The sequence below is a fragment of the Ambystoma mexicanum genome, chromosome 6p (assembly GCF_040938575.1).
Source record: "Ambystoma mexicanum isolate Mex_15411 chromosome 6p, UKY_AmexF1_1, whole genome shotgun sequence".
NCBI lineage: Eukaryota > Metazoa > Chordata > Amphibia > Caudata > Ambystomatidae > Ambystoma > Ambystoma mexicanum.
In genome coordinates, this window is record NC_090935.1 from 706,776,660 (window position 1) to 706,848,748 (window position 72,089).

The window sequence follows — 72,089 nt, forward strand, 5'->3', positions numbered from 1 at the left end:
TCCAGTCTTCAGCAACATCTATAAAGACAAGAAAGAACAGGTTAGCATTACGGTCTTCAGTGACAGCTCTTCACTTACCTGGTTCATCAGCTGTCACCAACGCCTCGCGCTGCATTCCGGCATCTGAAAGACAAAGGCTTACCTACTCTTCGTGCGCTCCGGAGGTCTTCACACTGCATTCCGGCATCTGAAAGACAAAAGCTTACCAACTATTCGGACGCTCCGGAGGCCTTCGGCACTGCATCCCGCATCTGAAAGACAAAACAAGGTGCGTTTAAAGACATTGGGGAACTTTAATACTCACGTGCCATTACTCCTTTCCACATCTAACCCAGTGGGTATTCCGGCACCCTGCAGCCGCCCCGAACTTGTACCTGCAAAATAAAAAGACAGTTAGAGCGCATCGTGAAGCAGGCAACAAGCGCTTACTTATGTGCTTCCAGGCGCTTCTATTCATCACACGGGCTCCATCTTCAACTCACTTCAGCCCGCCATCCGCCATTGCCGGAACCCTGCAAAACAAGAGACATCATTACTAAAGACTTTAAAGACATTAGAATTACTCGAAACTTACCGTTCGTGCAGTAAACGACGGACAGCAGTCCTCTGAAGTCAAGAGGCCTGCTCCCCTTATCCAGTGAAGAAACTGGTTACAGCACCCTGCCTCGAGGCAGATGGAGAGCATGGCGTTCACTTACCTAAGGTGAGAGCGTTAACCTTTGGGGTTCTACAGGAGAAGAGAAAGGGAAGAAGAGAGAGACATTCAATAACCCAGTTCATTAATCCCACATTTTCTATCTGCAGACATCTTACCCTACGAGCCAGACATACAGTGCACAGAGGTCCAGCCCAAAGAGCCAGCCGTGTGTTACACATCACCTTTGAAGATACGATATACGCCCAGTCAAGACCGGCGCCTCTACGGGAATCAGGTGAGCGTTACAGCCTATGGCACTTCGGCCATGCACCCAAGACTCTAGGCCCTGTCCACAACCACTGCACCATAACACACCCATAGAAACAAACACCTACGAAATGATTACAAGACAAAAACATATTACATCCACCTCAAAACCTATCCACTTCAATCAACATTCTAAAAAATAATCACAACTAACACACTCTAACTCTTCAATACATACCCTCTTCACCCAATGCTCTTCTAAAGACCTAAATCCAACATCATACCAAACTTAAATAGCCAGCAGTGCGCCCAGTGTTTGGTATGTCTGCGGACAACCGAGGTGACCACAAACTCTGCAAACACATCATAGCCTTCTCCCACCTAAACAAATACAGCACTTGACCCATCTCTTACTCCCCCACCCTCTACAAGCACTCATACACACCAACACACTCCCCAACATTGGATTTAAGCTCACTTCCACACTGCGCTGTCCGCGGATGTCCCCGCATCCAATATGGCAGGCACATCAAAACAATATATTGCACCTCACGCCTCATCCCAGCCAATCAGAGAACACGTTGCATGTCCGCAGACATGACGCAAGCCAATTGGTCAATCGGGGTCCTGTCCGTGGAGCAAAAAGGGAAGTGTGTCTGCGGAGCGGACATAGATATCACTATTTTTTTTGCCTCATGTTTTGGTCGTTTAAAAAAACTACTGGATGGATTTACACAAATTAACAAAAGCACGCTTTCGGGACCAAGCCGCTGCTCCTGCCGCAGATTTGGTAAAAATCCGTCCAGCGGTTTAGGCTGTAGGCTCAACATACATTTTCTTCCATTATGTCTATGGGAAAAAAAAAATGTGGGACCCCCCCTATAACTTGGCCCCACTTGACCAAACCTCACCAAAAAATATTCAGAGTGGGCCATATACTTTTTTTGCAAAGTTTGGTGTGGAATAGTCCAGGGGGAGCAAAGTTATAAGCTACCCAAAAAGTGCTCTTCCTATGAGTTTAGCAACTTAACAATAACTACATGGCCGCTACCGCAGGCCATGTAATATATGTTCATTGACAAAAACTTAAATTAATTTCACATGTGATGTCATCAGTGATGTTATCAATGACATTTTTTAAGTCATCTTTGAAATCCTGGGTGGTAATCTTAGCAGTGCATTGTGGTGGCGCAAGTTATGGTTGTTTAGCTTAGCATAACTGGTGAATTTCTGAGGTTTTTCGGTTTGTAACCATAACATCCCTGTAACAACGTTTTTCCATTGAATTTCATAGGTTTTTTATTGGTGCAACTTAATCATAATGTCCCCTTAACTAAGTTTTTTCATTGAATTTCATGGGTTTTTACTAGTGCAACTTAACCATAATGTCCCTTTAACAACGTTTTTTCATTCAATTTCATAGGTTTTTTTATTAGCGCAACTTAACCATAAAGTCCCATTAACAATGTTTTTTCGTTGAATTGTATAGATTTTTATTGGTGCAACTTAACCATAATGTCCCTTTAACAAAGTTTTTTCATTGAATTTCATAGGTTAATATTCGTGCAACTTAATCATAAAGTCCCTTTAACAATGTTTTGTCATTGAATTGTATAGGTTTTTGTTGGTACAACTTAACCAAAACGTCCCTTTAACAAAGTTTTTTCATGGAATTTCATAGGTTTTTATTATTGCAACTGAATCATAAAGTCCCTTTAACAAAGTGTTTTCATTGAATTGTATAGGTTTTTATTGGTGCCACTTAACCATAACGTCTCTTTAACAAAGTTTTTTTTCAGAGAATTCTATGGGTTTTTACCAGTTCACGCTATTTTCCTACAACTTACTAATATCATACTTACCCTAATATTGCAATGTTTGTGTCCAATTTACAATGTTTCACCATAAAACCCAGCCATTTCCCATCTTCTAGCATCATTTTTAACACTTCTATACTTTTCCCACTGTTTTTGCTTCCGTTGACATCCGCAAATGTCTGACGTCACTGTGGACCTTCCGGACAGTGCCACATGACCATAAATAGACTCAATACATTTTGGGAACATTGCTATTTGGATTTTGTGTTATGCATTTGGAAATGTGGCATTCATCCCCCATTCAAGGCACTGTAACGGGGGATAACAGCCCAGCAGCCCAAGTTATCTGCCCAAGCGAAGTATGTCTGTGTGCGCCCTGATGCCTGCAGGCTTTGGCGTCTTAGAAATAAATAAACAATGAGTGCTCCAGACCATTATCTGTAATGGCAGATAAAGGCCATTAGCAACCCTGGTTCTCAAAGAAGGATCCTGGGGTGCTAAAATTGATTTTTCTTCCTACAGCTGTAGGAAGGGAAATCCTTTTCCAAGATGGCCACCATGGAAAGAGAAAATGGGGCTCAGTACAGAGCCCCTCTTCCCTTTCCATGGCAGCCTGCTGAAGGTGAAGTCAGAACCCTGTGACCATATTACCACAAGTTCATTTATTTTCCTTTCAAACCTATCCTACTTTCAAATAACTTTATCATATAGCCGATCCAGGTGGACGTGCCCATTTTACCACTATTTTTCATCCCTTGCGGTCAAGGCCAGTAGCAAGATTGTCTGGGTCATGACCTTATACCATGACCCGGATAATCTAACCACTGCCCTTGGCCACAGGCTATACCTCAGTCATCAAAGGTATATCGCCATTTTTGTACCCACTTTTAGGGAGAATTCTCAGAAATGTGCTTATTCCCTTCACCTTAGAGACCCCAGCAACTTTGCTAGATTTTGAGGACTTGATTTTTTTTCCCTGGAGAGAGTGTGAGCCTTTTTTCCCACTCTCTCATGTATTTTGATGTGTGTTTTACTCTTGTGTTCTTTGGTTATGGAGTTTTAGATAAAACCATAGGTATCATCGTTTTATTGTTGTATCACACAGTATCTTTAGTGCAGTGGCACAGGGGTATCCTTTGGACTTCCCAAGGTTTAAAATACCTTCTCTGGGATGAACTACTCCAGAGAATGTAAAGTTAAATTGACTTTACTAGTCTTTTTAAATTCATAGACCGAGCACAAACTATCTTCCTATAGCGTGCTGGAGGGGTTACTTAGTATCCACTATGTCTAAACACTCTTGTAGGTGTAAAAAGCTACCCTTTCCTATTGGAATGGCTGGTGGCAGTGGTTTTATAATGAACCACCATGATTTTTCCCGACCACAAACACCGGTAGCTAAAAATCGGGGCCGCCATGTTTTTCAATATGGCGCCCAAGAACCCTCTGTAAAAATAGACTCTGGTCATCTTTTTTTCACCGTTTCTTTGTGGAAAGGTCCTTCTGGTCTTTAACTCTGTGCGCCAAACCAGATTTGGTCTCTTTTTTCGTGAGCCTTTGGCGGGACTTCAGGACTGAAGTCCGCCCATGGCGTCTGAGTGTCTGGGGTGGGCAGGAAGTGAGGAGGTGTCCGAAACCCCCTGTGCTTGGTCTCCTAGGAGACCCAAATGCACTCTGGCATGATTGGCTTGTTGACTATATGGCAAGGATAGCCACCCTGCTGGGTGAGTGACAGCTAAGCTGGAATGAATGGGAGAAAACTGTTTTCCAGGACTGGAAGGCAAAGTCGACCACTGGAACGAAAGAACCGAAGACGAGCTGGAAGAGGACGGTTGCTGCAACCACTGAACCATGGGTTTTCCCTGTGAAGCCCTTCTGCAACCGCGAATTGCCAGATCTCCAATCGACAGAGAAGTTCCTTCAATAACGGCTTCTTCCTTTGAGTTGGTGGGACCAATCAACTCAGCAAACACCTGGATACCATTCTCGGAGCTCGTTAAGTTTAACCAGGTAGAAGGACACCAGTTTGTGTTTGGAAGCCACAGCTACTTGAGCTGAAGTGATGCCATTTTGTTTGCTCTGACTGAACTGTGCTGTCCTATCCAAGAGCACTAGCCTATTGACTTTGGCCTGGCCTATTGAATTGAACTGACCCTCCCGGTACACTGAACCTTTGCATTATCTAAAAGAAGTATTTTCTAACCCCTTTGTACAAACCTATGCTTTTTGTTCCTATTTAAAATAAGTGAAGTGTAATTTGGCTCTTTTTTCAGGGGAGCTCAAACTGTATTTTTAGCTTAGAGTTTGGTACTGTAGTATATTGGTGTTTAATATTGAGTTGATTTCTACTAGTGAATATTTTCTAAACAAGTGTGTAAATAAATTTTTAAGTACTTTTTATCAAGAAACCTTGAGTTTTAGGGGCCGATTCATGGAATGTGTGCCGAAAATCCATGCACAAGCAGGCGCAAGGGAGCGCAAGCGTGAGAAATGCAGCACACGTGCACGCGTGCGATTCAAGGAAGATGCTGCGCGTGTTTCCTGCTGTCCGTGCGCCCAATCCAGCCATGGCGCACGCAGGCATACACGGCGTGCGCTACGCGCACAGCAAAAGCGCACATAGCGCAGTGCACACAACAAAAGTGGGCGGAACAGTGGGCGTAACACGCGGAATGGGGAACAACGCATGAAAAAGAAGGCGTAACTGGGGAAGTACTGCAGGGAACTACACGGAACGCCCACACGCACGCGACCAACCCGTATTCATGGATCCGAATACAGGAAACCCGCGCATGACAAAAGACGCGCAAAGGCGTCAACGCGTCCGCCACACGAAGGCAGGCGGAAGCGTCGTCGCGCACAGCATAAAAGTGCGCGCAAACAACAAATGCGTATGTACAGCTACGATGAATGCCCCATTTGTCGCAGTACTGATCGTGGGACACCGCAGGAGGAGGAGAATAGCCAGGGCACGCATTTTCGCACCACGGACAAGCCTTTTTGGGATGCCTGACGAACAGGTCTATGGCAGGTATAGGTTTCCACCCCATATCATCCTAGACCTGGTCAGGGAGTGGGAAGATGACCTTACATCCCCCACCCTTTGCTCCCAAGCATTGAGCCCCTTGGAGAAGCTGCTCAATGTCCTGCATTTTTTGGCCACTTGGTCATTTCAGCGGACCACTGCCACAGGCCAAGCAGTCACGCTGCCTACACCAGGTACTGGCAATCATGACAGCGCGCCCCTCAGTCCGCAGGCACATATACATGCCCAGAACACCCGCAGAAAGGCAGGCCGTTGTCCTGGATTTTTCAGGGTGGCACACTTCCCCAAAGTGCTCCGTGCCATAGATTGCACCCATGTGGCCCTACGTCCACCTAGGACCACTGAGCACATCTACCGAAACCGCAAGCACTGGCATTCCATCAATGTACAGGTGGTATGCGATGCAAAGGGAATCATCACCTCTGTCTATGCAAACTACCCTGGCTCCACCCATGACAGTTTCATATACAGAATGTCCGCCCTGAGTCGGGCCCTGGAAGCTGGGCAGCATGGCGACACATGGCTCCTAGGTCAGTACAAATGCCCTTGCACATGCATGCAAGTCACACACAGACAAATATCCAAACCCTAATAATCTCAACTATTATCACCTCCCCAGGGGACAGTGCCTACCCTCTGAGCAACCACATGATGACGCCAATCCGGAACCCCACCACACCACCCCAGGTAAGATACAACGCCGCCCATATTGCAACCAGGGCCAAAGTGGAGCGCACATTCGGAGTGCTCAAGTCACGTTTCCGCTCCCTTGACCGCTCTGGTGGGCAACTACTCTATGCACCACCAATAGTGTGCAGGATCATTGTGGCAGCATGTGTCCTGCACAATGATGCAACACGGCAGGGCGTCCCGGTGCACATGGTGGTGCCTCCACATCCCCAACCACAGGCGCAGGCGCTGCCCATGGGAGGGGACAGGGCACGTGGCGAGGAAGACCGGACCAAGCTTGTAGCCACATTTTTCACCTAAACTCCCACCCCTGCGGAGTGCACACAGGCCTGGCACATACCAGGTGACAATCCACGATGACAAAGAGACAGTCAACTGTCAACCCTACCACCCTGAGATAGTTGCCATGGAAGTGCCACATCGTCTGCATCCCTAGCTACTTAAACACAAGCTATCCTGTGTGACCAAAAGGCACACATATGACATATGACATGATATGGCCTATACACAAGTATTTCAAGGTGCGATGAGGCAGGGAGGGGGGAGCAAGGGAAGACAGACAACGGTACTACTAGGCCAGGTGTCATTGAGATTGTGCAAGTGCAGTGGTAGGGGGAAGGGAAAAGTGCAAGGGGAAGGGGGGTGCAGTACAGGGGAAGTAGCCAAAAAAAAAAATACATAGGTCGGCTGGTGGCAACTGCAAAGGTAAGTGCCGACAAGTGCTGGGAAGGGTGGGCTGTTGGGATAGGGAGACAGTACCGCAGTGCAGGGGTTGCCAGGGAGGCAGTGCAAGTGGAGAGTGGCTGGGCCAGGGACCGAGGTCGGTGAGAGTGGCCCAGTTGCAGCTCCAGTGCAGTTCCAGTGAAGAATTCTGCAAGGGAGAGGCAGAGAGAAAGCAGAAGCAAAGAGGAAGGTCTTGAGGTTCTTCCAGAACTGGAGATGGTTCCCCTCAAGTTCAAGTGAGGCAGGAAGGCTGTTCCAGAGGGAGGGCCCTGCCACGGAGAGAGAACTACCCCCAGCTAGTTGCTCTGAGAAGCAGATGACCCTGACATGCAAGGTGTGCATCACACACACCTGCAAAACAGGCCATGGCCATCACTGTCATGTCACTCAAACCCTCCCAAACCACAACATGACATGGCAAGCAATACCCATACACCAACACAGTAACGATAAGGTACACATTGCCATGTCCTAAATGTACAGTGGCATCAGACAATGATGCCTGACACGGAATCAGATGAAATGACAGACCAACCAAATCTCCCACCCAAAATAAGTCATTTCCAAAAGCATTACAAGAGTTGTAGACGTAACATAACAATGAATGCCTGTCTACATGCACATTGTGCATTGCAAAATCAACACTGCAGCTCATGTGTGCAGTGTCCTACTCCTGCAACACACTGCTCAGCGCACAGCACAGTGAACAGCCATTGTGTGTGATGCACACCCTGAGCATCACATCTAAGTGACAGACCACATCAAACAGCAAATTAGGCATGTACAGGATCCATAATCGGTCACAGAACATGTGCTGCAGGGACACAGTGGGTACCAGAAGGCAAACAGTGTACACGTGGATATGCAAGGGTGGGAGTACATGTAGTGCATCAGAGTGCGAGTGTGTGGTTCTGCAAGGATATGCACTCCACATATGCATGTGCACTCAAGTGACCATTAGTGTTCTCTACACATCACATGTGAACATTCACCATGTGTACACCCCAGCATGTCAAACCACAACTATCGCCTCGCACCTGAAAGGTAAACACAACACATGAACAGGCATTGATCAGCAGAACACAACATGTACATAGGATACCACCATTACAATGTCAGAGTTCCCATCACACTGCAGGGCAAGGCAACTATCAACAACAACCCCCCCACCTCCCTCACAAATGACCATGACCCACTGAACAAATGTACCTGGGTCATGGAGCCTTCAAACCTCAATTCCACCTGGCCACAGGATCACCTTTACCCTTCGTCACCATCTCCCACCTTGTGTGTAAAAAGGTGCCTGCACCCTCATAATCAATGTCCAAAATCACAAAATCCAAACCAGAAAAACGAACCAAAACACCCTCCAGTAGATGACTTGACGTAGCAGTACCTGAGAGGGGAGGAGGAATGACACATGAAACTAGGGAATGCACAAAAATGTACTACCTGCATGAACACATACACAATCCAAACAAACTTGGACATCATTGTCATGGCCTTCTGTAGTCCAGGCTCAGGAGTGGTACGAACCAACCACCCCCTCTAGGGTTTTGGCGCCTGCAAGTTAGGGGCTTACACAGGCATCTGCAACCCCAGCGGGGAAAGAGGGTCAGGGAACGTTGCTTGGATGGTTACAGGAAGCAGGAACACCGGGTAGAGGGTACAGGGTTCAAAATTGCATAGGATCACGGGTAATTAGGGAGAAAAAACCAAATTGAACCACACATACATCCATGCATTAGTACACTCCCCAGCAAGCCTATGCAGAGCAGTTCGAAAGAAAAACAACAAGACACTTAGCTCTGGTTTTGAGTGCTGGCCTCCTGCCTGCGCACTCTCAGGTCCGGTTACAGGAGCACTGCAATGCTGCAAAGAGTGCCACAGTCAACAACCTGTATGTGCCAATTGCACAAAAACACAACACCAAACATGCCCCATAGCAACAAACTACTCTACAAACAGACAATCTGGTGTAGATGCTTCGTACCCATATATAACATCACCCCTGTGACGGGTCATACACAGTCAATGCAGTAAGTCAGCCGCTGGTGGGTGCATGGCAAATGGAACACCAATGTGTCACAATTCACACAACATGCAATGTTCCCTGGGTAAGCAGACAGACCCATATAGCAAGCCATGACTTCAGAGCAAGTTGCGTACCACCATGACCGAAACAAAGTTGGCAGTGCAGTCATCATAAAGTACATGGAAAAGACATGCACTGCACCCGAGTATGTCCCTTGCTGTATGTCCCTGTGAGCTGCCCCTTTCCATGTCTCGGAAGGCTACATGGTTGATACACGTGCCTCAATTGACCTTGGTGTACTGGAGGGTATGTGCCACTGCCCCTGCATGTGTCCCAGACAACCCTACTCTCAACAGCCATCAGTCCACCAACACATCTGAGCTGCATTGTGTGCTTCAACACCAATATTCGTCTAAGCTCACCCTCAGTGCTGTGACTAAGCCTGCATGTGCAACTCGCCTGGTGCAAGCTTTGCTGTGTCGTGGCCCCCCTGTGCTGCTCACCTTGCCTGGAGTTCCTTGGAACATGTCAGCAGTTCTAGGATGTGGGTCTGCAATCCCTGTGCCTCTGCTTGTGCACACATGTGCATGTGGGCACCAACAAACGGGTCCAGAATTCCGTCGTCCAATGGGCCATGTCTGCTGGCAAAGGTACTCTGGAGGCTCATCCCCCTGCAGAAAGGGCATGAAACACATGATTAATGCTTCAAAGTCATCTGTGTGTGTCTCATCAGGCATCTCATTACTTGACCATGTCAGAGAGTCACATCACAAATCACACCATCAGTCTGTCTTTCACATCCAAAGTGTGGAACACTATCTACAGCATGAATTGCAACAAGCACGTGTACAGGAAAGATATGAAACATACTACACAATGCATAGCAATCAATGTACACATTAATCATGACACACCCCATCTAGCAAAAGCTGAACAGTGGACAATAACACCAAAATCATCCCCACTAGGGGTGTCAACACAAGTCACACAGCACCAGACATGCCACAGATATGACAGTCAAAAGCCATTGTGCAATATTCTGTAACACCGAACCATCCTTGCGAGCCCATGGATAAGGGAGGCAGGAGTGGCATATGTGAGTCAAGGACCCCAAGCAGCAAACACATACACAAGACAAGCCTGAAGGGCCCAGCTGGAACAGACAGTGGATGCCTTCAAAAGCCACAAAGCACAGCACTGTCACATGAAAGCACAATAGACTAGCAATTTTAAACTAAATCAACTATTAACTAATTACACTAACAATGGAAAACCTACATTACTTAATTAAGCTAACTATCAAACAGACACTTAACTAACTAAACTAAAAGAAAAATCAAAAATGGCCACATACGACCTGAGCGGGAGGGGAGGCACCCAGGAGGGGGGAGGTACAGGGTGCTGCTCAACATCGACATGCGATAATGCTGAGCCAAAAATAAAATCTCCAAGGGCTCAACGCCTGCACAGCCCGACCTATGTGGGAGATAGATGGTCGTCCGATTCTGGCTCATCCTGTAAAGGAGTACGTGGCACAGTAGCCTGGCCACGCCTAGCCGCAGCTTGCCCCTCGTCGGCAGCAAGTCTGCCGGATGGGTGAGCCTGGTTCTGTGTGGCGATGTGACGTAGGTCTGCATGCAGAACCTCACGTGATACACGTGCTTCCTCTTGCAAGGTACCACGTGTAACACGGAGTTCCTCCTGCAAGGCCTGGCTGGACAACCGCTGCACCTCCCGGCAAGCCTGTAGCTCAGCCGAGATGGTACGCTCAAGCTGTGCACACCTCTCCTCTGCCTGCTGCCTCTGGGACATCATAAGGACACCCAGAGTGGATCTGAGGGAAGCATACTCCTCCCTCAGGGCATCCATGTGCGCCTCTGCGTGAGCAGCAATTGCTTGATGCAGAGATGACATTTCAGCCTGGTGTGCCCTGTCTGAGGCCGCCATGCCCAGCCTGAGCGAGCGAGCCGTGGACCGTGCCGCCTGCTGCAGTAGAAGCACCTGCCTAGCAGGGGGGAGCACAGATCGGGTCACACGCTCCATGCTCTCAGCGATGTTCTCCATTGCTGCCCCTACCGTTCGGAATTGGCAGTCATGTCTTGCTCCCACTCAGTATACAGCGGTTGCGCGCGGCGACCGCGTTGCCGGGCTTGACCCCAGCGGGACCCAAGGACTGGGGGTCGTCGCTGTGTTGGCACCGCCCGCTGCTGCACGACTACATGCCCACGTCGACGTGATGTCCCAGGCACATCAGTGACTGGTGTGGAGGGTGACTCTGCGTCCCGATCCACCACGGGTGGAGGAACCAAGACTGTCTGATCCCTCAGTGCAGGGGTCGCAGACAGAGGAGTGTCCACATCAGAATCACTCACCCCTGACACATGGACTTGATGCTCATCCAACTCAACATGGGCGTCAGAGTCGTCATCAAGGCTGGACTCATAGGCAGCCAGAGATAAGATGGACTGCAGCACTTGGGGGTTTTCGTGGCCTACCACCCCACAACCCCCACTAGTGCCGGGTTGATGTGGTGTTACCAACCCTGTGTCTGGCATGACAACACCATCCTCCGCCTCCATTGAGTCATCACCTGAAAAATAGAGAGAAAAAAGGTCACTACACATGTCAGAAGCACACGACACACACACACACCGAGAGCAAACGCATCCGGCAGACATGTGACACACAACATATAACCTGGCATGCATGCTGGGTCAACTTTGAATAACTTCTGTGATCAGACCTGTTGAAAGGTGGCAGTTTCCATGGAAGTGGGTCTATGCAGTGCAAAAAATGTGTACGCCACTCACTACCTACATGTACAAGCACTTCATGGTGTGTGCCAGGAAATGTGAAGGCAGCGCAATGTCAAATTCAGACATCACGTGCATTGTGCATTCAATGTGTACCATATCTAGAAGCTAAGCACCCCTCCACCCCAGTACCAAAGCAGGGATGCCTAGCATGGTATCAAAAGGCTGACCATACACCTGTGTATTGACAGGCAGTGTTGACTGGCATCAACAGCTTAATGTGATTCAAATGACAACACTGCAAATGATGCTGGGACAGTAGACAGGACACATGATGAAAACTCCAGAGGCCACCCACGTGTGAAGAAGACACAACAAGAGTTGGACAGAGTCATTGGCCATTGAACAGGCTGAGGCCTGTGAGCCACACAGATTGTCAGACCCTAAACATGTGTGCAACGCAGGACTGAGCCACAGTTGACATGGGAAGGCTGATGAGATGGCAGGCAATGTATGTAACCAAGGACTTATATTACAGTGATCATCCAGTCAAGGACACATAGGGGCATGCGTGCAATGCACATGGAGCATGAATGGGCACTCATGTCCCTGCGGGACATCAGACCCATGCACAGTACAAGTGAGATACCCTGCATCGAGTACTAAGGCTGTACCACACGGCATATGTCTGGCAGATTCTACGCTGGAAGTTAGCATCTACACAGGACACATGAACAAGAAACTACACATTGGCAAGATTGAAGCAGACCAGTGCAAAGGTGGAACTGGGGTGCAGAGTGGCGGAGGAGGGGCAAGGGAGCATGCCTACATGGAGTCCCGCATGCAGGCAGAGGAGACATGCATGACGGAAGCATTGCATTACTTACACATCAGAACCATGTACACGTCACATGTAGCAGCAATCATGCACAACACATCCCACAAGTGAAACACACACGTCCTCAACAAACATGCATCAATACTCATTGGACTACGCATCAAAGTCCAGCATCTCTCCCACTCCTTCGACCAAATCAGGTGGTATGAACTCCGCAACGAGAGGCTCATGCAGAGTGAGCTCTTCCTCCTCTGGTGCAGGCCCACCGCCAGTCACCAGAGTCAAGTTGTAATTAGAGGCACGCTTAGCCTTAGTGCTGTGCTTGATGTCATTCCAATGCTTTTTGCACTCTTGCGCCGTGCGCACCTCATGGCCGAATGAACTGACATGTTCCGCAACATGATTCCAGTGGGTGTCACATTGGGTAGCCGTAGTCTGACTATTGGCACCCACTAGCATGTCACGGCTGTGGCCCCGCACGTAGTCCACGAGGAAGTCCAGTTCCTGCTTACAGAAAGGTTTCTTCCTCGACGTGCAGGATGTCGTGGCTGTGTGTGGGGTCCCAGCCTGTGCTGCAGGTGCAACCTTCCTCCTCTTGGACTCTGGCGCAGACCCAGGCTGGCTAATGCCGCCCTGACAAGTATGGCCAGTGGGTTTGGTGGATTGAGCCAAGGCAGTGGCAGGTGGAGGGATGACCAAAGGCCTGACTTGTGTCAGTGGCAGCTGGGTGCCCACTAATGGACCCTGCGCAGCAACATCAGCTGTGGCAGGGTCATTGACCGCAACGGTCCTGGTTGGCAGACTCACAACCGGGTTGCTGTTGGGTGCATCTGCCACTGCACTTGCCAACACCCGGCTGTTCAGGGCAGCAGATGACATGACTGCCCCAGGGACACGTGTCTTGGTCTGAGCAGCCCGGCCTGCCCATATGGTTTCCCCCCTGGCCTGTTGGAGATCTACCAAAGGCTCTTCAAGTGCCAACGCAGCCTGCGCTGGCAGACCCTGAGCCTGGGTGGCGGTGTCCACAGCTGCACCTGCAGCTATCACTACCCTCGGGCCCATGGCAGTCGTTGGAACGGACTGCCGGGTCGAACGGGTGCCAGTGCCAGATGCAGGAGCTGCATCCCCAGGAACCACAGGGGGTGGTGGCATGACTGCACCGACACATGGCACAACATTGTGCTCAAGTGGCGCACCCCTGCCTCTTCCCCCTCTGTGGCTGCCCTGGACACCCTGCAGTCCCCCTACTCCCTGGTCACCACGGCCACGTCCCCGACCATGCCCGCCACGAGGAGGACGCCCAGCTGAGGCGCCCCTCACCTTTGGTGGCCTCCCAACCATGGCACTGATGTAGAAGTGCTGGCACAGATGGAGTGGTGCCAATGGGAGGTGTACAATACAATTGACCTGGGCAATTGGGGTGAAGGGGGTGGGAAGCAAGATGTTAACAGCCCCCCTGCACCTGCAAGGCTGTATGTGACCCCGGTGATGTGGTGACGGGTCACGCAACGCTCAGGCACCCCAAAACTGCAGTAAAACCGTGCACGCAACCCTGCAGCCTACGTGCGTGGATTCAACTCCCGCAGTACGCGGTGGCACCCAGTAACACGAATAACGTGTACGCGTGGGACACGCAGGCTACTATGACATCGAAAATGGGTGCGATACACAGGGGCACCCGCAGTGGGAGAAAGAGCGTGTGCGACTCACCGTCTGACTAGCGCGATGCAGAAACACACGCGTAGCCAATACCCCCGCCAAAAGAAGAGATATGTCCTTGATCGTTGTGAAGTTGTGATGGCGCGTGAAACAACGGAAGCAGCAACACACGTCGGTCTCCACGCAAGGCACGTACAGCGAACTGCTGGGCCCGCTCACCTTTAACCCGTGCTGAGGGAAACACACGCGCGCGTCACGTCACTTACACGCATGGGCCCTTTCCTCGTATTACACACGGATGTGCAGTTTTTCACGTGCGCGTCACGTCACAGGGGCGCTTGCGATTGAGGGGCCTTCTGTCCAATGAAAATGCATATGCGTGCAGACGCGCTTACGCGCTAAGGGCCTTTCCTCGAATTACACGCTAACGTGCCGAATTTTCACATGCCAAATCACTCCGTATCAAGCTGGCCACGCGTAAGCACACGGAAGACCACGTTCCTGCCCAGAAGGCCGAACTACTGCCCCCCAGAGCCCCGAGCACGCTCCCACCTGCCATCTGCTGCTGCCTGACTGCCTGCTGCCGACGTGCCCTGCCATTTGCTGCCTGCACATCAGCCAGGGGTGCTGTTGCTGTGACCACCCCTGCTGGAACCGAAGACTCCTGACTGGGATTCCATCGCTCCACAGCCCAGCCCCAGGACCCAGTTGCCCACCCACTCCTGCCTCTCAGGTTGTCATGATGGGGCAAACACCATCTGAGACCACTGACAACCCCCGGCCAGAGAGGCGGAGGGGCACCAGCTTCAGTGCCAGGGAAGTTGGTGTCCTGGTGGAGCAAGTCCTGGGGCAGTATGATGCCCTCTTCGGAAGTTCCCACGCCGACAAGAAAGGACGGACTCGGATCTGGACTGACATCGTGACTGCCATCAACGTGAAGGGGGTGGCACTCCGCGACTTACAACATGTCAAGAAGCGGTGGGAGGACTTCAGGTCCAGGACCCTGAACAAGGCCCGGCGCCTCTTGAAGGCAGCGGATGCCAAGGGGCGCCAGGGCCACTTGTTGGAAGAACAGATGAGGGTCCTGGAATGCATATCCCCAGCGCTCCACGTCCAGGTCCTTGAGAGGCAGACCCGTCTGGAGTCGAACGGTAAGTGTACATGCATCCTGATTGTGAGATGCGCGTGTGGTGATTTTTCAGTAGTGTGCAGGTTGCACATCTGTTTGTATGGGGTTGAGTATGGGTGGGGGTGTACAGGGCTGTGGGGCTAACACATGCGAGGGCTGGAATGTGTGAGACATGGATGGTGCTTGTGTGTGTAGGCTTGCATGCCAAATGCAGTTGTGTGGGCACACATGTTTGGATGAATGTGTATGTAAGTAGACATGTCCGTGATGTCACGCATGTATGTTGTTTTCAGCTGCATGTATCAGCACTGTGTACATGTGCATGTGTGTATTTGACAAGGGTGCAACAGTGATGCAACATGGATTCATGTGTCAGCGGTATGTGGAAGCCTGATCGGCAGATGTGACATGGATGCCCATCTGAACACTGCGACACTTGGCAAAGGTGTGCACATGCAAGCAAGTGTGGTGGTGTGTGTACATGTGTGGTGCACTTCCTGTGTTGCATGTGATGTCTGGCTCACCTTTGCCTGCTCATGCTGTTGTTTGTGTATGCATGCTGCTGGCAGTTGCGATATGGCTGTGGTATGGCTCATGTGTGCGAGTTGAAATGACATGTGTGTTGGGGATTGTGATGACATGTCTGAGGTTTGCCAATGCCACTCATGTACAACTGTCATGTGTGTATGTGTCCATTGTACAGTGCCCTGATTCCTGTGTTTTATTTCTCCCTGTCTGCAGCGTCAACTGATGAAGAGGGTGGAGAAGGTCCTGTGGAGCACTGCGGCGGAGATCCCACCGCCTGCCGGAGACGCAAGGCCCGGCTCCCCTCCCATGTTGTCATCTCGTCGGGGAGTGAGGAGTCCGGTGCCGCGTCCCAGGCCGCAGCTGCCGGGGGGAGGTCCAAGAGGCGGAGGTTAGAGTTGGACTCCTCGGCAGCAGAAGGGGCAGCTGGGACCCCACAGGGCCCGACAGGGGAAGATGGCACGGAGTCATCCAGGTTGGTGGGGGGTTTGGTGGAGGAGGAGGCCGTGCAAGCAACAGAGACGGGGCCTGGAGGTGGGGATCCCACTGGTGCTAGTGGTGCAGTGCAGGACCAGGGACAGGAGGCAGCACAGGCCGCCGCGGAGGTGCCTGTGTGCAATCCTGTCCCTGATCCTGTCCCTGCATCATCTTGCACCAGCAGGGATGCCTACGTCCAGACCTGTTTTCAGGCAGAGGATGAGCTCACGACAACTGGCCTTCCTCTGCCTGCGGACGTGGCTATCCGGGTCCGGGTTGAGCCTGTTCTGACTGGTGTGGCGTTGCGTCAACAGGCCATGCGAGCTGACCTGCAGTCTTTTCATGAGGAGACTGCACGTCATCTCGAATGGCTCGTTGACCACGTCAGCCTGCTGGGACAGGTCACCCAAGCCGGATTCCTCCGTATGATGGGGCTTGCTACGACCCCCTCCTCAACTGAACCCCCTACACGCCAGTCGTCCTCCGTGCCATCTTCCCACCCATCAGTCACCTGGGTGCCCTTTGGAGCTGCCTCTGACGGTGCAGCCAGGCTGGTGGAGGAGGCATCCCTGCCACAGTCGGGAGTCGGACGTCCAGCAGGGGTGGCCACATCAACGACTGCACCCCAGCCGGCGGAGGATGTGCAGGCACCAGGAGGCAGTGCATGGGCAGAGGCACAGCAGCAGCAGCAACGTGGTGGGAGCCATGAAGGCTCGGGGCCTTCAACATCGGAGGGGCAAGCATCGGCCGGAGGGCAGGAGGACCCAGGACAGAGAGTGTCTTCCGTGTGGCAGCGGTTGGGCCATGACATAGATGCGGAGCGGCAGCGAAGGGAGAGGCACGGCTCACAATGGTCAGGGCAGAGAACTCCATGCGGAGGGCCCTGAGGCGGGCCGAGTGCCTCGAGGCAATCCGCAGGGGTTTGGAGGTGGACACGTCGACGGCCCTGCGGACCCTCGGGCCATGGAGGAGGACCACCTCCGGGACATTGAGCAGGAGTTCGATGATGCCCTGGCCCGGGACATCCAAAAGTGAGCCGTCAAACTAGCCCGCTGCCCTTGTACATAGTTATGTAGGTAGTGTTAGGCTTAATTATTTTGGGGATTTATTTTGGACCTTTTGGACTTTGGTCACATTTTTGTATATAGTTTATTTTATTAGTTAGTGTAGTTAGATAGGTTTCCTTTCTTTTGTTGGGGTAATGGACCCTGGCTTGTTCGTATGTACATAGTTCACTGTTGGATTGTATTTTTCTTTAACATTTTAACCATGGAGCAATGGCTTTCTTTTTTATTTCCCATTGGATTTTGTTTTGTGGACAGTGACTTTGGATACCATTACTTTGGATTTTGATTTTTGGTTTTGCTTTTTTTCACGGACATGCTTCTTTTCATTTTTGTACATTCCCATTTATGTTTCTTTATTTTTGATTCTATTTATGTTTCCTTCAATACATATTTTTTTATCAAACTTCAATGTGTAGTATCATTTCATTGGTTTCATGCATATCATGATATGGGTTTTGAGATTCACTGACACCCATTGGGTGTATGTGAGGGAAATGTGTTTGTTTCGAACTTGCAATTGGTGTTCTGTCATGTAATTGCCAATTATGAGTGGGTGGGTGCAATACTTGGGTGGGTGTTTTGCATTTGGAGGCTGACCATAGGGACCAGGGATCTATATTGTGATGACATGTTGGCTGGGGAACATGAGTTGGACATGGGTGGGGGCCTGGTGGTGGGTGCCCCTGCACTGCTGGGGGGTGGGAGACATGGGTGGGGGCCTGGTGGAGGGTGCCCCTGCACTGCTGGAGGGTGGGGGGTGGGAGACATGTGTGGGGGCCTGGTGGAGGGTGCCCCTGCACTGCTGGGGGGTGGGGGGGTGGGAGACATGGGTGGGGGCCTGGTGGAGGGTGCCCCTGCAATGCTGGGGGGTGGGGGGTGGGAGACATGGGTGGGGGCCTGGTGGAGGGTGCCCCTGCACTGCTGGGGGGTGGGGGTGGTGGGAGACATGGGTGGGGGCCTGGTGGAGGGTGCCTCTGCACTGCTGGGGGGTGGGGTTGGTGGGGAACATGAGTTGGACATGGGTGGGGTCCTGCTGGCAGGTGCCCCACAGTGCTGGGGGGTGGGGGGGAACATGAGTTGGACATGGGTGGGGGCCTGGTGGCAGGTGCCCCACAGTGCTGGGGGGTGGAGGGGGTGGGGAACATGAGTTGGACATGGGTGGGGGCCTGGTGGAGGGTGCCCCTGCACTGCTGGGGGGTGGGGGGGTAGGAGACATGGGTGGGGGCCTGGTGGAGGGTGCCCCTGCACTGCTGGGGGGTGGGGGTGGCAGACATGAATTGGACATGGGTGGGGACCTGCTGGCAGGTGCCCCACTGTGCTGGGGGGTGGGGGGGTGGGGAACATGAGTTGGACATGGGTGGGGGCCTGGTGGCAGGTGCCCCACAGTGCTGGGCGGTGGGTCGGTGGGGGACATGAGTTGGACATGGGTGGTGGCCTGGTGGTGGGTTCCCCACACTGCTGGGGGGTGGGGGGGGGTGGGATAGGCATGGGTGGGGGCCTGGTGGAGGGTGCCCCTGCACTGCTCGGGGGTGGGGGGGTGGGAGACATGGGTGGGGGCCTGGTGGAGGGTGCCCCTGCACTGCTGGGGGGTGGGGGGTGGGAGACATGGGTGGGGGCCTGGTGGAGGGTGCCCCTGCACTGCTGGGGGGTGGGGGGGTTGGTCGACATGGGTGGGGGCCTGGTGGTGGGTGCCCCTGCACTGCCGGGGGGTGGGGGTGGTGGGAGACATGGGTGGGGGCCTGGTGGAGGGTGCCCCTGGTGGCTGGGGGTGCAGGGGGACATGCGTTGGTGGGCAGTAGTGCAAGTTGACATGTGGGTTGGCTGGGGGGCATGGCCATGGTGGATGGGGTGCCTGCAGGACATGTGCAGGGTAGGCCCCTGTGGTGTGAGCCACCTGCAGGGGCCGTGGAGGGTGTAGAGGGAACGCCTGGGAGGACCCACACGTGCAATTCACGTGTTGTGCTCCCCGCGCACCCCTGTAATACACGTACCATGATGGAATCGCGTGTGGAACTTCCCGCGCACCCTTGGAATACACATACCCTGCTGATGTTGCGTGTGATACTTCCCCCGCACCCCGAAGTCCACGTACCCTGATGAGATCGCGTGTGGAACTTCCCGCACACCCCTGAAATACGCGTACCCTGCTCGCACGGGGCCAATCCCGTGTGGAACTTCCCGCGCACCCCTGAAATACACGTACCCTGCTGATGTTGCATATGAAACTTCCCCCGCACCCCAAAATACACGTACCCTGCTGAAATCGCGTGTGGAACTTCCAGCGCACCCCTGAAATACACGTACCCTGCTGGAATCGTGTGTGGAACTTCCCGCGCACCCCTGAACTACGCGTACCCTGCTCACACGGGGCCAATCGCATGTGGAACTTCCCGCGCACCCCTGAAATACACGTATCCTGCTGATGTCCCGTGTGGAACTTCCCGTGCACCCCTGAAATACGCATACCCTGCTGGAATCGCGTGTGGAACTTCCTGCGCACCCCTGAAATACGCGTACCTTGCTCGCACGGGGCCAAATGCGTGTGGAACTTCCCGCACACCCCTGAAATACACGTACCCTGCTGATGTCGCGTGTGAAACTTCCCCCGCACCCCGAAATACATGTACCCTGCGGAAGTCGCGTGTGGAACTTCCCGCGCACCCCTGAAATACACGTACCCTGCTGGAATCGCGTGTGGAACTTCCCGCGCACCCCTGAAATAGGCGTACCCTGCTCGCACGGGGCCAATCGCGTGTGGAACTTCCCGCGCATCCCTGAAATACACGTACCCTGCTGATGTCGTGTGTGGAACTTCCCGCGCACCCCTGAAATACACGTACCCTGCTGGAATCGCACGTGGAACTTCCCGCGCACCCCTGAAATATGCGTACCCTGCTCGCACGGGGCCAATCGCGTGTGGAACTTCCCGCACACCCCTGAAATACACGTACCCTGCTGATGTCGCGTGTGAAACTTCCCCCGCACCACTGAAATACACGTACCCTGCTGGAATCGCGTGTGGAACTTCCTGCGCACCCCTGAAATATGCGTACTCTGCTGAAATCGCGTGTGGAACTTCCCGCACACCACTGAAATACACGTACCCTGCTGGAATCGCGTGTGGAACTTCCCGCGCACCTCTGAAATACACGTACCCTGCTTGCACGGGGCCAATCGCGTGTGGAACTTCCCGCGCACCCCTGAAATACACGTACCCTGCTGAAATCGCGTGTGGAACTTCCCGCGCACCCCTGAAATACGTGTACCCTGCGCGCACGGGGCCTGTCGCGTGAGGTACTTCCCGTGCACCCCAGTGATACACGTAGCCCGCTTGCCGTGCTGGTACAGGGTTAGCGCAGCCCTTTGCGCTGGATTGGGGATTTTGATGGCTTTTCCCTGCACGAGAGGCGTTCTGAGGGGCGTAACTGGCGCTGCTGCAGGGTCGCTGCGCAACTGTGCGCCACGGCTGGTTTTGGTTGCTGGAATCCATGAATACGCTGTGCGCGGAAATGGATTTTAGCGCACGCAGCTGGCGCAGGGATTCGCACGCGCACACTGTGCGCCAGCCGCGTGCGCCACTTGTGCGCTGAATTCTATGAATTACCCCCTAAGTGTCTACTTGAACCACTGTGATTGTGATACATATGTGTAACTTCTTCTACTGCTCACATTCCCTCTTGAGATAAGCCTGGCTGCTCAGCTCGCTACCAAAAGTTTGTGGTAGAGACATATACCAAAGGTTGCTTTTTGCTTACACCTGTAGTCCTAATTGGGTGTGGTGTTCCCAGAGGGTACTGCATGCTATTCTGCCTAACACCTATATAATGACACTTGTCAGAAAATAAAGTGAAGTGTGTCTGTGTACGCCCTGATGCCTGTGGACTTCGGCACGTTATGAATAAATCAATAAATAACGAGGGCTCCAGACAAATATCCTCCATTGCAGCCCCTGAAATGGGGGATAAAGGCCATTAAAACCCCTGGTTCCCAAAGCGGGAACCCGGGGTGCTAAAAAATAGATTTTTCTTCCTACAGCGGGACGCTGCAAGGAAACTCCTTTTCCAAGATGACCACCATGGAAAAAGAAGGCAGGGCTCAGTACATAGCCCCTCTTCCCTTTCCAAGGTAGCCTGCAGAAGGCGAAGTCAGAACCCTATGACCATATTACCACAAGCACTTTTCTTTTCCCTTTCAAACCTATCCTACTTTTGAATTACTTTATCACATAGCTGGTCCCAGGTGGACATGGCCACTTTAACACCATTTTTCATTCCTCGCGGTCAAGGCCAGTAGCCAGATTGTCCTTCACGACCTTATACTACGACCCAGACAATTTGGCCACTACCCATGGCCACAGGCTATACCTCGGTCACCAAAGTTATATCACTATTTTTTGTACCTACATTATGGTACTTGTCAAAAAATAAAATACAGGCACATTTTCAAAACCATGCTTTCACGTCCTTGCCAATGCTCCTTAAAAAAAAGTGTCAAAATGTGTGTACATACAATAGCCATGTGACGTAGCCCCAAACTTGACAACATCCATGCAGACTTTACACAGACATTCAAGGTTGGGTCTATAATCTTTCTGAAAACTTTTGTCCACATTCATCAAACAGTAACAACGTTATAAGCCATCTAAAAATGTTAAGCCATTTAATTTAGCACCCTCTGGAGAAAATCCCACCAAACTTTACAAAAACATTTATATCTAGATTTAAAATCGTCTTGCAAAGTTTTGTACAGATTCGTCAAATGGCACCACATTTATAAGGCTTTACATTATTTTGGGACCCCTCTCTAATTTTGCCCCCACTGTACAGAATCCAACCAAACTTTGCAAAACCTTTCAGTACCAGGGCTAGAATGGAATTTTCATGCAGTTTCATTGAGGGGTGACAAAGTTATAAGCCATCCAAGAACTTCTCCCGAACATCTGAAGTGTCCCCGAACTTCACAGGACTGTTCTCTGACGTTTACGGTGAAAAACACCATTTTTTTGGCTTCTTATACCCATATCCCATCCTATCCACATCTCCCCCCACCTCCCCATAGATTGTTTTATAAGTTTGACAAGTGTAATGTTGTGTTTTTTATATCTTTTTACCACGATGTCCATGGACATCGGCCAAAGACTGCAAATCCAACATGGCTGGCATTTCCAAAAATCTGACACACTTCACGCATTTCACCATCCAATCAGGGGGCACGACCAATGTCCGCGGACATCACGCCACCCTCCAGACCAATCAGAGCCCTGTCCGTGGAGCGAACAGGCAAATGGATCAGTGGAGTGGAGTCAGATATCACACATTATTTTTTTACGTACATTTTAACAAATTTACAAAAACATGCTTTCGGGACCAAGCTGCTACTCCTTCTGCAAATTTGGTGAAAATTCGTCCATAGGTTTGGGCTATAGGCGTGAGCAAAGATTTTTTTCCATTCAGTCTATGGAAATAAAATGTTTATGGGACCGCCTCTATAACATTGCCCACCCCCTTGATGAAACCTCACCAAACTTCCCAAAAATACTTCTTTTGCAAAGTTTGGTGAGGATCGATCCAGGGAGATCGAAGTTATAAGCCTCCCAAAAAGTGCTCTTCCTATGGGTTTAGTAACTTAATCGTAACTACACGGCTGCTAACGCAGGCTGTGTAATATATTAAAATATATATATATATATATATACATATATATATATATATATTTTTTTTTTTTTTCAGTGAAAAAAACTTTGTTAAAGGGACATTATGGTTAAGTTGCGCTACTAAAAACCTATGAAATTCAGTGAAAAAACTTTGTTAAAGGGACGTTATGGTTCCAAGTAAAACCAAAAAAAAATTAAATTCGTCAGTTATGGTAAGCTACGCAACCATAACTCGCGCCACCACCATGCACTGCTAAGACTAACACCCACGACATCAAAGATGACATCACAAATGTCATTGATGACATCACTGATGACATCACATGTGTATTTACTTTTCATGAAATATGTGTGCAAAGGATTCTTAATATAATGTTGAGAAAAAAGTGTCAAGGATCACTGCAATAAATATCATAACCTAATTAGTGCATTGAATGATGCATTGATATAAATAGCATTCTATTATGGGGTTCTATCTGGTATACTAAGCTACTCATGAAGAAACATAGCATTGTGTGCAGCGTATAAGATGAAGGTATAATATTCGTAATGTTAATATGTTGAATAATGAAATGATAATTTTTTTCTTAATAGATTTTTGTGTTCTGTGAAATATGTAATAAGTAGGTAATGAAACCTATGTATTAAATAATTGCATTACGATAGACAAAACACAAAGAGATAACAACACATACCAATATGGGTATATACAGGGAACATGTTCGCGAAGCGATCATGTGACCGCGCCCATGCTGATCGCGTGTTCTGAATGCGGACACTGTTCGTGTCCCCGAACAATTTAAAAGTACATTTTCAAGTAATCCACAATATTTCTCAATAAAACCTCACCATAGCACAAGTCCCACATAATAATCCTGAGTTTCTACATACTTTTTGAACATTTTTTAACCTTTTTTTGTGTTCGGTCCGTCAGCGGACAGCGCGCATGTCCGTGAACCGCGTACAAGCACCCCTATAAAAGACCACGCCCTAGAGCATATTCTCATTGTGTTTCTGGCTATTCTTCAGAGCAAAGCTATTTTTCCTGCAACTTGCAGATTACACCATCATCGAGATGGCATCCATGGCTGCACTACTGCCACCTGGTGCTGCACCCCAACCCCCTCCACCACCACCACCACCACCTCCCGAAGGGCCTGAAGAGGGGAACAGGAGTGAGGATGCAGAGGAGAAAGAAGAGGATGACGAGAATGAGGTAGTGGAAATCCCTACTACCCGCACTCGGCGTGAGTCTTGGGTGTTGCGGTTATTTACCATTCATGGGAATGGTACTAAGGCTAGTGCGAACCGAGTCACCTGCAATGAGTGCAAAATGGTAGTTGCGGGAGGCATGGTTCGTACAGCTTTGGGATCACTACCATGAAGCGACATCTAAGGTCATTTCACTTTGGGGCCATTCGCAAGGTTTGTACCTTGCGAGGAGCATAGTAGGTTGATTTTCTCTGCTTCATCCTCCGTTTCTGATCCTGTCTCCACAAGGAACACCTCTGTGGGATAGCGTATTCCTCAAACTGCCTCACCGGCCATACATAATGCTGATGACCCTTAACCTTCGAGGGTCACAGTTGTGTGTATGTACTGCGACACAGTACTCTGCAGGGGGGAGCGACTTGGTCATGCTTTTGAGACTATCATCTCAGAGCACGAGAAGACCTGCTCACTACCCAAATAAAATCCACTCTACATCTTCCTCTGTCAGCTCGCCCTTTCTTATCCCTGTGGTTGGTGTCCCCCCTTTACCCTCCTTTCCCCTCCTCACCAAGTGTGTCGTGTATAAAAAAACAAAAAAATATAAAATAACAAAAATCAAAAAAAATAAGGCTCTTTTAAGAGCTGCCTTTCACAGTTAAAAAATAGGAGTGAAAATAAATGAAGCAGGGCCCTTTGTATTTTTTAGAAGTCTGCGGACATCTAAAATTTTGGGGTGCTACCCTATCATAACCATTGCAATTTTCTCTGGGAGGAAGTGGTGGCTCTGAAAAGAGCCTTTGAGAGGTGTTTGTGTTTCAAAAATTATAAATACTCAACACCTACTTCAAAATGGATGCTGTAATTCTAAAAAAGGTTTCAATGCATTTTGTATGTTTCTTAGAAAATTCTGATTGCCAGCATAAGTTAGATGTACTCCATCTCTGCGAAAAAAGTATGTACTACGAAACATAATATTTTCATTGTGAAAAGAGGACATGCCAAAATCTCTTAGAAAGGCACAAACATCCTTATTGACATTGCGCCTTGCTTTCTCCATTTGTGGACCAAATGAAGAAGAACAAAGCCACATTTGTCCTTCTTTCATTGCAAATTGCAAAGAAATTCCAGACACATGTCCTAAACGGTTCCCTCCACAATGAATTATAATTATATCTGGATGTTGCTCTGTCTCCAAAGTCGCACAGAGAGGTAACAAGTCCAACCACTTCATTCCACGTTCTCCATGCACTGGCATGTACCTCCACATGTGGGAATCCAAGATCTACAGCTACTCCACAGGTTTCTGCATGCACCTTCAACCAATGTATCCACGAGTCTCCCAAAATCCAAACAATCTGTTTTCTGAAACACACAGCCATAGCTATCTGCTCTTCTCTCAGCAAAAAGAGTATCTGAGAAACTCTCTCCTGGCAAAACACACCCACTTTCCTGACCAATCCCTTTCAGTGCTCATTCACATTTGAATGACTTCTGAAGCCACAAATCCCCAGATGTAACACCTGATGTCCGTGAACTACCGCCATGTCCGCGGACATATCGTAACATGAACAGCCCTTCTAGCATTTCCACTTCACTCTCTGTGCCATTCCCTCATTGGATGTAGCTAAGAGGTCACATGACCATCCACCAATCACATTCAATACCTCTACATCTAACTGCATCATCATAGATCAGCACTGCAAATGTACTGTGAATCTCTCTGAGTACAAGTGTCATATCATTGGAAAGCACCATCTACAAGAAATACTGTACAAGTCTCCAAGATTTCTACTTGGAGCTCCATGCATATCCATATGCATGAACACAAACTACAGGTATGCATATTTTCTGTACAGTACATGAACACATTTTCTAACTGACTTTTACCTTGTATAATCTGTAAAATGAATCTACTGTCTTTTTTTCAATCTCCTAAAATCAACTCCACTTACAAATCTTTAAACTATTTAATTTCTTTATATACACACACACTCAAATCATGTTAAACTATCATTTATTTTTTAAATGAAATATATAGACTACATATAGTCAAACAAAATTGCATGCACACTCTATGTTCAAATCTCAAACAATAATACTTTTTATATAGGAGAAGCAGCCCATGACATTGAGGCACTATTACTTGGAAGAGCTTAGTTACAGGAATAATGGTATTCAGTGGTACATTATGAATTTCACAAGACATAGTAAAGATATTTTGTTTGCTACAGTTAGCCATTGAAATACAATTTGTCCATTAAGAACATATCATATGTATTCAACTGGTGCGACGTATCTTATGTAAATAAGATTGTTTTAATGGTTTGGAGGAAGGCGCTGAAGATTTCAATTAAAAAAATCAATGTCTAAATTAAAAACAGTGCTATATACAAACAAAATTATTAATTTGTTTCTTTTACAATTGCAGTGAAGACCAGTCTCCTGAAAAGAAGCAGCCAAATTTGAAGTACAAAGACAACTAAGAAGTAACCTTCTCATTTTTAAAAGAAAAGTAAGTAGGTAATAGAATATCACCATAATATTTGTATTATTACTCAAACACACTGTAAGGTTAATTAATGCTATTTCTGTGCCTAAAAATAGAGATTCTGCACCATTCTGTCCAAAAATCACCATGTCTTAAACAGCGATTTACAGCCAGAATGGCACACAAATTCCTATTTTTCGACACAAAAATTACCCAACTCAACCACTAGAATTTAGATGTTATATAACAAACAACTGTTTTAATTGTATAGCATTAGATATACTATTTATACTTCTCCACACCACTAGCTTACTTTTTTCTGTCATCTGAAACCCAGTTTAGTAACACATTAATTCAAGAATACCCATCCCTACTAGTTGTAGTTCCCAATGCACAATCACAAACCATTACATACATCTTTATCATCTTACTCAAACACTCATGCACACAGCACACATACATTGCAGAACACCCCAACCCATACCTTCTTTATTTTTTTCAACAGACCCTAAAGAATGCCTACCAGAAATCAAGTCCGTAGAAAGCAACGCAGAAGTAGAGCAAATGAAAATAAAAGTGTCCAACATAAGCATCGATCTCTAGCACAATTTGTAAAAAAAGTTGAAACAAAACAGCTAATACAGTCATTTAGTGAAACAAAAGAAGTTTCAAGTACAAACATTTGCCTCCTCTATCAAAATGTAAACCAAATCAAAAAACAATTAGCAGAAAATCAGCTATCACTACAGATAAAACTGCTTCTTTAAATCTTGATATAGTTCAGAGTAAGCATACCAAGAAAAGTATTTTAGCCAAAATGTTCCGTTACAAAGTCCTTCAAAATCTTATAAAAACAGGAGAGAAACCAGGTTTAACACTTAAAACCTATTGTAGAAAAATAATCTTAGAAGCGTTGATAGACAGTGCAATTCTTCTCAAAAGAAAGTTATTTATTTTAGTGTTAAACAAAATGAAACCACTAACAAAACTAATAACTAAATTACAAAACAGACTTCTCAATAAACGAAATGTCAACAGAAAGAACTTCTTAACTATCTGCGGAGGTGAATGGAGTCACACTACGAGCACAGAACCATACTTTAATGAAGAAGCGTACAAACAAAAGCAAACAAATACAATTGCCAAACATAGCAGTGGTCGAGGTTATGAAACAGTTAACAATACCATAATAGAACAAGAAGTACTCCCTACAAAAACATGTCCTTAAAACTTAGAATTCCCCATCCATTCAACTGAATCAGAACGTCTAGTGTACACATGGCCATGCACGTCAATGTGTAACATTCCCAAACAATTTTTCAAGTCTATACGCCAATTCCTCAATCAATATGTGAAAAGCAAAGACAAAATCAAAATTAAACTACTGCTAAATATGGATACCTGTCCAGTACGCAAGTACACAGGACTACAAGGACATTCATTGGCCTGCATTACAGGACCTACTTGCAAAACCACCTTGAATGATATCAAAAGGATATCAACGCATCATTCAACTGTAAGAAATCTAGTTTATAAACTGTACTATGCTAAAAGTCCTGCTTTAGCACAAGCCAATTTAAATAACATTCTTCTACATGGTACAGCAAAAGATCTACTTGAAGAAATCGACTATATCCAGAAAAAACATTTTGTAAGTGAAACCCACTTACAGAATGAAATAGCTGTAAACCAAATTAGTAACAATTCTACAAATGGCAACCTTTTACTACACACATACAAAAAAGAAATACTAAAATTTAAAAGTACATCAGCTGAAGTACCAAACCATGTGTGTGTATGTTGCCGCAGAACTTTTTATAAAAGTAACACAGAAACTGTAGAGCTATCATAATAGAAGACAATGAAGATTCTAAATGGTTTGAATTAGCTCTCTACCTTATAGCAGAAAACAAATACGAAATAACTGACCCGTAATACTTTGTAGTTACTGCCCTACAAAACTTGAAAACAACCAAACTCCTTCACGTGCTATCACAAATAATTTGGAATTATATCCACTACCAAAACCCCTTAAACAACTTAATTTATATGAGAGCATCATAATTCAAACAGTGCACCCATTTCAGGGATTAATACGCCTTCAACCAAAAACTGCAAAATTACCTCCCTCTGAATTACTGAAAGGTATTTGTGGAAAAGTAATGTATTTACCATTAGATCTAAACGAAAATGTGCACACTCTAGGAGTGCAACGTCCAATGCAACAATCTTTAATTATCTTGGTAAATGGAGTCCCTACAAAAGACAAAAAAAATTGGCAACAGCTGGTAGATTTACATAAAGTTAGAGAAGTCTTGCAATATCTTAAAGAGAATAATGTATATTACAAAGACATTAATATTGAAGAAAACTTGAAGGATACAACTGAAATAATTCAAGTGACACACTAAGCTGGTCAATTTGAGCTCTTAGATCCTGCTGCAATATAAAACACTTTAGACCATTATACAATTCATCCTTTGCACTCTAATGACACCATAGAAGATGCACTGGAAATGTACCAAATGCGTCAAACAAAAGGATCACCAATCAGCATATGCGAAAAAAGTATAGAAGCACATGATTTTCCTCTACTCGTTCCTACTGGCAAAGGAGGAAGGTACAATGATAGACCTATTCAAATATCAACATCAGAATACCGCTCATTACAGATGTATTTTGAAGATCCCAGATTTAGACAAAATGTGGAATACATATTCCACCTACTCTTTGAAAGTGAACTAGCAACTTTATGTTACGGAGTTGCACACATATTAAAATCAGGATCCCACTTTCAAAATATGACAGCTACATAATTATTACAAAAAGTGCAACAAAAATATGAGGTTTACAATCAAATATTACAAATCTATTAGCAAATATGCGTGGTACTAAAGAGTACTGGTTTCGACGTCACGGAGATGTACGTTGTATGATCAGAAACTTTGGCCCACCCACTTGGTTTGTTACATTAAGTTGTGCAGAATATGCATGGGAAGATTTACATGATTTCCTACGCATATCAAACAAAAAGAAAACAAACTAGATATACTAACACCTGGAGAACTTTGTTCTCTGGATCCTGTTAATGATTCAAGAAATTTTAACCATCGTTTCATTGCTATGCTACATTTTATTTGCAATAAAACTGTTCCTCCCCTTGGAGAAGTGCAACACTTCTTTTGGAGAAAAGAATACCAAGCCAGAGGAGCACCACATATCCACATGCTTTTATGGATTAAAAATGCTCCTAAATTTGGTCAAGACAGTGATGCCAATGTTTTACAGTTTATTGAAAAATATGTCACTTGTGAAATTCCATCGGAATCCAAAAACAGTGATCTTCATGCACAAATTTTACAATTTCAAAGACATAAATGTGGAAAATATTGTCATTGCAAATACAAAAACAAAGGGAAATACTACACCAAATGCCTATTTGGTTTCCCTAGACCAGTTACAAATACAGTTATAGTGAACAACCTCATGTCTTCGGTTAGACATAGCGTTAAAGGTAAGCCACCTAAAAATACATATTACATAAAAAGAAAAGAAGAAAAAAAATATATCAATGATTACAATGCAATCATTGCCCACTTGTGGAATGCAAACATAGATGTGCAGTACATTGCAGACAATTCGACTGCAGTTGCACGATATGTCACAGCATACTTAACCAAAGCAGAAAAGACAGAGTTGCAAGACCTCTGGAATGACCTGTCATCAGATAAAACAGTGTCTCAAAAATGATACAGCTTGGGCATAAAAATGCTGTCCCATAGATAATGTGGATCCTATGAAGCGGCTGGTCGTTTAACTGGTACTGCACTGTATGGTAAATCTGAAAATATAGTATGGCTAAGACTTGATCCAGCTAAATCTAGAAAAAGAGTTCTAAAATCATACGAAGATATAGAAACAATAGCCAAACATGATCCAAACAGCCAAGACATTTTAAAAAACAATTTATTAGAAACATACTACCCAAACAGGAGTACCACTTTGGAAACCATGTGTCTATACCACATAGCCCAAAACTACACATTCAAAAATAATATAAAACCTGATGAAAAAACCCGTAAATACAGAGTGACAAACTGTGAAGGCAGCTTAGTAAAACTCACCAAACCAAATTTAATTAATCATATCAAATTGTCATTAAAGACTCCTCAACATAAAGAAGTATATTACATGTCCCTGCTACAACTCTTTAAACCATGGAGAAAAGAAGAAGAAATACTAGATAACTATGACTCATATGAAGACGCTTTCAAAGCAAATGAAAGCACTATTACTGATGTAAACTTTACACAGTACAAAATAATGTTGCACAATGAACGGCAACACGAAGAAGAACTCCAGGCCCAACTAGATAAGGACACTCCTGACAGTAGCCAACCTTCTGTAACATGAAGCCAAGAACCACTGGGAGAGCCACTAATAACAAATGAGGCAGAATTAGCTATGATAGAAGTAGAAAACACCATGTGTCAGTATGAATATAAAGAAGAATTAACTATACTACAATTAAAACTAAACAATGAGCAACAATGAGCAACGTAGCATTTTTCAAGAAGTAACAAAAGAAATTGCACATGGTGTACAACATGAAAACAAAGAATGCACCATCCAAAATTACAAACCTATACTATTGTATGTCAGTGGTGAAGCTGGTTCTGGCAAAACATTCCTAATCAAAATCATCAGTAAGTTCCTTCAACAATTGACAAACAACAAACTGTCAGCTGTTGTCACTGCCCCCACAGGTTTAGCTGCCTACAACATAGGTGGTGTCACTTTACACCGATTACTACTCCTGCCAGTAGCACACCAAAACAAATTAGACTATTACAAACGTTCTACAGAAGCTGCAATGGAACTACGCATAGTATTGAAACAAAGGAAAATGCTTCTAATAGATGAAGTGAGCATGGTGTCCAACCTAATGTTGGCTTTGATTTACCTCAGATTACAAGAAGTACTCAAAACAAACTATGAAGAGCTCTTTGCAGGAAAACATATTATTGTTTTCGGAGATCTTCTTCAATTGACACCAGTAAAAGGTGAGCCTATTTTTAAAACATTAGGACACAAACTCTGCCGTAAAACTGTTGGCAGCATTGGAAATGTCAACCTTTGGAAACATTTCCAATACAGAGAATTAACAGAAAACATGCGGCAATCTGCAGATCTCACTTGTGCCAACATCTTAAAAAGTATCAGAGTTGGTGTACTTTCTAAAGAAGCAGAAGCAATATTGAAAACCTGGCACATTCATGCACTTTATGGTGATAATGCATGTGCTACAGATGTTATGGAACAATTAGCATACATAAATGTGAATTGTATGGCCTTAATGCCAACTCTTGCAAGCTGTTTCAAATTCAATGAAATAATGTTAAGTAAAGAAATGCAACCAATAATGGAAATTAGCGCCACAGACAAACTAGATGTACATGGTATGACACTACCCATGTGTGACCAAGACACAACAAGACTAAATAGTTTAGAAAAATCTATCTCAAACACAGCAGGCTTGGAAAATATATTAAAATTACCCTTAAATTGCAGAGTAATGCTTAAACATAACCTTGACGTGGACCAAGGACTAGTTACTGGAGCACTGGGTACAGTTGTTGGCTTTCAAACATACCCATGTGACAACAAAATTCAGTTTGCCCATATTCTCTTTGACAAATTTTCAAAGACATTTATGTACGCAGAGAACAATTTTCTCTAACTCTTGCATACACAGTCACCATTCATAAATCACAAGGTCTTACCCTAGACAAAGCAATGATAGACATTGGTAACACAGTCTTTAAAGAAGGCATGAGCTACGTAGCACTATCAGGCTTACGTACACTTGACAGTCTATTTCTAATCAACTTTGATACAAGTAAAGTAAACGCTGATATTCCTTGCATTTTAGAATACAATAGACTTCGCTCACTATACACCCCCATCTAAACACATATTCTGTACCACAAAAAGTAAAACGTTGTAAAAGAAAACTAAATCAAACAGAAATGCAACAGGATGTCACTGCAAATCCTCCAAAGAGAGTAAAAGAAACTAAAACTTCATCAAGTACCACAAACATAAAAGAACCCATTAGGGAAAGTAAACCAGGTACTTCATCAAAGAAGGAAGACAAACTAAAAAAAAATCAATCAGATACATAACTACCTGGTCCATTTAAGCTCTCAAATATAGTTGGAGTAAGTTGCTATGTAAATGTAGCAATGAATATTCTATTTCAATTGCCACCAATTGTTGACTACATTTACTTACACAGTACAGACCAATTGTGTTTGCAATGTTAGTACTTCACAGAAATGCAACAAACAATCCTGATAACATGTATAGTGTTTATGGAATAAAACAACATTTGGACTACTGTGCTGGAATGGTTAAATTCACTATAAACTCACAGGAAGATCCACAAGAATTTCTAATGTACTTACTACAAGTACTGGAAAATAAAAACATACCTATAAATGAAATCTTCCAGATTTCATACATGTGGAAACATACATGCACTCTCTGCAACAATGTGACACAAGAAGAAATCCCCAATGAACGCTTCATATATATATCAATACCTAATTGTGAATCCATTCCATTTCAGCAACTTGTACAAAATGCAAACCATGGTACATTATGTACTACCGCCAATTCGGATAATCGCTCCACGTTAGTAATACAAACACATAGTAAATACGTAATACTAATGCTTCAACGTTACAATGCTGATGGTACCAAAAACAACTGCAAGCTGACTGGATTCACACATGGTCAAATATCACTTTGTAAGAAAACCTTCACAACAATAGGTATAATCTACCACGCAGGAGCCACAACCAATTCAGGGCACTACACTGCATATATAAAAAAGAAATGTGGATGGTTTGAATGTAATGATAGTACCATTACTCTAAAGCAGAGATTACCAGCAAATCTTACAAACGCTTATTTAATGTACTTAAAACCAAAATTTGATAACTAAACGGTACTTAAACCTTAAGTAAACTTTATAGATTCTACATCAACTAATCAGATAAATGAATACCACTAAATTAGAGCAAAAAATAGACAGTTAGAATATGCCAATTGGTATCTAACTTTCTCAAAATTTTACAATAGCCAAACAGATAAATCAATACCACTAAAATATATAAACAAATAGACAGAATACGCCTACTGGTATCTAACTGCTCCAAAATTTTACAATATCCAAACAAATAAATAATATGTTACTGCTCCAAAAAACTGCAACAAGCCAATGTATAAAGCATTAGCCAGAAACAACAAGTGAACACTGAAAACAAACAAACAAATAAACTGTAGCATAATGGAAAAAGGTTTTTTTTTTTAGTACAACATTGATTTTTTTTCCTCCCACAGACCCAATGATTTTAGCAACAAAGACAGAAACTGAGCAAATTGCACAGTACTCTGGTTTGTAATCTACTAAATATGAGGGTCCAAAAATAAATAAATGTTGATTACAAAATACGAATACTAATATGCTATTTTCTTTTATCATATAAATGAACAAGAAATACATGTACTCCAGTTACTAAACCAAACAGTAAGTATATTATAATAAGTACAACCATCGCAGCATATCACACCCATAGTGGCTTATAACTTTGCTCTTTATAAATTTGTTTTTGACTCAAAGTTATAAGCAACTATGAGTGTGATATGCTGCGGTGGTTGTGGCCAGGGAATAGAGTCTTGGGTGCATGGCCAAATGGCCATTTACCCAACCCTCTATGCCCTGGCCACAACCACTGCAGCATATCACACCCATAGAGTCAAACATTTCAACTATGGTCTATGGAAATTTTAATGTCCGCGGACATTATGAGTGTTCTTAGAACACTTTCAACTTGCCAGCGACCAATACACACAGCGTCCTCAGAACAGCCCCATTTTTTTATTTGCGAACATTTCAGGACACCGCAAGTGTTCTTAGAACACATTCAACTTGCCAGCGAACATTTCGGACAGCGTCTTCCAGACACCCCGTACGAACATTTCAGGACACCACGACAGGTCTTAGAACACATTCAACTTGCCAGAGAAAAATACGGACAGCGTCTTCAGGACACCCTCTACAAACATTTCAGGACACTGTGAGTGTTCTTAGAACACATTAAACTTGACAACGAACAATACGGACAGCGTCCTCAGGACATCCCCATTTTGTTTATTTACGAACATTTCAGGACACCCCGAGTGTTCTTAGAACACATTCAACTTGCCAGAGAACAATACAGACAGCGTCCTCAGGACACCCCCATTTTGTTTATTTACAAACATTTCAGAACACTGCGAGTGTTCTTAGAGCACATTCAACTTCCCACCGAACAATTCGGACAGCGTCCACAGGACACCCCGATTTTGTTTATTTACGAACATTTCAGGACACCACGAGTGTTCTTAGAACACATTCTACTTACAAGAGAACAATACAGACAGCGTCTTCAGGACACCCCCTACGAACATTTCTGGACACCGCGAGTGTTGTTAGAACACTTTAAACTTGACAACGAACAATACGGACAGCGTCCTCAGAACACCCCCATTTTGTTTATTTACGAACATTTCAGGACAACACAAGTGTTCTTAGAACACATTCAACTTGCAAGAGAACAGTACGTAGAGCGTCCTCCGAACACCCCCATTTTTTTATTTGCAAACATTTCAGGACACCGCGAGTGTTCTTAGAACACATTGAACTTGCCAGTGAACAATACGGACAGTGTCTTCAGGACACCCCCTACGAACATTTCAGGATACCGCAAGTGTTCTTAGAACACTTTCAACTTGACAACGAACAATACTGACAGCGTCCTCAGGACACCCCCATTTTGTTTATTTGCAAACATTTCAGGACACCGCAAGTGTTCTTAAAACACATTCAACTTCCCATCGAACGATATGGACAGCGTCCTCAGGACACCCACATTTTGTTTATTTAAGAACATTTCAGAACACCCCGAGTATTCTTAGAACACATTCAACTTCCCATCGAACAATACGGACAGCGTCCTCAGGACACCCCCATTTTGTTTATTTATGAACATTTCAGGACACCACAAGTGTTCTTAGAACACATTCAACTTGCAAGAGAACAGTACGTAGAGCGTCCTCCGAACACCACCATTTTTTTATTTGCAAACATTTCAGGACACCGCGAGTGTTCTTAGAACACATTGAACTTGCCAGTGAACAATACGGACAGCGTCTTCAGGACACCCCCAACGAACAGTTCAGGATACCGCAAGTGTTCTCAGAACACTTTCAACTTGATAAAGAACAATATGGACAGCGTCCTCAGGACACCCCCATTTTGTTTATTTGCAAACATTTCAGAACCCTGCGAGTGTTCTTAGAACACATTCAACTTCCCACCGAACAATACGGACATCGTCCTCAGGACACCCCGATTTTGTTTATTTACGAACATTTCAGAACCCTGCGAGTGTTCTTAGAACACATTCAACTTCCCACCGAAAAATACGGACAGCGTCCACAGGACACCCCCATTTTGTTTATTTACGAACATTTCTGGACACCGCGAGTGTTCTTAGAACACTTTAAACTTGACAACGAACAATACGGACAGCGTCCTCAGAACACACCCATTTTGTTTATTTACGTACATTTCAGGACACCACAAGTGTTCTTAGAACACATTCAACTTGCAAGAGAACAATACGTACAGCGTCCTCCGAAGACCCCCATTTTTTTATTTGCAAACATTTCAGGACACCACGACAGGTCTTAGAACACATTCAACTTGCCAGAGAAAAATACGGACAACGTCTTCAGGACACCCTCTACAAACATTTCAGGACACTGTGAGTGTTCTTAGAACACATTAAACTTGACAACGAACAATACGGACAGCGTTCTCAGGACATCCCCATTTTGTTTATTTACGAACATTTCAGGACACCACGAGTGTTCTTAGAACACATTCAACTGGCCAGAGAACAATACAGACAGCGTTCTAAGGACACCCCCATTTTGTATATTTACAAACATTTCAGAACACTGCGAGTGTTCTTAGAGCACATTCAACTTCCCACCGAACAATTCGGACAGCGTCCACAGGACACCCCGATTTTGTTTATTTACGAACATTTCAGGACACCACGAGTGTTCTTAGAACACATTCTACTTACAAGAGAACAATACAGACAGCGTCTTCAGGACACCCCCTACAAACATTTCTGGACACCGCGAGTGTTGTTAGAACACTTTAAACTTGACAACGAACAATACGGACAGCGTCCTCAGAACACCCCCTTTTTGTTTATTTACAAACATTTCAGGACAACACAAGTGTTCTTAGAACACATTCAACTTGCAAGAGAACAGTACGTAGAGCGTCCTCCGAACACCCCCATTTTTTTATTTGCAAACATTTCAGGACACCGCGAGTGTTCTTAGAACACATTGAACTTGCCAGTGAACAATACGGACAGTGTCTTCAGGACACCCCCTACGAACATTTCAGGATACCGCAAGTGTTCTTAGAACACTTTCAACTTGACAACGAACAATGCTGACAGCGTCCTCAGGACACCCCCATTTTGTTTATTTGCAAACATTTCAGGACACCGCAAGTGTTCTTAAAACACATTCAACTTCCCATCGAACGATACGGGCAGCGTCCTCAGGACACCCCCATTTTGTTTATTTACGAACATTTCAGAACACCCCGAGTATTCTTAGAACACATTCAACTTCCCATCGAACAATCTGGACAGCGCCCTCAGGACACCCCCATTTTGTTTATTTACGAACATTTCAGGACACCACAAGTGTTCTTAGAACACATTCAACTTGCAAGAGAACAATACGAAGAGCGTCCTCCGAACCCCCCCATTTTTTTATTTGCAAACATTTCAGGACACCGCGAGTGTTCTTAGAACACATTGAACTTGCCAGTGAAAAATACGGACAGCGTCTTCAGGACACCCCCTACGAACATTTCAGGATACCGCAAGTGTTCTCAGAACACTTTCAACTTGACAACGAACAATATGGACAGCGTCCTCAGGACACCCCCATTTTGTTTATTTGCAAACATTTCAGAACCCTGCGAGTGTTCTTAGAACACATTCAACTTCCCACCGAACAATACGGACATCGTCCTCAGGACACCCCGATTTTGTTTATTTACGAACATTTCAGAACCCTGCGAGTGTTCTTAGAACACATTCAACTTCCCACCGAAAAATACAGACAGCGTCCACAGGACACCCCAATTTTGTTTATTTACGAACATTTCAGGACACCACGAGTGTTCTTAGAACACATTCTACTTACAAGAGAACAATACAGACAGCGTCTTCAGGACACCCCCTACGAACATTTCTGGACACCGCGAGTGTTCTTAGAACACTTTAAACTTGACAACGAACAATACGGACAGCGTCCTCAGAACACCCCCATTTTGTTTATTTACGAACATTTCAGGACACCACAAGTGTTCTTAGAACACATTCAACTTGCCAGAGAACAATAGGGACATTGTCCTCAGGACACCCCCATTTTGTTTATTTACGAACATGTCAGAACACCGCAAGTGTTCTTAGAACAAATTCAACTTCCCATCGAACAATACAGACAGCGTCCTCAGGACAAACCCATTTTGTTTATTTACGAACATTTCAGGACACCACGAGTGTTCTTAGAACATATTCAACTTCCCATCGAACAATACGTACAGCGTCCTCCGAACACCCCCATTTTTTTATTTGCAAACATTTCAGGACACCGCGAGTGTTCTTAGAACACATTGAACTTGCCAGTGAACAATACGGACAGCGTTCTCAGGACACCCCCATTTTGTTTATTTACGAACATTTCAGGACACCACAAGTGTTTTTAGAACACATTCAACTTGCCAGAGAACAATAGGGACATTGTCCTCAGGACACCCTCATTTTGTTTATTTACGAACATGTCAGAACACCGCAAGTGTTCTTAGAACAAATTCAACTTCCCATCGAACAATACAGACAGCGTCCTCAGGACAAACCCATTTTGTTTATTTACGAACATTTCAGGACACCACGAGTGTTCTTAGAACATATTCAACTTCCCATCGAACAATACGGACAGCGTCCTCAGGGCACCCCCATCTTGTTTATTTATGAACATTTGAGGACACCACTAGTGTTCTTAGAACACATTCAACTTCCCATCAAACAATACGGACAGCGTCCTCAGGACACCCCATTTTTTTATTTGCAAACATTTCAGGACACCGCAAGTGTTCTTAGACCACATTGAACATGCCAGTGAACAATACGGACAGCGTCTTCAGGACACCCCCTACGAACATTTCAGGATACCGCAAGTGTTCTTAGAACACTTTCAACTTGACAACGAACAATACGGACAGCGTCCTCAGGACACCCCCATTTTGTTTATTTGCAAACATTTCAGGACACCGCAAGTGTTCTTAAAACACATTCAACTTCCCATCGAACAATACAGAGAGCATCCTCAGGACACCCCCATTTTGTTTATTTACGAACATTTCAGGACACCACGAGTGTTCTTAGAACACATTCAACTTCCCATCGAACAATACGGACAGCGTCCTCAGGACACACCCATTTTGTTTATTTACGAACATTTCAGGACACCACGAGTGTTCTTAGAACACATTCAACTTGCCAGAGAACAATACGGACATCGTCCTCAGGACACCCCCATTTTGTTTATTTACGAACATGTCAGAACACCGCAAGTGTTCTTAGAACAAATTCAACTTCCCATCGAACAATACAGACAGCGTCCTCAGGACAACCCCATTTTGTTTATTTACGAACATTTCAGGACACCACGAGTGTTCTTTGAACATATTCAACTTCCCATCGAACAATACGGACAGCGTCCTCAGGACACCCCCATCTTGTTTATTTATGAACATTTCAGGACACCACTAGTGTTCTTAGAACACATTCAACTTCCCATCAAACAATACAGACAGCGTCCTCAGGACACCCCATTTTGTTTATTTATGAACATTTCAGGACACCATGAATGTTCTTAAAACACATTCAACTTGCCAGAGAACAATACGGACAGCGTCTTCAGGACACCCCTTATGAACATTTCAGGACACCGCAAGTGTTCTTAGAACACTTTAAACATGACAACGAACAATACGGACAGCGTCCTCTGAACACCCCCGGTTTCTTTATTTACGAACATTTCAGGACACCACAAGTGTTCTTAGAACACATTCAACTTACCAGAGGACAATACGGACAGCGTCCTCACGACACCCCCATTTTGTTTATTTACGAACATTTCAGGACACCACGAGTGTTCTTAGAACACATTCAACTTGCCAGAGAACAATACGGACATCGTCCTCAGGACACCCCCATTTTGTTTATTTACGAACATGTCAGAACACCGCAAGTGTTCTTAGAACAAATTCAACTTCCCATCAAACAATACAGAAAGCGTCCTCAGGACAACCCCATTTTGTTTATTTACGAACATTTCAGGACACCACGAGTGTTCTTTGAACATATTCAACTTCCCATCGAACAATACGGACAGCGTCCTCAGGACACCCCCATCGTGTTTATTTATGAACATTTCAGGACACCACTAGTGTTCTTAGAACACATTCAACTTCCCATCAAACAATACAGACAGCGTCCTCAGGACACCCCATTTTGTTTATTTATGAACATTTCAGGACACCATGAATGTTCTTAAAACACATTCAACTTGCCAGAGAACAATACGGACAGCGTCTTCAGGACACCCCTTATGAACATTTCAGGACACCGCAAGTGTTCTTAGAACACTTTAAACATGACAACGAACAATACGGACAGCGTCCTCTGAACACCCCCGGTTTGTTTATTTACGAACATTTCAGGACACCACAAGTGTTCTTAGAACACATTCAACTTACCAGAGGACAATACGGACAGCGTCCTCACGACACCCCCATTTTGTTTATTTACAAACATTTCCAGACACCGCGAGTGTTCTTAGAACAGTTTCAGCTTGCTTGCGAACAAAACGGACACATTATGCGTCCTCAGAACACCCCCCCATTTAGTTTATTTAGAACATTTCAGAAAAACTGTGTTGTTTGCATACAAATCAAACACAACAAGAACGTCTAACACATAAAAAACACAACATTTAACCTATCTCATACTCTCCCACCCTCCCCAAACACTCTTACACAACAACACACTCTACTAAATACAAATTTTAAACCAAGTTTCACTGCACTGTCCGCGGACGTCCACGAATCCAAGATGGCGGGCGCTACCGAAAATCTGACGTGCTTCACGATCCACGCCATGCAATCAGCGAACACGTTGCATGTCCGCAGACATCACGCAAGCCGATTGGCCAATCAGGACACTGTCTGCGGAGCGAACAGGAAAATGCGTCCGCGGACCGAACACAGATATCACTAATTTTTTATGACCTACTTTTTGATCCTTTTTTTAAAAAACTACTGGACGGATTTTCACCAAATCTGCAAAAGCACGCTTTCAGGACCAAGCCGCTACTCCTGGTCCAAATTTGGTGAAAATCCGTCCAGCGGTTTGGGCTGTAGGCACGAGCAAATATTTTTCCCCATTCAGTCTATGGGAAGAAAAAAAAGTTTTGGGACCCCCCTTATAACTTTGCCCCACCTGGACGAATCCTCACCAAATTTTTGCAAAGTTTGGTGAGGATTCGTCCAGGGGGAGCGAAGTTATAAGACGCCCAAAATGTGCTCTTCCTATTGAAACAGCAACTTAACCATAACTACATGGCCACTACTGTGGCCATGTAATAATAAACATGTCACTTGAAATGTAACGGGCAAAGTCCTGCAAACGAAACAGGAGTGGGACCATGAGCGATTGTTTCCATCTGTATTTGCTGTACGTGTTTCTTTACTGGAGACAGGGCACTTGGAAAGCCTCCCTACTCACCTGCACCTCCAGCCCATAAAATTTACAGGCACTCGCTCAGTAGAGCGGAGCGGGTCATTGAAAGGGGCGTTTCCCGCTCTGTTCACAGTACCTTCAGCGGAGGAGGGACACTTGGGAAGCTCCCCTGCTCCGCTGCAGCCCACAACATTCACAGGCACTCATTTAGCAGATTGGTGCAGGCAGTACCTAGCTGTTCCCTGTGGTTCATTGCTGCAAGCTGGAATGGCAGCTTGTTCTATTGTGCTCCCTCTGTTACCACTGCAGAGGACTATGGGCATGGTTTCACTACTGAGTGATTGACTAATATATTCACTGATCTAGGGGTGTCAGTTTCTTGTGCCAGGAGCTGAGGGCCATGAGATGTGCGACAGCAGCCATAGACTGTGAGCCGCGTAACTGAAAAGCAACTAAAAAGGAAAGCCTTGCTGGTATCACATTCTTTATTGTTCCTTTATTCTTTTGAGTCATCCGATTAGGAATTTATTGGAATCTGGTGGGTGTCCAGATTCTGGGAGGTGAGCGTTGCCAGCATTTTCTGGAGCGATCTTGTCATTCATATTTCTCCAAGATTGCAGGATAAGCAAATCATTGACTGCAGCTTTATAGCTTTTGATCTGATTTCCTTTTACTCCTGACGGCACCTTTGATCATTTATCCTTGGAGGTGCTAACTTACTTCGTTTCTCCCAGCTCCTCCTTTCCAGCATGTTTAACTGAGGCACGCCAGGTGACTTACAATGGGTGAATTGATATGTTTGCTACTTTGAGATAGCAACTGCGGACTCTGACGCTATTGAGCTGCCCTCTTCTATGAGTGCTCATCTATGGAAATCCTGTCTTTATTATGAACACCAAAGGAAACAATTATGACAGTGTCTGTGGGCATTCAACCTTTAAGCCACCACATTTCTGTTTTTTCTTTTTTTACCTATTTTTAACCAGAAATTACAGATAAGGACTATTGTCCTTTATGGCCTATTTGGCGAATTGATGGTTGCACCCTGTGCTAAAAATTGCTTAGTAATTTGATAAATGAATTTGTGTATATGTCCATTGGTTGAATTGTTGAATTGTTTTATATTTGTATTGGTTTAATTATTGGTGCTAAAGCAAAATGAATTGTATTTATTAATATCATATTTTCACAGATGTTCAAAGGCTCACATTTTATCACTGTTCCTCTAATTGTTTAAGTAACAAATTAACTATTTGCTATGAACAATGTGGGTACCACAATATCTTTCTAAGATGTATCCCTTACTAGATGTGTAGATGGCAGTGTGTTATGTCGTTTTATGATATACCGGTTTTCACTCTTATTTAAAAGAGTAGGTCCGGTCGCACCCATGATAGTTGATATCACAAGTGTATAGGGACATATTAAGGGAGAAACTTGAGACTTTTTCACAAGAAGCTCGGTTAAATTCTGAAGATTACATGGAAGACTTGCAGGCATGGTTTATTATATGCATTTGTTGACACATGTTTGTTTTACAAACACACCCCAGTACAGTGGATCAACAAGACCCACTTGGAAAAAGTGTGCAAATATGTGTATACAAATATAACAATGAATATCATTTTATTGCATTATTGGAATTTGATAGAAGTGCGTATGCTAAGATGTCCGACAACAATCAGTCTCTTTAAACACAACACAGAGGGTTATCCCTGGCAAGTGCTTGGAGATGAGTATTTTGTTAAGTTAGACCCATTTTCAGAAACCTGTAGCAAGAACATCATATTATTTTACTGAGAATGGGAATGCAAAGGAGTCAATTTCTGGGATGAAAAGATAGTAAAGCCACATATAATATGCTTCAGGTATCATATCATCATGGGGTACAGAATCTAATGAGGGCAACAAATGGTGTGCTTTAGCCAGTGTAGGTCCTTAGAGATCTTGGGCTTCCATCAACACGCCAGCAACCTATCCAATCTCTTTTGGGAAGCTATGCATGGGTTAAGCATTCAAAATGAGAAATTACACAGACAGTTGCACAACTAAAGAAGCCTAGATATATGCACTCCATGGAACAGAATATGTCAGTACAAACCTGGCAATATGCTTTATCACGAATGTACCATTTAGAAAATCAAACCATAAAGAGAGGTTTCTATAATCCAAATTGCAACTTCAATGTGCTACAAAATGACATCTATCATTAGAGATGTGATTGTAGAAATTTAAAGTACAATCCACCATTTTATATCCATAATAAATGACCAACAGGCTTCTGCTAATCATTTAAAAGTGTCTGCCATGCTCACACCCTCTCAGGAGATGTTCCAGATTGGAACTCATTGACCTTTACTTTCAGATAAGGAAATTCAATTTGTCAAGACAAGCAAGAACTCAGGTCCAATCAGATACAAAATGCACCATTTTGAGTGTACAAGCATGCATGTTTTTGCACCATCAGCTTGAGCTACAGATGTATATATCCGGCCAAGCACTACAATCCTGAGATACCCTACACCAAGTCCAGAATTACTGGACAAAGCCTTCCTGAAGTTTCCTACACTTACACCTTTGTGGCAGATGGTGATTCAAGCATCCAACAGTATGCCGTTAAGGACTCCAGGTTAAGAGTCAACTCATCACATAAACTCTATCCTGCAAATGGTCAGCAAATGCTACGGTCTGCGCCATGAGTACATTAACGATTAGACATTAGTGAGCAGATCCTATATAGTCCATGTGGTGTGAATTTGGGACTTGCCAGTCTGATCACTCTCACACATGTGGTCATTTTCAGTGGAGTCAATTTCCAGAAACCAATTGATGATGAACCAATTTATGCTGGACCAGTGCACCTGCAATGTCTTGAAGCAAAAACCAGGCATGTCCATTTCGCTTCAGTTTAGGAACAGCCACAGATTGAGTCACATATTCTTTCTTTAATATAGGGGCAGGCATGCTCAATTTCCTGTCACGATTGGTCACTGACATTTCACATTTGTATTATACAATTGCAGTAATCCTGTTTTGCCTCATCCCTCTCTTCAGATGTTGAAAGCAGCTGAAAGTGTTGCTAATGCAATCTGCATTGGTGGACAGAGCTGGAAAGAAACATAATATATTTTATAAGGCGGGCTTCATACTCAAATCACTTCCTGCAGCACTCACAAGAGCAAGCTACAGTGAGAACAGACTGACCAGTTGAGCAAAACCTGATATTGGTAATACAAGTAAGAAGAGACTCTAGTAGTACCAAAACTGTTCCTCCATTGAACTTTCACAACTTCAGCATTTCCTCTACCTCCTTCAGTGCACACCTCTGTGGGTGCTTTTTACTTACTGCGAACCATGGTACTGAGCTTGAATGGATAGAACGTGAATTGAGATGTGAGTGTTAGTTTAATTAGTTTTATAAGATCAATGTTTCCTTAAACTAGGGAATTAGGGAATCATACAAAGCAGATACTAACTGACTTAATGCGTTTCGTGAATACACCTTTATCTGAAGCTATAATGGAAACATGTTTGCAAAAAACCTGTTATTGAATGAGATGCAGATCTTTGTTTAAAGCATAACCTTTTGAGGTGAGTTCATAAAAAATAACAGTGAGAATCACTGTTCCATGTGGTGATTACAAAGATGTAGAACATTTGAAATGTAAACTACATGCAAAAATCCATGCTGTTTTATGAGACACAGCCCTTAGCATCAAGGGCAGCTCTTCAAAATTGGTGATTAAATGAGCAGGATAACAGGTGTATTTGTAAAGCACACGTTCACCCACAAGGGGCATCTTGGCGCTAATAACATATATTTATTGTTACCCAACTTAATGGTACTCCTTTTATCGACCTTGGAAGGATGAAGGACCGAGTGGACCTGCCAGAATTCAAACCTGTGACCATGAAGTCAAACACAGGCCCCTGTAGTGGCTGCATTAGTCCACTGAGTCACAGACCTGGTAACAACCACTAGTCAGAATAGGCTGACAAGGATAAGGGAACACCAACCACAAGTCCGGATTATCAGGCATGGAAATAAGGGAGGTCCAAATGTGTCTGAAGGCTTGGCCTATACCTTATATACCTAGCTGTACAACACATCAGAAGCACGTGATAAGAGGAAGTAGCAGCTCGCAACTACCTATTGGCGTAACACTTTGCCAGTTTTTCAAAATTCCAACTCTTTTGACTGTTTCATTATTTCAGATGCTAAAACAAAACAATTTTGCATGTTTAGTTTTAAATTTTGTTTTGTTTTATGGTTGTTGATTATTAAAAACCTTTACCATTCAAATTACATATAAAACACAAACAAATCACAACACATCATTATTAAAATCATGATACAAAATGATTCATAAAAGTTGATATATAACATATAACATAGCAAAACGGTTTCATAAAACAACCTTGCAGTTTATATCGCAAACAAATGTCAGAGAGATGTAACATTCAAATGAAACCAATGATAGCAATTAATACATAAATGGAATGACCAGCAAGACAAACAACCATAACAACCCATATTAGGTCAGCTTGCGTCATGGAAAACAGTTTGCGGAGTGATTAAAGCACGCAGCTTGAGTTGCGGAACAATATAAAATCAAATGTTCAAGGGTTCCTAATAAACCCTTCATTTTGCCAATTCAACATGTTGCTAGCTCCTCCGGTAACACTTTATATAGAAGCAGCGTTTGTTAAATTAAAATCAGGCCTCATCTAAATTTAAGAAACAAGGAGCTTGTGCTTTTGTCAGGCTACAGTGTAAGAAAAAGGGCAAGTACGCCAAGTATTTTTATGTTGATCCCTAAGAATGTGAAGTGAGGGATAGGAGTGAACATTCTCCATAGTACAAATCCAGTCAAAGATATACAGAAGAGGCTTGGTGGAATTGGGGCGCTCAACCAATTCTTCAGTAGAGCTCCCTATTTCCATAAAACATTTTTTAGAAAAGTTATACATTTCTTTCAACCACACAGTTTCCTTTTTTTCTAGGAGATCAAGCAGATTTACAAAGAAAGAGGACAACTCCCAGGTCAGAACGAATAATATCGATAGGTACTGAGTGAGGCAATTTAACTATCCGTCTCCATATTAGAGCCTTGACAAGTGGGAGAGATTCCAATGTTCGCAAGGCGTAGCACTCCATTCCATAAAGTAACTTAGGGACAATTATCCCCAAATAGTATCAGAATGCGCGTTTGATGAAAAGTTAACCAAATTTAGAATCTACCCTTTGTAACTGGCTGTCCACTGCTGATGCTCTATCAAGAAGCCATACATGACACTTTTCTATATTTGGTTTCGAGGTTACCAAAAAGCCTAGACAGATCCTAGAGTTAATTTTGTCAACAGGCTCACCACCAATATGCCATGTGCATTTTGAATCTCTACCTATTCTCGTACACCGAAGAACCTTTGTTTTAATTGGATTCATCCTTAAGGTGTGTATCCCTGCAAAAGACATAAACTCATCCAATAAATGCTGCACCCATATGGGAATAGAATCAAATAAGAGAAAGTCGTCAGCAAATGATAGCCAGCACATTCTGAGCTCTTTAGGAGAAATAAATGATGGAGGTTCCATATGTTTACCAATATCTGCCATATCAAGATGAAATTGGCAGGCTGATAAAACACAGCCTTGCCTAACAACCCGGTAAGAACATATAGGCGAGAGACTAGTCCAGTATGATTAAGTCAGACACGGACATAGGTTGCTGCATAGGTCCCCATAATCAATTTTAGGTGGCACAGTCGAATTCCCCACAAGTGTAGTTTCGACCAAAGGAGATTCTGATCTACAGCATCAAATGCGAACGATAGGTCCACAGAGGCTACATAGATTGATTCATATTTTCCGAAGTGGTGTGCAAGTGGAAGCAGTCATTGCAGTCTCCAGCCTTTTTGACTGAAACTCTGTGCAACAACCTGGTTTGGAGCCCTACTTCACTGTCTACTACTTCTGGCTGTCCAGGGGTTAAAAACTCCGAGGACCGCGAAGCGGTGTGCAAGTGGAAGCAGTCATTGCAGTCTCCAGCCTTTTTGACTGAAACTCTGTGCAACAACCTGGTTTGGAGCCCTACTTCAGTGTCTACTACTTCTGGCTGTGCAGGGGTTAAAAACTCCCAGGACCGCAAAGCGGAGCAAAGTGGTGTGCAAGTGGGAGCAGTCATTGCAGTCTCCAGCCTTTTTGACTGAAACTCTGTGCAACAACCTGGTTTGGAGCCCTACTTCACTGTCTACTACTTCTGGCTGTGCAGGGGTTAAAAACTCCCAGGACCGCGAAGTGGTGTGCAAGTGGAAGCAGTCATTGCAGTCTGTGCTGTCGGCTGAGGCAAGGCGGGGAATCCTGCCGCATTAGCCATCTGTTTTATTAGGTAAACCCCCATCGACTCGAACTGTGACTGCTTCATTGACATTCTTGATTGCAATCTGAATCAAGTATAACGGAACTTGTGAGAACCGTCATTGTTCACCACTGTTTGTAACATTTGGAGCAAGCTTTGGAATACTGTGGTGCTTCCACTGCAAGCTAGTTATAGTTGGGGGAGCCGGCGTGAGTGAGGAGCATGAAGTACCTCGCGTAACGACGGTGTACTTCATAGCCCTTTTTTAGCCGCGCGTTCTCAGCACACATTCTAGCTCTGCGTGGGAAGCTAGAGAAGGGCTGAGAAGGGCTGAGCGGCGTCTGCGGGCTCTGTAGCCTTTGAGCCGTTCAGCTGCAGTGTTGCTCCTTATCATCGTACACGCTGTGGGAGGGGCGCTATTTGGCGTCTGCTGGGACTCACAATAACTGAGCTGGTCGGCTCCATTGTGAATTGCCTATCTGCTGCAAAAACGGGCGGAGGGTTGAGCAGCGCATTTGAACAGTGTAGCTTGTGACCTGCTCTGTCCTAAATACATTTTAGCGCTCACAGGTGGGGTTCGTTTTGATACGTGTAGGAAGACGCAGCTGCTCTCTTCCTTGGTAATTCCTCCTGCCTGAGGATCTCTGAACATTGTAGTGTTCCAGTCTTTGAATGTGAAGCAGACTCATGAAATTGAGGAGTACCCCACCACAGGTTGATCCAAGAGCCCCAGAATGGGAGGACCCAGAACTGAGAAGGATTCAGTTGAACAGTGGCGCTAATTGTCCTATAGATGAGCCTGGCAGGGGCCAAGTGATGGAGGTGGGGGACTCGCGGTCACAAATACAAGCGTTAGTGCATATAACCCCATGTCTCCCCCTTGTCTCCATGCCTGTCAGATGTAAGGGGGCCTTGGATCCTGAGCCCACCCTAGCCGATAAGTGGAAAAAAGGGTTAGAATACACAACAACAACGACAAAAATTCAGAAAAAAATAGAAGAGCATTTTGGGGCAAATAAAGTGGTGCCTGATGAATTAACATATGGTCCAAGTAATATATCATCAAGCTCCCTAGAAGATGTTTGTCAACTGGCCAAATGTGCCAGTTGCTACTCAGCTCTGGACACAGGTCATCCAACTCTGAGTCATCTGAATCTTACAAATACAGAAGACAACCAAGAACTCAGAACTCCGGTACAGGCCCGCCAACCGGTCGAATTATCTGTTGCTATCAGTCCAAACGTAACACAGGAAGAAATTCTGGTTGAGGGGCCGGAGTCGAATGTCAACTCATTAACCGCACTCAGTTATGTGTTGAATTCACTGGTCTCCGTTTTTGAACTTCTGAAATCTGAAGTGCAAATTCAATCTGGAACCATGATGGAATTAACAAAAGAAGTAGCCGCACTGGACAGCTCCGTAGCAGGCTGCTGCAATGCCGTTAATTCATGTGTATTGCCGAAATTACAGTTGATGCAATTGGAGTGCACTAAACAGGGTTTGGACATTTCTGCAATACAGAGGTCTATTGCAGACATTCACAAATCTGAAGAGGCAGATAGATCCCTTAAACAGGGTCTTTTGGCCCAATTGCAATTGTACAATCATAACTCACAAGAACAGTTGGGTAAAGAGCCTATAGAGGCAAATCCTACAATTGACTGTGAATCATCTCTTTAAGCGTCCACACTGGAATAATTCATGAGACTGGCAAATGTGAAAGTGGATCCCTTCCATGAAGTCGCAATGGAGAAGTCTTCAGCAACTAATACCAGCAGTCAGCTGGACTCCAAAGAGGCTGCATTAGAAGAAGTGGGTGTCTCAAGTCCACACCAAGACAGGAAAAAAATGAGAAAGAGGGCAGCAAGACGGGCCAAAAGAATCAAAGAAATTAAATCTCAAAGGAAAAAGGATAACTTGGAGAAAAAGTCAAAAAATCAGAGTGGAACAAAGCAAAATAACTCGGGCACCAACTCATTCTTAAAGAAAGTTGGAAATAACCATCCGACTCTGATAGAGGATGATATGGAAATTATGGAATTAACATCCCCAATAGCTCATCTGTTAAGAGGGGGGACCCACAGAGGAATTGCAATCACGTAAAATCCTCTCAACTCACCGATGAACACAAAAAAAGCAGGCATCACTAAAAAGAAGGTCGACCAAAGTATGTTCACGAAAGGATCCCAAACAGAAAAGTTCCCTGACAAACCAGAGATGGCCCAAGTACTGTCCAACCCAAAGAAGTCAATTCCTTTGGCCCCTATCTTTCTGAAAGCTAAACAATAGACCAGAGCAAATGCGACACTGAATGATAATGATCCTACGGTGTTGAGGAATCTTAACATTAAGATTGCTCCTATCTTCTTGAAAAAAAAAATAGCCCCCAACAGAACTTTACAGCACCCAGCGAATGTGAGTCAAATGACAATACAAATGTGAACAAGCGAGTCAGAGCCCAACCACATTCACCTCTAGACACCTTGGTAAAAGAAATCTTGCATAGTGAGCAACAGGGATCACAGCGTCTGGAGGCAAATTTGGCAGTTGAAAAGAGCAACACATGTGACATTATGGATGCAAGCTGGAATAGTGGGGAGGATGTAAGAGCCCACAGATCTGAAATCAGGAGAGGAGTAGATGCTTACATGCAAGGCCTTTCCATCCCTCTACTCATAGATCCAGCGTCATTAACCACCCATTGCAAACTACTTAATGGTGTTGACAAAATCACGGGGAGTGCGATACAAGCCCAGAAGGGGCAGGAGATGGGAGGGTCTGTCCCTATGATTCCAGCAACAGTAACATCTGTGACTCTAGCCGCAGTTTGGATGTAAACACCCCTAGGGTGCCCACCCCTGTGGCCGGCTCTGATCTATCTTCACCCCCACAATTGAGCCTACCCATAGATTTTACAAAGGATGTATTGGCGTTGATTCAAGATGCTTTAGGGGATTTGGCACCCAACCTGAAAGAGAAAAGAAATAATGTGACCTCCACCAAGGGCATTAAAACACAAGGGACTGTGGGAATGGGGAAGGTTACTCCTCGAGTGGCACTGTGTTCCATGATTTTGAAATGTAGACCTGCTCCATGTACTCAATACGATCTGAACCGAAGAGCAATATTAGCCATCTTTTCGGATATTCCATTGCTGGAAGATATATCTTCAGCTGACTTGACTTTGGTAGAATTCACATCCAATCAGAATTTAAATTCAGTACGGGTGTGGATGCAATCTAGAGCAATTCGTAATCTGATATGGCAAGCGAAAAACTCATTATTTGATTTGGGCTTTCTGCTCGACTTAGAAATCGACAGTGTCTTGGAGTCTGAGTTGTCAAGCAATATGGAATCTATGCCAAGGGCAAAAATTGTCACAGCGAATTGTCAAGATTTAAAGCAGCCATTGAAGGAAAAGACTTTCAGGGTAATTCATAGAATTTCGCAGAAAAGTGTCGCAAGCGGCTGGCGCAGAGTGTCCGCGTGCGATTGATTGCGCCAGGCACGTGCGCTAAAACCGATTTCCGCGCACAGCGTATTCATGGATTTCATGCTCCCAAACCAGCCGTGGCGCAGAGTATCGCAGCGACCCTGCAGCAGCGCCAGTAACGCCCCCAAGAACGCCCTCGCGCAAGGAAAAGCCATCAAAATCGCTAAATCATCGCAAAGGGCTGCGCTAACCCTGGACCAGTTTACAGGGCAGCCAAACAAGGAACGCAAAGCGGGTAACGTGCATATCAGGGGTACACGTGAAGTCATACACGCGATTAGCCAGGGTACGTGTATTACAGGGGTACGCGGGAAGTTTAACACGCGATTGGCCAGGGTACGTGTATTACAGGGGTACGCGGGAAGTTTAACACGCGATTAGCCAGGGTAAGTGTATTACACGGGTACACGTGAAGTCATACACGCGATTAGCCAGGGTACGTGTATTACAGGGGTATGCGGGAAGTTTAACACGCGATTGGCCAGGGTACGTGTATTACAGGGGTACGCGGGAAGTTTAACACGCGATTAGCCAGGGTAAGTGTATTACAGGGGTACACGTGAAGTCATACACGCGATTAGCCAGGGTACGTGTATTACAGGGGTACGCGGGAAGTTTAACACGCGATTGGCCAGGGTACGTGTATTACAGGGGTACGCGGGAAGTTTAACACGCGATTAGCCAGGGTAAGTGTATTACAGGGGTACACGTGAAGTCATACACGCGATTAGCCAGGGTACGTGTATTACAGGGGTACGCGGGAAGTTTAACACGCGATTGGCCAGGGTACGTGTATTACAGGGGTACGCGGGAAGTTTAACACGCGATTAGCCAGGGTAAGTATATTACAGGGGTACGCGGGAAGTTTAACACGCGATTAGCCAGGGTACGTGTATTACAGGGGTACGCGGGAAGTTTAACACGCGATTGGCCAGGGTACGTGTATTACAGGGGTACGCGGGAAGTTATACACGCGATTAGCCAGGGTACGTGTATTACAGGGGTACGCGTGAAGTTATACACGCGATTAGCCAGGGTACGTGTATTACAGGGGTACGCGGGAAGTTCAACACGCGATTGGCCAGGGTACGTGTATTACAGGGGTACGCGGGAAGTTCAACACGCGATTGGCCAGGGTAAGTGTATTACAGGGGTACGCGGGAAGTTTAACACGCGATTAGCCAGGGTAAGTGTATTACAGGGGTACGCGGGAAGTTTAACACGCGATTAGCCAGGGTACGTGTATTACAGGGGTACGCGGGAAGTTTAACACGCGATTGGCCAGGGTACGTGTATTACAGGGGTGCGTGTGAATCATCACACGCGATTAGGCTGGGTGGGTCCTCACAGGTGTTCCCTGTACACCCTCCACGGCCCCTGCAGGCAGCCTACAAAACAGGGGACTACCCTGCACACCTGCTCATGTCCCCCTGCACCCCCACCCCCCCAGCAGTGCAGGGGCAGCCTCCACCAGGCCCCCACTCATGTCTCCCACCACCCCCACCCTCCCGCCACCAGGGGCAGCCTCCACCAGGCCCCCACCCATGTCTCCCACCACCCCCACCCCCCGCCACCAGGGGCACTCTCCACCAAGCCCCCACCCATGTCTCCCACCACCCCCACCAGTGCAGGGGCACCCTCCACCAGGCCCCCACCCATGTCTCCCAACACCCCCACCCACCAGCACTGTGGGGCACGTGGCCAGCAGGCAGTCAGGCAGCAGCAGATGGCAGGTGGGAGCGTGCTCAGGGCTCTGGGGGGCAGTAATTTCGCCTCCTGGCCAGGAGCGTGGTCTCTCGTGTGTGAACGCGTGGACAGCCTGATAGGTAGTGAAATCCCACACGTCAGCAAAGGCCCTTAGCGCGTAAACCCGTCAACAGCATATGCGCGCCTATAGTCACCAGCATATGCGCGCCTATAGTCACCTGCACGTGCAGGAAATTGTTGCGTGACACGTCCCAGTGTCAAAGCGTGTGATTGGTGAAAATGGATGTACACGTAGAAGTGACAAAGCGTGTGATTGGTGAAAATGGATCTACACGCAGAAGTGACAAAGCATGTGAATGGTGAAAATGGATCTACACGCAGAAGTGACAAAGCGTGTGATTGGTGAAAATGGATCTACACGCAGGAGTGACAAAGCGTGTGATTGGTGAACGTACACACCGCGTAAGTGACGCTGTACGTGTGGGCCTGTATATAAGGTACATGTAGAACACCATTTCCTTGTACGTGCTTTTCGTGGAGAGCGAGTGGGTGAAATCTGTACTTCTTGTCGTTTCACACGCGATTTACTTCACGGCGTTTCCAGTTCGTATTCCCTGTTACCTCTGACAGCTTTTTCTCTTTTTTCTCTTTTACTGGTTTACCTGGGCCTGTTCCCTCAAACAGTGTCCCCTTCTACTGTTGTCCTGTCTTCTCAGACAGCGTACACATCTTCTTTTGGCGGGGGTTTAGCCAGCCAAACGCGCTCATTCTTCACGCTCTTTTACCTGGCAGACGGTGAGTCACGCACGTATCCAACTTCTGTGCTTGCCCCGTGTGTAGCCTACCCCTTCAGAGGTCATTCTAGGCTGCGTGTGACACGCATACGTTCATTCTTGTGTTACTGGGTGCCACAGCGTAGTGCAGGTTTTTCTTTCTGCACACGTGGTCTAGGAGGGGTTGCGTGCACGTCATCTCCCTTTTTTGGGCCTCCTGTGCGTTGCGTGACCCGTCATCTTTCCCCAGGGGTTACAATCAGCCGTGCTAGAGCACTAGGGTACAATTACCATCTGGTACCCAACCCCTTTGACCCCCAATTGCCCAGGACAATTGTCTACAGCCACTCCCATACGCACATTAATATCAGTGCCATGGCTGGGAGGCGAGGATTCCGTAAGGGTGGCAAAGGTGGAAGAGCCACAAGTGGTGGCCGTGGTGGATCCGGTAGGGGACGTGGTCGTAACTTGCAGGGTGAGCCTGTCCCCCCATGTGTGGAGGACCAGTCAAGGGCACCCATCATCCCCCCCACCTCCCCCCCTCCCCCCCTCCCGTTGAGGCTGAAGTGGCTGACACCATCCATGCTCAGCCCTTGTTGGACCAGCCCATTGTGGCACCAGACCTGGCTGACTCCATGGCTGACTTCCAGGTCAGCAGGGCTACGACACGTGCGCTGGTGCACGTTGATGCCATCATGCCACATGGATCTGGGGCAGCAAGGTCATCTGCTGCACCAAGGAGGCAGGGCGGAGTGGCTGCAGGGGCAGCTGCGGCTCCATCCACCCCAGCCCTCACACACCCAGCCAGGACAGTGTCGGTCCTAGTCCATGCTGCTGACATTCCCCCTGACACCATCACACTAGAGCCAATGCCTGCACCAACTCCCATGCTGAGTGTGCAATCCCACACTCCTGATACAGAGTCCACCAGGGCTCCTGCCCCTAGTGTCCAGAGCGGCGCAGGACACTCAGGATCACCACCACCTTCCAAGCGGAAGAGGAAGAGTGCTCGTCCGGCACAGGCTGATGCCCCAGACACGGCTACACAGTCCGGCCCGTCCAGGAAGCCCAGCTTCACGGATGACAAACTGAATGCACTTGTCGAGTATGTGTCCGGACATGACAACGAGATGGTCATTGTTGCAGGATCCAAGACCACACCTGCACAACGCCAGGCACACTGGCAGACCGTTGCGGACATCGTAAGTGCCCTTGGAATCGTGAGGCGCACAGCCAATGATTGCTATAAGCGCTGGAATGACCTAAAGCGCAGGGCAAAGAGTAAGCTGGCCTCAAGTCATGCCGCAACTCTAGTGACTGGAGGTGGGTCTCCAGTAGTAGACATGGAACTCACTCCACATGAGTCAGTCGCTGGGACCTACGTCACGGAGGAACAGATCCAAGGCGTGGGAGATCTGGCTGATTACGAGGCATTGTCCGGTGAGTGCACATGCATGTGTGTGTCATACATGTGCATGGTGTGTGTGTGAGGGCTTCTGTTTGGGTGCCAGGTGAGAGTGTGTGCGCCTCAGTCGTATGGGTCAGCCATGTGCTTCATGCAATACTTCCTGCGCAGCTGCATTTGGCCATAGCAGTATCCCTTCTGCCAACAGTAGACATCTAGCACAACTGCACGCCAGTTGCCCTTGAAGTGTCACCTTGACACAACAGATTTGCTTATTTTTCACTGTTCATTCAGTCAGTTTGTTTGCATTCCACCACTTTCACTAGGCATGTCGCTGTCCACTAGTCACATGTCTGACATGGGTATGGTAAAGGGGAGTGACTTTGTTACCTGGATATCATTTGTACACACATGTCCCTGTGCAATTTGACCATTACAGACTGGCAGCTCCAGGTGAAAAATCTGACCTGTTAGAATCAGAAAAGCTATTACATGCGGGAACTGGACTGAATGAATAGGTGCTGCCCTCCTCTCCATCTTCACTCAATAGCAATGGTACATGCCATCTGTGTGATGGCATGTGTGTTTCACCTGCCAATCACAGGCCAATGTGTGATGCCACTGCCAGGCAGCATGCAGAAAATTTGTTCATCTTCCATCTTGGTGTCATCAGTGTGTGCCGTTTGCCTGCACTTCATACGCAGTGAGGGTGCATGCATGGGAGGGTTTTAGTCATGTGGGACATGTCAATCAAGTACTGGTTCTCTTGCTTCTCAGCCCTCAATGTGTGCCATGGTGCTAATGCCTGTTTCCATTACTTTGTTTTCATGTCTTTGCAGGGGAAGACGCACCTGATACTGCTGGGGTTGTGGAGATGGTGCAGACCCAGGAGGTGTCCCAGGGCCGACCAACCACCAGTGAGGGACGTGGTGTGGTGGTGGGGGAGAACCCACAAGTGCTGCAGGTCGTGCTCTCAAGGGGTGTCTCTGGCTGCACCTCCCCCGAGCTGTACTCAGGTGTTGATTCGGATGAGACCTACGTGCCGTCGCTGGTGAGTGTTCCAGGGAGGGATTCTGTTCTGTCTCACCCACCTGCACCAGGGTCAGTACCCTCCATGGGGATGTCAGTGTTGGCAGCTACGCCTTCGGTGGTTACGGATGCAGGGTCACACTCCGCGACATCTGATCCTGTTCCTGGGCCAGCAGATCAGGGGGGGAATGCAGTCCTGCAGCCTCAGGCAGTGCCGGCACAGCAAGGCGCAGTTCGCCTTGCCCCAGACAGGTGTGGTGCCCGCCGACGTGGTGGCCGTACGCCACCTGGCAATACCGCATGGGAGCAATCCATTTACGGTATGGCTACCCAACAGGCTGCATCATCCGAGATGATGGCTCAGGCCATGGATAGGGTGGCCACTTCCATTGTCCCCCCAGAAAGGCTGATGGAGCGACTAGAGCAGGCAACTGACTCCATCTGCCAGTCACACAGGGAGGACATGTTGGGGTCCAACAGGGACAGGCGGGCGGCACTGGCGACTCTGCAGGAGGCCATCTCCATTGAGTCCCAGGGCCACAGGGAAGCCCTGAGGCAGGAGCTCCTACACCTCAGGACGACTCTTGTTGAGCTTGAGGCTTCAACACACCAAAGGACAGAACAGCAGCTGGAGCGTCTCACCCGTACGCTCTCAGCTGAGATGCAGGCAACGAGGGCGGAGGTCCGGGCATCCCGTGAGTTGTTGCATGGGGACCTCCGCACACTCATCCTCCAGAACCAGACCTACCACACCCGCATGCTTGCAGCCATGGAGGAGCAGACTAGGGCCTTGCGTGGGCTGCCTCCCATAGTGCAACCACCTCCGGATGCAGCTGCACAGGGTGATAATAGCAACAGCAGTGACACTCCCACAATAGGGTAGCCGTGTGGGCCATGAGCCCATGGAGGTGTTTTATTTTCCCAGGATCCACGCAGGTGGGTTCTGGTGTGCATCCTGTCCTCGGACCTCCTGGGTGGCCTCCCCAACCCCCCCGGGCCCATCAATGGCCATTTTTGATTGTTTCTTATTTTTATTTTTATTTTGATTTCTTTTATTCCCAATTTTTTTGGGAGGATCTGTTGGCTCCGATCTGTTGGCTCCGATCTGTTGGCTCCGATCTGTTGGCTCCGATCTGTTGGCTCCGATCTGTTGGCTCCGATCTGTTGGCTCCGATCTGTTGGCTTCCGTGGTTCCTGTGGGCATACGCTGCATTGTGGCTGGGCACATGCAGGCTTGTAATGTATTTGGTTCAGATGCTTGGGTTTGAGTCACACACACCCCTCCTGCTTCCCGTTTCCATGGGCTTGCAAAGGGTGTGCCCAAGTGACAGTGAATTACACAGTGACGTTGGACTCCCATGAGCTGTGTGACCAGTCTGTAGTCAATACTGTGTATACATTCATAGTGCATATTGCTGTTGTGTTGTACACTGCATGTTGCATTGATGTGTAACTCATCTTCTGTGTCTACCTCCCAATTTGCAGGTCCCTTCCTCAAGTCCACACAAGGACCTCTAGTCTGGCGAAGGGGACCATGTTGGCAGCAGTGCACCTACAACTCTACATGGCGCCAACACTGCACAGTTGGTAGTTGTGGGAGTGCAGGCATTTCCAGGTGGTGAGACTACTAATATGTAACCTTTTTGATGTCATGTTAATGGTACTACGTGCTCAAGTATGTTGTTGGTCCGGCATTGCTGTGAGCATTTCAGGTGTTGCAGGTTTCTAATAGTGCCACTGTACATAGTGAGAGTGATGTCATGTTGTGGGGATTACTTTGTTTACCTGCAATTCGCATGACATGGCACGGTGTGTCGTGTGGCAGTGCTGGGGTTGGGTTGGCTGACATGGCACTGTCCTCTTGTTGCATTTTGCAAGTGGGTATTCATTTTAGCTGCTTCAATGTGTAACTTCACAAAACTGCATTGGTGGTGTCTGTGTGGGTAGGGATGCACACATTGTGACACTTCCAGGTGAACAATCTCAGGCTGACATGGAATTCCCGGTTCATTCTCCACACATTCAGGATCAGTGTCAGGTTGAGTCATCATTGATTGTCAGATGGAATGTGCCAGGGCAGTGTGCACTCCACAGGGGTGTGATTTCTATGTGAAGTAATTAGCCACTAGCTGTGTACGGGTTGCCTCCCCCCGTGCCCTTTCCCCTCCCATGCGCAGCGGCTGTGCATGTGGTTGGGGATGTGGGGCCACCACCATGTCCACGGCCAGGCCCCGGCGTGTTGCAACGTTGTGCAGGACACATGCTGCCACTATGATCCTGCACACTACTGGGGGAGCGTATAACAGCTGCCCGCCAGAACGGTCAAGGGAGCGAAAGCGTGACTTCAGCACTCCGAATGTGCGCTCCACTATGCCCCTGGTTGTAATGTGGGCTGTGTTAAATCTTACCTGGGGTGGCGTGGTGGGGTTCCGAATTGGCGTCATCATGTGGGGGCTGAGAGGGTAGGCACTGTCCCCTGTGGAGGTGGGGATTGGTATCATTGGTGAGGTTGTGACCTTGCTCAGTATCCAACATGCATGCATGTGCAGTGGCATACATACTCACCAAGCAGCCATGTATCGCCATGCCGCCCAGCTTCTAGGTCCCGGCTTAGGGTGGACATTCGGTAAATGAAGCTGTCGTGGGTGGAGCCGGGATAGTTGGCGTATACTGAGGTGATGATTCCCTTGGCATTACATGCTACCTGCACGTTGATGGAGTGCCAGTGCTTGCGGTTCCTATAGATGTGCTCAGATGCCCTGGGGGGACGTAGAGCCACATGGGTGCAGTCGATGGCACCTAGCACTTTGGGGAATCGTGCCACTGCGTAAAAATCCAGGGCGGCAGCATGCCTTTCTGCAGGTGTTCTGGGCAGGTATATGTGCCTGCGGACTGATGGGCGTGCAGTCATGATGTTCAAGACCTGGTGTAGGCAGCGTGACTGGGTGGCCTGTGACACCCCACCCACTATGGCACTTGTCCGCTGAAATGATCCAGTGGCTAAGAAGTGCAGTACATTGAGGACCTTCTCCAGGGGGCTGAGTGCTTGGGAGCACAGGGTGGGTGATGTGAGGTCATCCTCCCACTCACTCACTAGGTCCAGTATGATGTGTGGTGGAAACCTGTACCTCCCATACACCTGGTCATCAGGCATCCCGAAAAGGCTGGTTCTGGGTGTGAATATTCTGGCCCTGACTATCCTCCTCCTCCTCCTTTGGTAGCCCACTGCCACTGCTGCTAGGAACGGTATGTTCATCCTGGCGTCTGAGCTTGTTATTGTTAAAGTCCGCAATTTATGCTTAGCGCGTGTTCTAGGCGAGCGTGTGACCCGCGCACCCCTGGAATCCAGTTCCCAGTCCAATAGCGTGTGGAAATTCACACGCACCACGGGATACAGCGTGTGACCCGCGCACCCCTGGAATCCAGTTCCCAGTCTAATAGCGTGTGGAAATTCACACGCACCACGGGATACAGCGTGTGACCCGCGCACCCCTGGAATCCAGTTCCCAGTCCAATAGCGTGTGGAAATTCACACGCACCACGGGATACAGCGTGTGACCCGCGCACCCCTGGAATCCAGTTCCCAGTCCAATAGCGTGTGGAAATTCACACGCACCACGGGATACAGCGTGTGACCCGCGCACCCCTGGAATCCAGTTCCCAGTCCAATAGCGTGTGGAAATTCACACGCACCACGGGATACAGCATGTGACCCGCGCACCCCTGGAATCCAGTTCCCAGTCCAATAGCGTGTGGAAATTCACACGCACCACGGGATACAGCGTGTGACCCGCGCACCCCTGGAATCCAGTTCCCAGTCCAATAGCGTGCGGAAATTCACACGCACCACGTGATACAGGTTCGCTGACGTACTTGCGTGTGTAAGTGGCCGCGCACCCATTAAATACACGTACATAGGCCAATCGCGTGTACGCGCACTTTTGTCCAATTACACGCGATGACACTCTGACGTGCAGTATCTCCACGTGTGCCCCGTCATCACGTGCTGAGTGGGGAACACCCGTGCGGGTCACGTCACAGACGCGCTTACGCGCTGAGGGACTCTGGTCCAATAGAATCGCGTATGCGTGCTGACGCGCTTACGCGCTAAGGGCCTTTCCTCGGATTTCACGCTGACGTGCAGGATTTTCACGTGCCAAATCACTCCGTATCAAGCTGGCCACGCGAAAACACACGGAAGCTCACGCTCCTGCCCAGAAGGCCGAGTTACTGCCCCCCAGTGCCCCGAGCAGCCTCCCACGTGCCATCTGCTGCTGCCTGCCTGCCTGCCTGCCTGCCTGCCTGCTGCCACCGTGCCCTGCCATTTGGTGCCTGCACATCAGCCATCTGCAGGGGTCCAGTTGCTGTGTGCACCCCTGCTGGAACAGAAGACTCCCGACTGGTATTACATCGCTCCACAGCCCAGCCCCAGGACCCAGTTGCCCACCCACACCTGCCTCTGGGGTTGCCATGTCGGGCACTTCCACATCTGGCACCAGTGGCAACCCCAGGCCAGAGGGGCAGAGGGGCACCAGCTTCACTGTCACCGAAGTTGGTGTCCTGGTGGAGCATGTCCTGGGGCAGTATGATGCCCTCTTTGGATCGTCCCGCGCCAGCAAGGAAGGACGGCAGAGGATCTGGGCCGACTGTGTGGTTGCCATCAACGCGGAGGGGGTGGCAACCCGCGACGTCCTGAAGATCAAGAAGCGCTGGGAGGACTTGAGGTCCAGGACCCTTGTGAAGGCCCGGCGCCTCGTGGAGGGGGGCCGGGGCCGCATGAGTTCCATCCAGATGAGGGTCCTGGAACGCGTACGCCCAGCGCTCCACGCCCAGATCCTTGAGAGGGAGGCCCGTCTGGAGTTGAGCGGTAAGTGTCCATGCATTACTGTGTGAGACAGGGCATGTTGCGGTGTGCTGGTTCTATGATACTTGCCTGTATGTGTGCCATAGGCCATGTATGCATGTATGTGTGCAGGGACATCATGGTAATGCATGTGCGACCAGTGATGTGTGATGCACATGGTTGTTGCATGTGTTGAAATGCCGCATGGGGAGCCCTATTCAGATTTTGAACATGAGAGCATGCCAGTCTCTGTACGTGGACATGGGTGGGGGTGAGGTATGGGTGCTGATGCCAGGTACATATATGGTAGCCATGTCTGTGTGCCTGACCTGCGTGTCTGTGACTTGTGCATGCCATGGATGCATGACACATGTGTGTGACAATGCAGAGATTCAGTAAAGCAGCCAAATTACCCTTGTAACCGCTGTGTTTGGTGTGTTTGGGGCCAGATGGATGTGACTGAGGTGAAGTGTGTGCATGTGATGGGCATGAGGCATGATGCATGTGAGTTACATATCATTGAATGTTTCAAGAGTCCATTGGACATGCATGGAAATGTCCATGGCATGCACCATGCCTGTTACTGTGTGTGTTTTGCCTGGACTGACCCATGTGTTGTGGAGGGACATGATGGAAGTGTACTTTGACAGTGGTGCTCATCTGCTATTGCTTCCTGTCTAGGGGACCATTGTACAGTGCCCTGATGCTTGTGTTCTTTGTCTCCCTCTACGCAGCGGCTAGTGAAGAAGAGGGCGGAGACGGCGCTGTGGAGCAAGGCGGCGGGGATGCCCCCACGGCTGCAGCGGAAGGGGTGGGTGAGCCCCCACAGGGGCCTGCTACGGTGGGAGACGGTGAGGAGCCATCCAGGTTGGTGGTTTGCACAGAGGAGGAGGAGGCCGCCACTGGGGCACACATGGGGCCTGGTGGGGGCATCCCTGCTGGTGCAAGTGGTGCAGTCCAGGGCCAGGGGCAGGAGGCAGCACAGGTCACCGTGGAGGGGCCTGTGCATGTCGCTGTCCCTGACCCTGTGAGTGCACCACCATGCACCAGTAGGGATGCCCCGTCCCAGGCCCGTCCGCAGGTAGAGGGGATGTCCATGTCACCTGACTCCCCTCCACCTGCGGACGTGGGAACCCCTGGCCGTGCGGAGAAGGTCCTGATTGGGGTCGCGATGCGCACGGCTGTGATTCGTGATGCCGTGCGTGCTTCCTGGGAGGAGCACGCACGTCATCACGAAGTGCACCGTGCCGACGTGGCCCAATTGGGATCGGCCATGTTCGGGGGTTTCCTGCATGTGTCGGCCAATGTGGCGGCCCTCTCCTCCTCTGTGCAGGCTATCCACCAGTCGTTCTCCTTGCCGTCTTCCAGCCCAGATGCCACCAGGGCCCCCTGTGGACCTGCCCTGACCAATGCAGCCAGCTCGGTGGGGATCCCATCCCTGCCACAGTCGGGAGTCAGAGATCCAGCAGGGGTGGACACCAGAGCAACTGGACCCCAGCAGACGGAGGATGTGACGGCATCATCGGGCAGGGCACGTGCACGACGGCGTCGGTGGTTTCCATCAGCCTGGATGCCGTCGTGCTGGCACAGGCAGTTGCGTCGGAGGCAGCAGCAGGCTCAACGTGGGAGGCATCATGGCTCGGGGCCATCAACATCGGGGGTGCAGGCATCGGCCGGAGGGCAGGAGAACCCTGGAATGGGAGTGGCTTCCGTGCGGGAGAGGTTGTGCCAGCGGATAGGTGCGGAGCGGCAGCGGGCAGAGGAGGAACGGCTCACGATGGTCAGGGCGGAGGACTCCATGCGGAGGGCGCTGAGGCGGGCTGAGTGCCTCGAGGGTCTTCGCAGGGAGTTAGAGCTGGACACTGCGTTATCCCTGCGGGACCTCGGGGCCAGGGAACATGCCCGCCTCCAAGCCATTGACCAGGAGTTCGATGATGCCCTGGCCCATGACAACAACCAGTGAGCCGTCCGAATAGCCCGCTGCCTTTGTATATAGTTGTATAGTTAGGGTTAGGTTTCCTTTGTTTTTTTGAATTTTTTTTGGTTGCGATTGGACAATGCACCACTTTTTTGTATATAGTTCACTTTTTAGTTAGTAGTCAGTTAGGTTTTATTTGGTAGGGCTCATGGACCCAGGATGATCTTCTTAATTTCCTTATTTTAATAATTCAGAATTTTTTCTTGGACATTCATCTTGTTTAGTTTGATTTGCTTTGTGTTTTTTCTTGTTTGCTGTTCAATACATGATATTTTTTTATTCTTCAATGTATCGTATCATCTCATTGCTTTCAGGCATGTCATGTTGGGTGTTTTGTCATTCACTTGCAGCCATTGTGTGTGACAGACATGTGTTAAATTGCATTATTTACATTGGAGGTGTAACATGTAATTGCCTTTGATATGTGGGTGGGTGTGATAGTTGGTTGGGCCTTTTGGCAGGGGAGGATGGGCATTACGGACATGATTGGGGAATGTTGGGACCCAGGTGCAGGGGGGCATGGATTGGACATGGGTGGGGGCCTGCTGGCAGGTGCCCCACAGTGCTGGGGTGTGGGGGTGGTGGGAGACATGAGTTGGACATGGGTGGGGGCCTGCTGGCAGGTGCCCCACAGTGCTGGGGGGTGGGGGTGGTGGGAGACATGAGTGGGGGCCTGGTTGAGGGTGACCCTGCACTGCTGGGGGGTGGGGGTGGTGGGTGACATGAGTGGGGGCCTGGTGGAGGGTGCCCCTGGTGGCTGGGGTGTGGGGGTGGTGGGAGACATGAGTTGGACATGGGTGGGGGCCTGCTGGCAGGTGCCCCTGGTGGCTGGGGTGTGGGGGTGGTGGGAGACATGAGTTGGACATGGGTGGGGGCCTGCTGGCAGGTGCCCCACAGTGCTGGGGGGTGGGGGTGGTGGGAGACATGAGTTGGACATGGGTGAGGGCCTGCTGGCAGGTGCCCCACAGTGCTGGGGTGTGGGGGGGGGGTGGGAGACATGAGTTGGACATGGGTGGGGGCCTGCTGGCAGGTGCCCCACAGTGCTGGGGGGTGGGGGTGGTGGGAGACATGAGTGGGGGCCTGGTGGAGGGTGACCCTGCACTGCTGGGGGGTGGGGGTGGTGGGTGACATGAGTGGGGGCCTGGTGGAGGGTGCCCCTGGTGGCTGGGGTGTGGGGGTGGTGGGAGACATGAGTTGGACATGGGTGGGGGCCTGCTGGCAGGTGCCCCACAGTGCTGGGGGGTGGGGGTGGTGGGAGACATGAGTGGGGGCCTGGTGGAGGGTGACCCTGCACTGCTGGGGGGTGGGGGTGGTGGGTGACATGAGTGGGGGCCTGGTGGAGGGTGCCCCTGGTGGCTGGGGTGTGGGGGTGGTGGGAGACATGAGTTGGACATGGGTGGGGGCCTGCTGGCAGGTGTCCCTGGTGGCTGGGGTGTGGGGGTGGTGGGAGACATGAGTTGGACATGGGTGGGGGCCTGCTGGCAGGTGCCCCACAGTGCTGGGGGGTAGGGGTGGTGGGAGACATGAGTTGGACATGGGTGGGGGCCTGCTGGCAGGTGCCCCACAGTGCTGGGGTGTGGGGGGGGGGTGGGAGACATGAGTTGGACATGGGTGGGGGCCTGCTGGCAGGTGCCCCACAGTGCTGGGGGGTGAGGTGGGGGACATGAGTTGGACATGGGTGGGGGCCTGCTGGCAGGTGCCCCACAGTGCTGGGGGGTGGGGGTGGTGGGAGACATGAGTGGGGGCCTGGTGGAGGGTGACCCTGCACTGCTGGGGGGTGGGGGTGGTGGGTGACATGAGTGGGGGCCTGGTGGAGGGTGCCCCTGGTGGCTGGGGTGTGGGGGTGGTGGGAGACATGAGTTGGACATGGGTGGGGGCCTGCTGGCAGGTGCCCCACAGTGCTGGGGGGTGGGGGTGCAAGGGGACATGAGTTGGTGTTCATTAGTTCAAGAAGACATGTGCCTTTGCTGGGGGGCATGCCCATGGTGGGTGGGCTGCCTGCGGGACATGACCAGGGATGCAGGGTAGTCCCCTGTGGTGTGGGCTGCCTGCAGGGGCCGTGGAGGGTGTACAGGGTACACCTGGGAGGACCCACACTGTGAAATCACATGTGGAACTTCCCGCGCACCCCTGAAATACACGCGCCCAGGCTGTTCGCGTGTGGAACTTCCCGCGCACCCCTGAAATACACGCGCCCAGGCTGTTCGCGTGTGGAACTTCCCGCGCACCCCTGCAATACACGCGCCCAGGCTGTTCGCGTGTGGAACTTCCCGCGCACCCCTGAAATACACGCGCCCAGGCTGTTCGCGTGTGGAACTTCCCCCGCACCCCTGAAATACACGCGCCTAGGCTGTTCGCGTGTGGAACTTCCCGCGCACCCCTGAAATACACGCGCCCAGGCTGTTCGCGTGTGGAACTTCCCCCGCACCCTGGAACTTCCCCCGCACCCCTGAAATACACGCGCCCAGGCTGTTCGCGTGTGGAACTTCCCGCGCACCCCTGAAATACACGCGCCCAGGCTGTTCGCGTGTGGAGCTTCCCGCGCACCCCTGCAATACACGCGCCCAGGCTGTTCGCGTGTGGAGCTTCCCCCGCACCCCTGAAATACACGCGCCCAGGCTGTTCGCGTGTGGAACTTCCCGCGCACCCCTGAAATACACGCGCCCAGGCTGTTCGCGTGTGGAACTTCCCGCGCACCCCTGAAATACACGCGCCCAGGCTGTTCGCGTGTGGAACTTCCCGCGCACCCCTGAAATACACGCGCCCAGGCTGTTCGCGTGTGGAACTTCCCGCGCACCCCTGAAATACACGCGCCCAGTCTGTTCGCGTGTGGAACTTCCCGCGCACCCCTGAAATACACGCGCCCAGTCTGTTCGCGTGTGGAACTTCCCGCGCACCCCTGAAATACACGCGCCCAGGCTATTCGCGTGTGGAACTTCCCGCGCACCCCTGAAATACACGCGCCCAGGCTATTCGCGTGTGGAACTTCCCGCGCACCCCTGGAATACACGCGCCCAGCCTATTCGCGTGTGGAACTTCCCGCGCACCCCTGGAATACACGCGCCCAGCCTATTCGCGTGTGAAACTTCACGCGAACCCCTGTGATGCACGTACCCTGCTGAAATCGCGTGTTAGACTTCCCGCGCACCCCGGTATACACGCACACGTATTTTTTGTCAGCGGGTGTCCGTGTTTGTGGGTACCCCTTTGCACGTCTTTGTTCCTGGAGGGCCACAGTATGGGACATTCATCATGGCAGTATATAGGTGCGATTAGTTGGCGCACCTTTTGGCGCACATTTCTTACAGCCGCAGAGACGCTACCGCCTGCTTTCTTGTGGCGGTCGTGTTTGTGCCTGTGCGCTGGTTTGAGCGTGCGCTTTTTTCCCCTATTCTATTCCATGAATACGTGTTGTAAGCGAGCGTGTGGGCGTTCCGCGCACTTGTGCCCTGTACTTCCCCCGTGACGCCCACGTTTTGGCAAGTTGTTCCCCATTCCGAGTGTTACGCCCGTGTTCCGCCTACTTTTGTTGCGTGCGCCGCGCTATGTGCGATTTTCGCTGTGGCCTGTGCGATTTTCGCAGTGACCTGGCGCACGCTGTTAGATGACCTGTGCGCCAACGTGCGCCGCGCACTTTTTATCGCACATCCGCTGGTTTTCTCGCGCACGGCCTTCCATGAATCGACGTGCGCTGCTTTTCGTGCGATTTTCGCAATTGCACTGCGATTTTCGCTATTCCACTGCGATTCGCACGTTTTTGCCCACTTGCGCCGCGCTAATTATTCCATGAATCGGCCTCTTTGTGTGCATGCAACTGCAGCAGTAATTCGAACTAGCTATCTAACCTAGCAAAGTTAACCCCTCTTACCTTGGTCAGCCAGAATTCGCGGGGTTTCAAACATTTGCTAAACAATGATGAGAGTGGCCTAGGCAAATTCCATATAATTCTGCTCCAAGAGACTTGGCTGCTAAGCCCCATAGTCTGGTCAGGTTATCAAATACACTTGAATCCAGCTCGGAAGCCCGTAATAGGCAGACCCTCTGCGGGTCTACTGGTGGCGCTGAAAGACGAACCGGGATCATCATCACAGGTGTGGGCCATGCCGAATGCATACATGCTACTTGTAAGGGCGGTAATTAATGGTGACAACTATGCAATTTTGAATATATACTGGAACCCAGTAGCCATCATAACTGAGTGTTTCTTTAGGGATTTGAATAAATTATTTGACATAGTATCTGCGGATGATAAGATTTTGTACTTCATCTTAGCAGGTGACTTGAATATGAATTGCTTAGCAACAAATGGGGCGCAAAAGAAGAGTGAAAAGCTGGTACAATGGAACACAATGGTCACTCACAGGAACTTGCAAATGTTGAATGGAGCATTTAATACAGACATCCCCCCTGCACCAACTTGGAAAAGAGGAAATTCTGTATCCACAATTGATTTCATCTATGTAAAGTGTGCCTTATGGTCAGCAATGTGCTTCTTTTGTGTGTCTCCATCTATAACAAGTGATCATAACATGTTGTGTGCCACTTGGCAAGTAATGGCAAATGCAAATTATATCAAACATAAGATAATTGAAGGTGGTTGCATTGTGGTAAATGGCGGCAAGAACCGACTATGATGGTCGGAGAACGCCCTGTGGCATTTTAATCAAATTTTAGATGACTCAAACACCTCAACCAACTGGCAAGCATCAGACATAGGTTTAACATATTCCAATACAATGCAATTATATAGCCACCAGAAGGCTGTGAATTCCAAAAGAGAAAGGCACATCCATGTTTTTGATAGCTCTATGTTCATTAGGAAGAGAGCATATCATGCTGAAGTGAGAAGTTTGGCAAAGCTTCCTCTCACCATTAGATTGACTCTCATAAAAAAAGTCCGCCTGAATTACAATAACTGGGTCAAAGGACATCGAGCCAATCTATATCAAAAAGATGGTGCAATTATGTTGTCGACTTTGGCTGACAAAAATATCACAAAAATGTGGGCAATAATAAATTAAACTAATAACGCCCGCCAATTAGACCTTCAGACATCGACAGCTGAGGTACATCAGTGGGTAGATTACTTCCAATGCCTATATGCGTCACCCGTAAAAACGGTCTCGACATTAAATACACGAGAGGTGCTGAGGTTCTGGCTACATACTGACCAAAAGGAAATAAAACACCTAATTATGACATCAAGCAACTCGTATGCAGTAGGGCCTGATGGGATTTCGAACTCTCTGATGAAAAAACACCCTGAAGTCTGGAGCTCAATTCTCTACAAGATATTTTCTGCAATAAACAACCATCAAAAATTACCAAAAACATGGACGGATGCAATTACAATTCCGATTTATAAAAAGGGTGACCGTCAATTACCAACGAGTTACCGGCCAATTTCTCTATTGGATGCACCTGCGAAAATATTTTGTAGAATAATATTAAAGGAGCTCAATGAGTGGGTAGATCAAAATAGTCTAAGAGACCCATTCCAGTCAGGCTTTGTAAGGGGCATGGGCACAATACCGAATATCTTAGCACTCTCAATGATACAATCAGAGCAAGTTGATGGTGGACTCCCCTTATATTTGGGGTTTATTGACTTTAAATCCACCTTCGACTACATTGTTAGAGATATGCTTATAGCTAAGCTAAGGCAACATCAGTGCCCAATGTCCCTTATAAACTTAGTGATCCTACTACACTCCTCTACCTCTAAGCGAGTTAAACTAAATATGGGCGCTAGATTATCGCCAGCTATCCAAACATATAGAGGAGTGAAGCAGGGCTGTGCTCTTGCCTCATTCTTATTTAACTTCTTTATTTTTGATCTAGGCCCTGCACTAATGAACTGCGTAGCTGATGCGCCTTGTATAGGATCTCAAAAGGTTGCCTACTTAGTATACGCAGATGATTTGGTATTACTATCCCGCACTCCCACAGGCCTACAAAACATGCTAAACCAATTAGGTTCATATGCAACATCAAATAACCTTGTGATCAACACAGCCAAATCCCAAATGTTAGTGTGTAATAATAATTTTACAAAAAAATATCATCTGGAGTGGTCCCTTCAAAATTGTGTACTAACTAAAGTTGCCAGATACAAGTATCTCGGAGTATATATTGAGCACAAGAAAACCCTAAGTACCATGACAGCTGAAATTAGGGTTAAACTTAGTTCTTTGATCTCACAATCTAAAATCATGTTAAGAAGATATGGGAAGTTCACCGTGAAACACATTGTGCTCTTTTATAAGGCCAAAGTAATTCCAATTCTGCTATATGGTGTCGAGGCTTTGGTACCACAAAACCGCAAATTCTGGGATAGCTTAGAAGCTAGATTTTGGAAAAAAGTTCTATCACTCTCCCCAGGTACACCACTGGCCATGCTGCGATATGAACTGGGTTTGGTCTCCTTATATGCCCATGCATTATGGAAGCAGTGTGCGCTTCTACGGAAAATGCTGGATGGTTTAGGGAGGCCTACCTTTCTAAATGTACTAGCCCAAAATCTATTAACTGCAAAAGTTGGTATGTCAAGGATGTGGAGAAGTCACACGCTTAATGCGGCTGCTGATGCCTCAGTATCGATTGAGCTTCTGTTGACTAATCCGGATCATGCCAAAAATAAAATTTATCAAGCAGACTGGATTTTCAACATGGAACTTTGCACAAAACTTAAAGACTTTAACCTCGAAGCTTTTGGCATCAAAAGGTATGGGGTAATAGCAGAGTATCTGCTGAAATTCCCGTCACATGCATGCCGGCAGAAATATCTAAGATTCAGATTCAATCAATATGAGACAAATGAGATCCTGTCTAGAAGAAAGGTAATATCGAAGGATCAGAATTTCTTATGTCACTGTAAAGTTAATGGACAATGTGAAACATTACAACATCTCATCATTGAATGCCCCACTTTACATGACATCAGAGTGAAATGCTTCGGGGGAAAGTTGTCGGTTCAGAGTGGCACCAGTTCTGTGCAAATATGGAATCGTCTGTTTTCTAATCCAAGAATGACTATACAACTTGCAATTGTGCAATTTCTTAATATAATTTTCCCCGGCTCGAATTCTGCATAAATTAATTCAAAGTGAATGATGATTGTCAGTTCTAAGTAATTTCAAGGGGGCTCTCACATTCACTTTGTATCATTCTGTTTATCTTGTTTTATGTGGTTTTATTATGTTTACTTGTTTTATATTTGCCTATAATGGGGTGTAAATATTTGTTGTAAAGTATAAGATGTTTAAGTATGCTAAATGATAATGTGTATACAAATTTGAAAAGTTGGTTTACCAGCTATAACAAATAAAAAAAATATATATATTTTCCACCCCTAGCCATGTTCTGAATACCCTTCAGTAAACATCCATTTAAAGAGGTCCCCAAATTCTTACAGAATCCCGTTTGTCATTTCGTTGGAATAGAGGAATCCATGGCCCATCGCTCAAGATGGGACAGTAAGATCGAATCAAAGACCTTGCTGTCCACATCTAGAATAGCTATTGGCCGATAGTTCAAAGAATTTAATTTGTGCCCCCCTTTAAATATTGGAATAATGTAGGCTGTGGCCCAAGAAGGCGGGAACTGTTTTGAAGAAATACTACTCTGAAATAGAGAGAATAGTTTCTTGGCCCAAGCAGTAGGATCTCCCTTAAACAAGACATTAGAAATACCATTTGGGCCACTGCACAAGTAGTGGAACTCTTTGTTATTGTATTATAGACTTCCTTGTAGTCGATCACCGAAGATGCATAATTTGCTATTAACTCTAGACTAAGTTTTCAGCTTAGCTTAGACCACTCTATCTGAGCATATAGATGATTAAAGTGTCCCACCCATGCAGATTCAGAGACTGCATTCATTAATTATTCATATATATGGGCATCGATATTGCTCATAAGGGACCAAAACACTGTGAGCTTTTTATTCCTCAAAGCCTCTAATATGCCTTTGGCATCCTGCTGCAATCTAATTGCTCTAGTTTGCAGAAGTCAGTTTCTATAGGACCGTCATAGACCTTTCACCATGGTATCCCTTACTTCAGAAGAAAGGTCAACCCTAGTCATTGCGACTCTCAATGAGTACCTCATCTCTCATCTTACTATAGGCATGCATGCAAATGAACAATCTTCCATTTACTTGTTGTTTTCAACCCACTCCCTTTATTGAAAGAAAGGAGTCCCCAAAGTTGTTCACAGAAAATGTTTCCAGCATCCAGTCATCAGATGTATTGTCTATGCACTGCTGTAAACATTAATTTATATGGACTATATTCCTGTCATTCCACTTTATTCTATTACCCGCAGCATTCACATCAAGATCAATGAGTTTGTTCACTATTTCCCCAAGATTTCCCACTTCACACATCGAACTGGCCCACCAACATGGAATGATCACTATAATTTAGTTGGAAGTATATTAAAATCCAAACATTTAAACATGAGCCAGACTATAATTGATTGATAAGTTCAATTAGACAAGATCAGAGCTGTGACAACCTCTGGACTCAAGATA